At 38.6% G+C, this 72,089-nt stretch overlaps 1 protein-coding gene across 1 annotated transcript; it reads left to right on the forward strand.

Annotated features, from left to right (window-relative positions):
• The first annotated feature begins 3,711 nt into the window (after positions 1–3,711).
• On the forward strand, positions 3,712–58,660 carry FAM83B (family with sequence similarity 83 member B). The gene is made up of 5 exons (XM_040553048.1): positions 3,712–4,022; positions 8,511–9,014; positions 40,243–40,407; positions 49,210–49,334; positions 51,493–58,660. The coding sequence occupies exons 2-5, from the start codon at positions 8,571–8,573 to the stop codon at positions 53,843–53,845; spliced, it is 3,087 nt and encodes a 1,028-aa protein (XP_040408982.1). The 5' UTR covers positions 3,712–4,022; positions 8,511–8,570; the 3' UTR covers positions 53,846–58,660.
• The last annotated feature ends 13,429 nt before the right edge of the window (positions 58,661–72,089 follow it).

The raw sequence follows: 72,089 nt of genomic DNA on the forward strand, positions 1-72,089 counted from the left end.
ACTAGTAGGTACAAGAGCAGATCTCAGAGAAGTTTCCTTCTCTGTATTCAGCCCTGTTTTACAACAGAGATACACGTTGTGTGATGAACCACAACAGATGGCCTCAGGCACCAACTGCATTCCCAACCTGGAGAGTCCCAGTCTGTGTTGTTCTTTCTCAGATGGAAGCTGTTTTACCACTTTGATCACCCCTCTTACCCTGCTCTTTAATCCTATCTGTAAGCTATATATACTAGGGGCAAAATATAAAGACCGATACATTTTTATTTATGTACTTGTGTCTCAGAAATAAAATATTTTGAATAATTTTATTCAGCTCTTACCACAGATTTCTTACAGGAAACCCTCAGATTATATTCACAGTTGAACTTCCTGAAGTAATTAAGTTTTTACAAGGCTTTGATACAGGACCTGACCTAGGACAAAAATCTGCCATACAGTATATAACATATATATCTGGCCAAAATCTATGGGTTAGGAACCCTCTCTCAGTCATCCTTCATGAAAGATCTTGAGTTTAATTCTTTGTACTGTGAAGTACTGACCATTTCTTGGTAGAACCTGTAGGAGTGATTGGAAAACTAATCAGTGTTTGGACATTCCCAAGAACTTGCGTTATGTCCCTATAACAAGTTATTGTACCCCTGACTAAGGAATATGATGTCAAAAGAGTAGGTTATGATTATTTAATTTGGAAAAGTATATATTGAGAGTAGGATATCAACCTTTTCATACTCATTTGTATTCTTCTGTGTCATTTTTCTCTCCGCTGCTTTCTGAAAGGTGGGAGTTTCTTATCAGTACTAATCAACCCTTATAAATGCAGTACAGCTCATTTTATACCCATATATATATCCATATCTGTACTTATACATTTTCTCTAAGGTTACTGTGCAAAGTCTCTTTTCTTATGCTTCAGATGAGATGGCCCTTGATTTTTAAATAGAATGAATCTTCAGGATTGTACTCTTTCTTCATCTATTTAAAATCTAATGAAGTTCAAATTCTAAACATCATGTATTGCATAAACATCTACTGCTCCAAATCAAAGCCCTCTTTAGTAAATCTAAATTAAATTATATTAAATATGCAGTAGGGATAACATATCATTCATATAAATATTTATCATTAAAAAGTACTCATATCCTAACCTTATGGACTGGTGTCATTGTATGTGCAATTAAAATCTGCATTCAGCTAGACCCAGACAAGGCAAGATGTTCTGTCTTAGACTTGACAACTGAAAACTGATGGAAGTCACAGAGATGACCATCCACCAGCACCATCATCAGAGTTCCTAGGTCACTTCAGACAATCAGTGTTCTTTTTGATTATATTCTCAACATGGTGATATCAGTAGTTTCTTGTCTCCCATGAAGCTACTTCTAGAACATAAACATTTTTTTGTAGTTTTCATGAATTGATGGGGTTCCAGTAACATGGTTACAATCAATAGGATGGAATTTTGTCTTGCCCAAAGTTCTATTTCCAAAAACTGTGAAATGAAAGTCCATTTAGGCAGATGAAAGCCTGTCCACTTTCTGCAGTCCATTCTGCTCAAACTGTGCAGCTCCACAGCCCTCAGAGTAAGGATGCTAAAAGGCACATCCCTGCCTAGTCCTTTTAGAATCCAGTTTTATACCTGTTGTTCAAGAATTTGTCTTACTGCTTATTCAGCTTGCTGATAGCCGTCTCCCTTCATCACCTCCTGTGGATGCAAGACACAGAAGTTTGCTACCTGCTGAATAAAATTGTTCCTTATTTTAACAGTTGACTATAGGTAGCTTGTTTCTGAAACACATTATCCTAGCTGGATTTTATGAAATGTCAGGCCTTGTACAGCTATTGGAGGGCTTCCACTGATAATCTCAGGCAGCCCCTAACTGCATGGAAGAATCTGCATCAGCATTTGACATCCCCTTTTTCTATCATCTCTGTAAAGGCTTGCTCATGATTTATAAAGATATGTTTAAGATTCCTTCATCTCTTTTCTCATCATTCTGTTTACCCATCAATTTTAAAGTTAGCGTGGGGTAATGGCTATGTAGAGAACGTGTGATTCTCCGTAGTAGAAACAGCAGTAGTAATAATGCCCTGTTATTACTGACATTATTGTTGTTGTTTTATACTGCATTGTTCATTTGTGTTGCATGTGTGCATGTGTGTAGCTGAAGATCTCGATACCAGACCAGTTTCCCACTGAGCTGGACACTACAGAGGTACATTAATAAAATAAAATAAAATAAAATAAAATAAAATAAAATAAAATAAAATAAAATAAAATTTTTCTTGTGCAGATGCTAAGGTTAAAAAAAAAGTTATTTTTCATGTAGATTTTCTTATTCAGAAAGCTACTACTCATTACTGTTTTTTGTTAAGCCTGTACTCAAGCACTGACTTCTAAAACTGAGACCCAGTGACACTTGTAAATTTCATGTAAAGTTTAACCAATTAATTTGAGATCAAAAGTCCTTTTGGGATTATCTGTTCACCTTCTTACCCTTCCTAAAATAATTTTAGAAAATAGATCTACTCTTTTAAAAATTTACATGGCCACCTCTTAATGGACAAGTTTCCACTGAAACACGTTCTTCTTCCTGACCACACATTTTCATGGGATAAAAAGCGCTTCATCAAAAACACAGGGAAATACTTTTTGGGATGTAAGAAGGATTAAATCAATTAATTCAGGTGATCCTATGTCTGTAAACAGTAATTCAGAAGTATACTGACACCAGCTATTTCCGCTTGTGAATTGTATTGCCTGAATTCACTGTGCAACAAAAGTTACTGCCTGGCAGCCACCAGATACATACACAACCATGTATATTGTTGTGTAGACATTGTGTATTTTTACACACACACACACACACATTCATTTCTTTTCCTTACAGAAAAGTTGAAAAGTCTTAGTGGAACCGTGCTTGGCTCCGGAAACAGGACATACCCTGCACTTACAACTGGGCAGGGAAGGGTAGGTGTTTGTGTCTGAAGCCAGATTGGGCAGTGAAGGGTAGAAGTTTGTGTCTAAAGCGTGACTGGACAAACTATTACTGATCAAGTGTCGTGTGTGACACCTCATTGTCTGCTTGACAAACTCGGCATGCTTCAGCCAAGCATGGGCATGATACATTGATCCACTGGCAATTACATGGTCATGCTACAAGGATGGCCATGCTTTGGAAGGGCCTGAGTGGGATTTGGATTGCAGTTGTGCTATGAGGATGGCTGTGCTCTGGAAGGAAGGGCCTTTCTGAGTGGGACCTCGATTGCAGCTGGGCAGAGGACAGCCGTGTTGGCGTGCCTGGCCGGCTGCGCAGCACTGAGGGGGCTGCAGGAAGGCCCAGCGGGCATCACCGCCAGGGTAGGGGGCTGTGGCGTTTCTTAACCAGAGACATGAAGCAGAAGAGCGTTTTAATGTAATATAGCTATGAAAAGCGGGCTCGTTCACATCACCTAGTGTAAAGGTGTGGGTACAGCCAGGTATAGCTCCCTTGCCGTGACAATCTCCCTGCAGTTAACTTAGAAACTGCGACTCGAGGCGGAGGGGTGCAGTTTTTCCCCAAATCACCGTTGAGCTTTAGGCTTCATCTCCCAAGTACACACTCCCAACACACACACAGACACTCACACACACCCTCACACACCCACACAGACACCAGAGACTGCCGGTGTGCGCGGCTCCGCGGGGCCGTGCCGAGCCGAGCCGTGCCGTGCCGGGGGCCCCGCCGCGCCCCTGGGAAGGCGCTGCCCTTCTCTCCGCGCTGGGGCCGGGCTTCCCCAGTTCAGACAAGTTCTCGCCCCGCTTCTCTGCGGCGGCGGCGGGTTGTGGTGCGACACCGTCCTGACATGTTGTAACTGGTTTCCACACCCACCGCGCCTCAGAGCGACGGACGGGAAGTACCTGCGAGGAGCCGTGCGCCGGCCGGCCCCGCTCCCCGCAGCCGCGATCGCAACGAGCCGCGACCCCCCGCCGGCAAGGAGCCGCTCCGGAGGCGAGTCCCCCCTGGGGCAGCCCGGCAGTAAGTGGCTCTCCCTCCCACTGCCCCGACGGGGCCCGGCCCGGCCGCTCGGCCCCCCGCGGAGCCGAGCCCTTGGGGCGCCGCCTCGTGTCCCCCCCCTCGCCCCGTAACCGCGAACGGGGGCACAAAATGGAGGCGGCGGCGGCGGGGCACCTGAGGGAACGGGTGGGGATCGGGTCGGGGTGGCGGGGGGCTGGCGGCCCTCGGGGGTTTGCTCACACCCCTCCCGGCTACCCCGCGTCCCTCCGGGGGTTTGCGGTGTTACCTCCCGGGGAGGTGGTGGCGGTGGCCGAAGGTGGCACCCGCGCGGTGTCCCCAAGGCTGAGGCGTGCCCGAGCACGTGGCGGCGCCCGCGGAGGCCGTTTAGGCTGGAAAGTGAACTTCTAGCCCCAAAAACGGGGCGAGCGGGGAGCCTTCCAGAGGTTCCCTTCGGGTCTGGTGCCCCCGAGTGAAACGATTAGCTGCTGCTGGCCGGTGTTGGAAATTATTGTCTGTGACTGATACGGTTCCTTGACACTGTGGAGAGCAGGCGTGGGAAAATCGCCTGTTTATTCCCTAAAAGCCTGGCCACAGCTGCCCCGGAGTGCTGGGGAGCCTTGAGAGATCTCTTTAGGGTGACCCAAAGAACACACAAGGACGATGGTGACACGATGCCCCCGTGGCTTAAATTCCCCTTTACCGAGGTGGCAAGATGGCAACTTTGTGCAGAAACTGGCCAAGTTTGAGCGGGCTTCTTTCAGGAAAGAGATATGGGCGTCCCTAGGAGAGCACCACGGCCAGGGCCTTCCCGTGGACCGGCTGTGCGAGCCTGAGGGTAGAGCTGCTCCCCAGAGTTGCTGAATAGGAAATTTTTCAAATCCTGAGAATATTAGCAAGGCTGGGAAGTTGCTTGTCTTTAGCTCTAGCCTGGAGGACTGTGCTCCTGGAACCACCGCATAATACTGCATCATTTTCTTCAGTGGGCACTCGCCATCTGTTGCTTTTGTGGAAGCTGGGATACTCTGTATCTTCCCATAAAAATACAAATATACTTTTCTTTCAAGCTTTTCTTCTTACTGCATTCAAGATGGCTGATACGCTGGACTGGAACTAACAGTTAAGCTTATTTCTCAGGGTATGAACAACAGCTTTCCTGGTAACATTTGTGGTCATGTATACAAAACCCTTTAGAGCATAGATGACATCTACAAAGGTGGGAAGATGGGTTTAATCGGGCTCCCCGGAAGCCTCCAGAGATGGGCCTCATTCTTCACAACCTTACTGATAGCCTTGTGTCTACCTGAGGAGGTTAAATACTGATCTTTGAGGAATCGAGTTGATTATGCAGAAATCATTTTACATGGTTGAAGAAGACATCAAAAATAAATATTTTAGAATTTTGTTTAAACCTCTGTCACTCTATCAAAGATTTTAGTGGTGTCATAGATGAATTTCTTACAAAACAGCTCTTGCCTCCCAAGGAGGAAAGTCCCTGTTTCAAGACCTCTAGAGCTTTTGTCAAATATACCTGAAGCCATAATTTTAACTTGAGAGTTTTCTTTTGTTTCTTCTCATGAATGTATCACATGCAGATATCCTTAATTCAAAAAACTAAAACTGGAATTATTTCATTTGTCTCATCTTCTGTGATTTATTTCCATGCTGACAGATTTAACATTTATTTTCTTAAATAAATATATACAGCTTTAAACGTCTTTTATAAACAGCACTTGTAAATCAAAGATCAACATCAAAGATGTTCCCTGTAACATAACTATTCTTGTTTGGAAGACACTGCACTAATGTTGACTAAAGTCTCACCTTTCTGAGATGATGGTATATTTACACCTTGCTTTCAGCATATGTTGTATGTTTAAGCCTACGTTATTGCATTTGATCCATGCCCCAATTAATTAGTTCACTGGCTTTAATAAAAAGTCAAACAATATACTGTACCATTACAAAAAAAGAAAATTACAATATTACAAAAAAATACAAATATATATATATATATCAAAAGAACAAAACAAAAAAAAAAGGCATATGAGTCAGTGTATACACCTGTATGGACACACAGGCACATACATGCAATCATTTTTATTTGTTCATAACATTCAATATTTTATATTGCACAAGTTCACATACTAAATACAGTCCTGTTCCCTTACATTATTTTTCAAATGAAAGAGAGAGAAGAAAAAGGGATTTAGAAAAGGTTTTGAAATAAACACTTAGCTGTCTTTCTCAACTATATATATGCAATAAGTGGCAAAACTGTTCAAGGACTATATCCATTCTAAATTAATAATCATTTCAGAAATATCTCTCATTTGCCTTAGTAAAATCAGGATTCAGCCTTTAAAGTCATACTAAGACTGTTTTCTTACATTCTTTGGAGTGATCCTAGTCCTGGAAGGTCCTACAGCAAGGGGTATGTTAGGTTCTCAGGAAAGTTACATATATTTGTGTTCAGGCTCTTCAGAACAACTCAGCTCAGTAACTCCTTGTACTTTTGGTAGTTTTTCACCATTCATCTAAATTTTCTTGAAAAGCTGTTCCATGTGGTTGCCTTTCATGGGACACTGATATGAAGCTTTTAGTTGTACAATATTTTAAGAGTATGACCTTAGAAATGGTCTGTTTTGACTGTACTGCATGCTTGGTTCTCTGCCACAGTATACCATAGGTTGTCATCTGCAACAGAACAAAGTGTGCATGAAAACAGTATTGTTCCCATTTGGTAACACTGTATTTCTATCTGTTAATGATGGAGGAATGAAGCCCTGAATATCTGTCACAGGAATACATATAGTTCTTGATCAGTGGAGAGCCATCAGATCCCTTTCACTTGCTGCTTTCCAGTTCACCACAAAGAGCTACTCTAGAATCAGCCAGAAACACTCCTTTCCCTCAGGCTCGAAAGCAATCCTATCTGGGAAGATCTATCCTGCTACTTGGCTGGGAGACAGGATTCAAATGGGATTATTTCATATGACATGCTGATGCCAGCCTCAGATCTGGATTTTTCTTTCTTTGTCTTTTTTTTTTTTTAACCTCTGACTTCCCAAGTTGCTCAGAAATCTCAGTTTCATTGAACATTTAATTGCATTTTAGAGTATCAGTAATGTATGGAGATTTTGATTTTCCTTCCTGTAGGTTAATGTAGCTAACTTATATTTCCTTTCAAGAAGATTTAAACTATTCCCACCTGATTGTGGAAAATGAAGTTTGCAAAAATATCTGAAAGGTCTTGATGTGAGAATTATATTTATATGCCAGTAAATGAAACACCATGCGACTGTTCCTATTATACTGCTATACCAATAATTAGGCTTGCAAGGAAACCCAGTGTTAACTTTCAAACAATACTTTGTATATGCTTATCATAATTATTCTGGCTTCACTGGCTGTTCTTCCTACTTCTGCTGTCTTTCTCCTAAGCTTCGCAATGATGTAAGCCTTATGCCCTAGCCCTGAGAGATGAAACACTGCTACCATGCATCATCTTTCTGTTTCACATGGCTGTGGTCATTCCATTCTCATGTACATCCCCCTTTTTCTGGCTTTCCTGCCCAGTGCAGAAAATCATTGCTGTTCAGGTTTTAGGCGAACAGTGGCTGCGGTTCCGTAGGGTTGTACAGGCGTGAGGGAAGAGACATTGGCCATTTATCCCCTGTCGACCTTAAATCCCAAACTGACGTAGCAGGAACCAAGCCTTTCAATCCTTGTTAAATGAAATAAAAAGATGGTAAGAATGAATTTATAAATCATCAGCAGTAAACAGCTTACTTATTATTAATGTTTTGAAAAAAAAAAAAAAAAAGGTAAGATTAAAGCAGCCGCTCCTTTTGGCAGAAGGGATGAGCAGGGTGGAAACTAGACATCAGATTGCTGATTCAGAGGTTGATCCCAGATGTGGGAGGAGACATCATTCTGGAGTTCCTCATAACTCCCTGAAATGAGGAAGGTTGGTCCTGCTTGGGAGCAACAAGTGGATTAGATCAGCATGGGAGGACATATAGATAAGGAGAAGGGCCTGAATGACTGTGGTTTCAAAGAAGGCAGAGAAAAGGTATGTGTTGCATCAAAAATTAGGAAATGTAATTGGGTTCTGAGGTGCCTCTCTCAACACTACTCTGTCAGTTATTACAAAGAGTTTTGAAACAGTACCTCTAGTCATGAATTGAAATATACTGCGGGTATGTATTGGTGTTACTGGTACCTTGTATTATGAGTTCTGCTGTAGCTTTTAGTACAAGAGCTTCACCAAGTCACTTAGTATCATATGTGTTTAGTATTGCCTTAAGTAGAGGAGGCTTTTTAACTAGCTCATTAATAGTCATTTGGGAGTGGTCATCCCCAAGGATTTTCTAAACATTTTTAAGTTCTTGGAAGGTGTTAGAAAAACTTACGGCAATATTCTAGCAAAGTATTTTGTATAGTATCTGTGTATGTGTATCAGATTACTACAGATATTCTGATTGTTGTCTTACTTTCCTCTCCTTATAGGTATATTTCGTCAGCTCACGAATGGAAGTGTAAGAGGCTTTATACAAAATATATGTGAAAATGGAAACTTCATCTTTGCTGTCATCTCTACATGATGAATGCAGATCAGACAACTACATCGAACCTCATTACAAGGAATGGTACCGAGTAGCAATTGATGCTCTAATTGAAGGAGGTTTAGAAGCCTACAAAGAATTTCTTTCCAAAGAGAGATGTTCAGAGTTCCTTGCAGATGAGGAGATTGAATATATTTTGAACAATGTTCATAAACTTCCCCAAAACACAGTTTATTCGTCTAACCATGCCATTGATGACACCTCTTCCTCGGGAACATACTGGCCTATTGAATCAGATGTGGAAGCTCCAAATCTTGATTTAGGTTGGCCCTACCTGATGCCTGGAATTTCTGGTGGCACAAACATTGATCTGCTTTTTCACCCTCCACGAGCACAGCCTTACACCATAAAGGAAACTATTCGCAAGATGATACGAGATGCAAGAAAGGTAAACATGAAAAATACTGAGGAAAAAAAAGGTAGCAATAATAATCTAGTTGGTGTCTTATCAGAAGTTGTTTGTTTTTTTTTCTCCCCTGGCAGGAAAAAAATATCTGGCTGCTAACAATTTAAACTGAAAACTTCTCCCAGACTGAGATCAGTCCCTTGCTATATCATATGCACCAATGTTATTAACCTCATTTACAAGGGATCAGGGATTAACTAGAGGGATTAAAGAAATGTAATTACCATTTTACTATAATGCTGACCAGTCCATGAGAAATTTGTAGATAATCAGCATGCCTTTTCTTTGACCTCAGTTGAATATACCTCAGATGACACAATTCTACCCAACTTCAGGATATATCCTAAGGTTTCTCTCCTGCGTCAGTGGGAATGAATATGTACAGTTGGAACATGCATCAGTTTGGTATGCTGGCCTGTTGTTACAAGAAAATAACAACTTTATGTATATGGGACTCATGTACCTTAAGGTTCTCAGCTTTTGTGATTTTGCATGTCAAGTGTCATCATGGAAATTAGTCAGGAAAGTATTAGAGAGAGCTGGGAAGAAAAAAAAATAGATTTAGGAAACAATGAAATGAGTGTTAACTAGGTACCTTACCTTCATTTTTGGCTAATGCCTGATTTATAAGATATTTGAACACTTCTCCAAATGTACTTGTCTCTGCTTAGGGGCACTTCCATCCTGAGTTTCCTAAGACTTAGGCCTAGATGTACAAAGTGCCTCTTACTTCCTAGTGTCAAGTGTGTGTTTTTGGTTTTTTGTTTTGTTTTGTTTTTAAAGCATGTAAGTGTGCAGTTCTGTTTGACCCTGCACCAAATTACCTCACTAAATAGATCTTACAAGGTTTCAGAAGTATTCCTAGCAAGTATGACACACTCTCCTTTCTTCAGCTTATTTCTGCATATGGGCTCTGTGAGGGTTTAACTCTGTAGGACATCCAGCTCAAGTGCCTCTGTAAACACTATAGTGACTTGAATGTCTGTGTAAATGGGTGTAATAGAAGTGGACTGACATGGCCATGGAAGGGAAGGACGTCTTTTTATGATGTCTCTTTTCTATTTAGATAAAGCATATAATTTGTTGCCACAATAGAGTTATCACCAGACCTTCTGTCGTGCAGTTTACAGCACAGAATTAGTCTGCTCTCATCACAAGGAAGAGAAGAATTGCTTTTTCCCCTCTGTGTCCCTTTCTAAATAACAGTTGGTGTTTTCTGGTTTTGGTTGTAGTAAGACTTGACTTTTAACCTTGACTTGGCTGGCATACTCTTATCTTTTTCAACGGCAGCTCCTGAGCTATGAATGTATCTATTGTAAGGGAAACAAGGAAAATGGAGTTAACTCCAGTGCCAAGGCTAGTTCAGTTTTGTTAGGTCTCAAAATGCCATAAAGAAATGTTGTTTCTTGTCAGTTTTTACTGGTTTTCTGCCTGTTTTGTTTATGTGCAAACCAGGCCCTCTCCAAGGGCTCTGTTGGCTCATGGTACTGTCTTGTTAAACATCATTTTAGGGAGTATGCCTCCTCTGAATTCAGTTAGGTAAAAAAATTAGGTGTGATTCTTACCCCTTTCTGAAAAAGAAGTTTAATGTATATTACATTAGCTCTCTGATATGCTGTGTCATTTCCACGTTACAAAGAGGATATAATGTGTGTGTCACTGTCAAATCTGACAGCTGAAAGGCTTGTTTAGTTGATCAGTAAAACCTCAAGATCAACAACCATAACACTTCTGATACAGTGATATGGGTTAGTCGCTTCGGAAGCAGCAATTAAATCTAAAAGACGTTGTCTCTTCTGTCTGCAGATACAAGTGACATGCATAGAAGAGTTTAAAGGATTTCTAAGTAAGGTAAAATAAGGCATTTAAAACATGCCTACAGCAGGAAAACACTTTGTAAACAGGCTAACCTACTTCTCCTAAGCCACTTTTCAAAATAAAGTTACATTAAACATGGTTCTTTGTTATGTAGCAGTGGAGATGTGTAGTCATATGAGAATATTCAAAGGAAATAGAAAAAGGTCACACATGAAAAAAAGAAACCTGTAAAGAATAAACAAGTTCTTCAGCAAATCGCATTAAACCAATAAGCAAAATCTATGGGAATTTCAGCATACTTCTGTGGGAAAATAAAGAGGCTGTTGGAGATGGGAGTATTTGTACCACCTAACTTTAAGCACCAAACCTGCATGCCTGGGTTCAGGCACTGATTTCCCTGGGCTACCCAAGCTTGGTGCAGTGGGAAACCAACTCCTACAAGGGCAAGTCAGAGAATGTTTCTGCACCAGTTTGCCCAATGAAGAAAACTATTTGATATGTTTATATGTATATACAAGCCCCAAAATTAATAGATGAGACTGAGCTAGTTGAAACCTAGATTCTTTTGAATATTTGAAGATGTACAAGGATAAGATGACATTATTAGTGGACTTACTCTTGACCTCTTTCATGCTTGATGCATCACAGTGTCACTCCTTAAAATGATTATTACATATGTTAATTCTGACCTTAAGAAGACGTTGTAAACAACATTAGGCAACTTGCTGGCTGACAGCGATTTTTTCCTGACTAAAGAGGAAAATCATATGTAAGGCTTTGCTACACTAGGCTGAAAACGGTGATTATGAAAAAGTGTCAGAAGGAAATCTCGTCTCGTGTTTCTTAAACGTATAAGATGTAGAAAAACTATGCATATCACCTTCATGGTAAGTACAGTCGATATAATAATGGAGTTTTTCTTACAGAAAAGGGTCAATATTATTGAATCCTAGAAAATGAGCCGGCCACTTCAAGAAGATGAGTCCATGTTTGTGATGTGTGTTTGTGAACAACTAATAGGGGAGCTGTGTCGTACACAGGATGACATTACATTACAGTCTATGCTACAGCACTTCTGTGGGATAGGCACGCTGTCAGAGTGAGGTTAGCAGAGTGCCTTAGGTCAAACCTAACATGCCAACAAAATGGGTTTACTGTTGGTGTAACTAGACCTCATCTCCAAATGATACAGCTTGCCAGCCGCCCTCCTCTGTCGACATAACTGGTGTTCATACGAGGAGGCTGTTCGGCATGACTGTGTCAGCTAGAGAAACAGGAGTCTTTTTCAGATGTTAATACAGCCGTGTGGGAAAAAAAAAACAACACTGCAAGGTCTGTCTGACCTTGATGATGGACAGACTTTTGCAAACAAACCGGTAGCCTTATTTCTTGTGTGTTTTGGAGGCTTCTGCCTTTAATCATTGGCAGGTTTCCGGCTTCTCTGAAGCTTGAGGTGCTCCTGCAGCCTGACTCATCCCAGCTGGGCTGTCTGAACCACAACTGATAATGTTTAGCAGTTTTTCCTGACAAGATTATTCATCTGGGAAATGGTATCAAGACGATTAGTCATCTGTGTCAGGTTAATGTGAATCTTCCTTCTCTTACTATAAAGTAATGCCGAAATTTCAGTAATGAAGTGTTTTTTCCCTGCATGACTTCTCATAAGAGATGCCTCAAAACTGTCAGTTGTGAGGCTTGTACATGGGTGCAACAAACATCCTGTACTGTCTCTCAAGCGTGATGGACAGGGTGAGGCAACGGGGAGAGGACAGGACAGAGCAATAAAGGGTCCTTCTGGCTCTGTTTTTCTCTCACTGCATTAACTGGATTCCCCTCTCCACCACCGAGACATTCCTACATAGTTTTAGAGAGAATGCATAGCTCTGAGTCTTTTAGATTGATATCCAAATAAGGATCAGCTCTTCCTGGAGATAATTCAAACCTGTTTTGTAAAGAACCATGTTGTTTAGACAACCCAAGGGTTACTGCTTTGCAGCACAAGCCAGAAAACACTGAAAGACCTCCCTGACATACTTTGGGGATTTCTGATGGAGTGTTTTAAGTTGCTGGCTATTCAATAAACATGCAACCCAGCACTCATTTCACTTTATTCAAATAGACTAGCAGTCTTAAACCCGGGTTTATAAAATCAGTGATAGTTGTAAGACTTTTTAAAAAGTTATTTGCTAAGAAGGTTAAATGGAAATTTAGATAGTGTATTACCATTTTAGAAAATCAAAAAAGGCAGATATTTTAGCTGAATTGCTCATGGTTGTGCTTTTTAATGGGAGAAATGTTTGCAAAACTTGGACCCTTGGGAAGGAATTAAGTTACACTGTAAAGGAGTGTAATCTGCTATTAAGTCTTGCTGGACCCACTGCATGTAGGCCTTTAGTAAGTCACAGAGGACTTTTTTTGAGTTCTCGTGAGAGAGAGCTATTGTACAAAATCTAAGTATGATTTCCGTGTTGTGTTATAGAGCCCCAGCCCAAGTCAAATAGACAAAAACAGTTGACTCATTTTATAACCATATAAAAAGAAAAATATTTTCTTCTGGTTTCCTTTTGTTTTGTTTTGTTTTTCATTTGGTTTGGTTGGGTTTCTTTCAGGCAAGAGTGAGAGGTTGTGTATAACAGAAAAAATGATTATTCACAACTGATCTCCGTGTTTGATTAGATGTATAAATACAGTAATCATGATCTAGTACTAGCTGCATTCTAGTATGAAAGAAAATCAAGCTCTTTGCATGCCTACATGAAGAGTGATGCCTTTATACAGAAAGAACCTTGTAGAATATGGGTGTGGAAGACTGTTGTGCAATCATTTCTTACTTTCTCAACAATACTCTTTGCCAGCTATTTTAAATACAATTTGAACAGAGTCTGGAACAATGATAATGAATCGTGCTTGTGGCAATGCTTGTCTTAGCTCATTAATTGCAACAGTCCAAGCAGATGAGAAAGGGGCTACAATTTATTGTTCAGAAAAGCTAGAGAAATCTGCTGAATCCAGGGAGAGGACAGGTAAATGAAATAGCCATCCTACTCAAAAATGGTCTGTACTATTTTTAGAGCATCTGATAAATGATGGATATGTTTTTTAAGTTCTCAGTTGTAGATGTATAGGCAACATTTTCCCTGCTAAAATATTCTGCCACACAGCAGGTGCTTTTTGATTATGGTTCCATGCTGAAAGGTAAATTCAGCATTTGCTTCTGCTCACCTTCTGTTGAAAGGTTTCCCCGTATCTGAAAACCAGCATGGCAGTCACGTGTATGGTTTCCAGGTGAAACACGGTGGTTAGCCTTTGACAGATTTATTAGAGAGAGTGAGGTTGTGTCCCAGCTTTTCTAATCACATAGCGCACATGCCATACACTGGACTAGAACGTGTCAAATTCTTTGTGCTCCTACTGTGTGATTTGGTGTCAATTTTTTATCTGCTCATGAGTAACCATGTCAGGTATTTTACCTGCTTGGATTTGCCTTTGGAGTCTTCACCCTTTTTATTTGCTTGTCCCCTTCGCCCCTCACCCTCCCACTCTCTGCATAAGCATAGTCATTCAAATGGCAATACATACAAAGAGAAGAGGCATCCATGGGACACATCTTGTCCTTTTATATGACTATTCAGATTTCATAGGAGAAAAGTGCAAGGACTTAATTATCAAACTGTCCTTAAAATTAAAGGGCAGGGAAATGCTAATTTAATTGCCAACAGGAAATTGTCTTAATACGTCCTGAATTTTTAACATATAGCAGAACTTTTATAAGTTTTCTGGAGAAGAGGTTGGAACAGTTTTGAGACGTGAAAGTTTAGGAGGGCAGGGATGTAAAAGAGCACAAATAATTAACAGAAGACCTGGGACTTCTGTTAAATGCATTTCTTACACATAGTTGCTCTACACATTATTCCCCCCTTTTTTTTTTCCCTTGGTGGCCCTCCCCGTTCAGGAGAAGGATCTAAAGTTAAAGAGCAGACCAAGGCTAGGGCTAGCACAGGGAGGGGGAATCTGACAAAATAGTTTTCGTCAGTTGTGTTGTTTTTACTCTCAGGTTTCTGTCAGATCAAAAGTTTGCAAGACTATTTAGCAATATTTGACACTTGCATTTTATATTTAAAGATACCATGAACTGATGTTTGAGTATTGCTATTTTTATGTCACCACTGTGCTAGTATGCTATGAAAATATTGGAGATCTATCATGAATTTCAAAATGGAATAAAGAAAATTAAAGAACAGATCTTTTAGGCAGTTCTATTTATTAAGGTCTTTCATTCACATATATATAAGAAGTAAGCACATACATATGTTTCGTAGGAATATTTTTCATTAAAATCTGTTCTCTCATTGACATAAATCTTTGTCAGGCAAAACAAAAGAGTGCTATTAAAAAGTCATTCACACTTTTTGTGCATTCAGTAAAGTGTTCTTTATCATATTCAGCAATACTTCTGTACTACAATATGCTGAAGCAATTATGAGTAAAGATCTGCTGTAAATACAAAACCGTTGATTTTGCCCAGGCAAAATGCTTCATCTAGTGCCCAGTCCAGTGTATTTGCATTTTCCCCCTCTTTTTCTTGCTTTTCGAAAGAAGACTGATAATGTTGGAAGTGCTATTTTTGTTCTTCTGAATTCCTATCCTCAAGAGATCTGAGTTTTCATAATTTTTTCAGCCAGGGAACAATCTTGCCTGAAAAACTCTAGGCTTAATCACTTCACATTCAGTATTGCCGTCGGCCTTTTTTGATCTCTTGCAGACTTAGCATAGCGTTTGATCTCTAATAGCTTTCCAACATAGCCAACAATGCTCTGAGGGATGGGGGACACATTTGGGGCAATTTTAATCTTTAAATTCATTTGTCGTGAATCAGAATTGGGAAACCAAAATATTCTACTACCTATGAATGGATTTTAAAGGAGCATATACAGACTCTGCCCCGCTGCAGGAGTATTTGTGTAATACAATACAACAGAAACTACATGGAGTGTGGAGAACTGCTGGTGTGGAGCAAAACAGTCCTGAAGCACAAAATCCTACTACCTACTATCAGAAGTTCCCATTCTCCTGTTCAGTCGGGGTGGGAGAGAATACCACCGAGTTATTTGTATTTAGTTCCCTCATATGGCAGATCTGACTACAAGTATATACTTCACTTGTAATTATTTCCGAACAGCTCTCTTGTAGCTGTGTTATTTTCCCCAAGGAGCAGTGCAAGAATTCCAGTTCAGGCACTGATAGTCAAAGTACACGTTAGAATTCACCTCTTCAAAGCAAGTGCAGACCTTGCCAGTGATACCAGTGCAATCACTATTTTCCTTTTAGCCTGCTGTTAAATTACGTCTGTGACTGTTTCCCAATAAAGAGGTGCTATTCTGTACAATAAAAGTTACAGTCCTTGTGTTCAAAAAGTTTTTCAGCATGCTTGAGATCTCACAGGGCTTTTATACTTAAAAATCCGACCCTGATTTACCTTAGAGAGGAAAGAAGCGAGGGCCACCAGAATAATCAGGGAGTGTAACTGGATTTGTTACTTCAGAGGAGGTTCTACTGACATCCATAAAATGACTCACCTCAGTAGAGCTGTTCAAAATAAATAATTGCAAGGCCCACCCAATGATGGCTTGCTTGATCAGCAAAGTTAATAATTTTTCAGAATACAGTCCACTGAAGTACTGTATCAGTAAGCCACTTGAATTTACAGTAGTATTATTTACATTATAAATATGTAAGTGGAAGCAACCAAACTAGCTGTCTGTGCTTCTCTTGCCTTTGTGTGACATCTTTTCCCATATCCTGGGTGTTTGTTTTCTTAAGCTGTAAACATCATTACGTTTTGCTACAAGTCTGTCTATCATACAGTTCAACTGGTATGTCAGTTGTCCCAATTGGTGCCAGCCTGTGGAGAAATGCCACTGCTACAGTATAAGCAGTAGGTTCAGAATTTATGTGCTCTCCTTTATCCTTAGCCATCAAAGAACATGACCAAAGTGTTTAGAGTTTAGTAGATGAGAACGCTAGGCCACAAAGGCATTGAATTAATATATATCGCAGTTCAAAAAGAGCCAATTATAAACCAAAAGCCTGAGAGTAATATACATTAGCAAACAAAGCAAATAAGGGCCAGATAACAAATTTTTATTTTCTCGTCTCTGTGGTTTTGGTTGATAAAACATCGTAATCTTGCATTTACTGTTATATTTATGAAAACCGATGTCTGAGGAACATCAGTACTTCTCCAGACATGCTTGCGTCAGTATATGACAATAGCTTTGTAGTGCTTACTTTACAAAAATATTTTTAAAAGTGTAAAGGTCTTTCTTATCTTCAGATAAAGAGGGTGTTTCTTCAAGACATACCCAGGCTGTTCTCATACCTTAGGTAAGAGCAGATTACCTTAACCAGTTCTGTCTCTTGGTCTGGAGCGCTTGCACTCGCTGCCCAGAAGATGTAAGACCTGAGAGACCCAGAACAAATTCCTCAAAAACAGAGTCTATGGTGACCCGGGCCCTCATCAGTGAGGCATGCGGGCACAAAGCTGCCTTCGGAAAACTTCTGTGCTGCACCTTTTATCCAGGGTTTTTTTGCTAACTGCAGCACCAGATCTCCTCAGGCCTTTACGCTTCTGCAAGTGATCTGCTGTAAGAGATGAAGCCGTACGATAGGATAATATGAGAAGTTATGCGCTGTATCTCAGAGATGAAAAGAGAACTTTGATATCTGCTTCATCCCCTAGCAGTCAGGCTTGAACAGTGGCACTGGATTGTGCATTCAGGTGGCCAAATGGGTGTGCCTTCAGTTCAAACAGCAGATATAACATCTTAGCCTTATTTTCATGCTGTTTCCTGGAGCTGCAGGCACTCTTTGCCAAGCAGGCTGCACTTCAGCTCAATAAACTTATTTTATGGGTTGAGCACTAGATAAAGCACCAGACATCATATTTTAATTCAGGTGAATCTGAGTGGCATTGACCTACAGAAGGTATTGGAGTTAGTGTTTTCCCACTAGGCTTTTGATGCTCAATATGCCAGACATAAAAATGGTGAAATAAGGTGAAAACAGGTGAAATAAACAGCACAGAAGAAAACCAGGTAGCTGCTGATTCTCTATGGGACCTTCCCAAGAAGTAAGAACATAGTCACCAAAGGACAGCCCTTTTTAAGCCAAGCAGAATTCACTGCTAGTGAAGCGTATCTCCTGAGCAGTGACCGTGTCAGCCAGCAGACCAAATGCCAGGGATATATTGCCCGTCACAGCAACCAGGTTTGCAGCCAGCATGACAAACACAATAATAATAACAACAATATCTGAAGCTGTCTACTCTGCTGATAATTCCTTGGCACTACCTAATGGCAGATTAGCACACGCACAGAATAATTGCCTGGAAAGTCACTGTCAAGGCTGTGGATTTGGTGGTTGTTGTTGTTGTTGTGTTTTTGTTTTGTTTTGTTTTTATAATAGACAGTATAAGTGATTGCACAAGGACTATTTGGTAGGGTTCTGTAACTTGTCTTTGCTGGGAAGGGGGAAAAATATCAGTCGTTCATTGGATCCAGCTCTTCCATATGTGCTGATAGAAATCTACAGAAAGTTGCTTTAAAACATAAAGAAACTGTATTATTTTGCTCAGAGGAAGTTCTTCTGAAATGAGGAAAATAAACTTAGAGATGAAATTGGGAATTATGACTGATTCTTGTATTTATTTATTTTCTGTCAATTTGTTGCACCTCTTAGCACTATGTGATCACCAGGCTGGCACTTTATGTGGATGACTGGAAGTAAATTTTTGCTGTAATATCAGTATCTATTTTGTTTGTGAGTTCTAGGCTTACTGAATTTTGGTGACAGTCACTTGAACCAGAAAGCATATTAATCAGATGATTTGATTCCTTATGCATAAGTTAAATTTCATGATGAAGGTGCAGCCCTGATCTGAAGTGCTGTGAGGAAGCATTACAGTCTCCTGATCTAGGAATTTTGTCCCGAGTGGAATTTTGTCCACTGCCTTTGCAGTGGGCTCTTGGGAGCCCAAGAAGCTCTTCTTTGTAAACTTCAGCCTTGCTGAGTCAGGGCTCTGAGTGCGTTTTGCAGGAATAAAAGCAAAGGAAAATATGTGCAATTTTGGGGACTAAGAGAAAAAGATCTCTGTTAGTCTTTCAGCTGCTGGAGGCCTTCATCTCAGAAACCAGTGCAACAGCTAAACGCTGTTCAGACCTCCTGAGGGACCATCACTCTCTGGAGCAGTCACCCAGGGTGAAAATGCTGGCAGCTTGGGATTGCTTAAGTCTATCCATGTGGAAAGAAGGGGACAGTTTAGGATGAATGCAGACGGGCCAATAGTTGGTTCAGCTGGGCGCTGTTCTGCTCGGTCACGCTTTGATCAGCAGTGACTCCGTGAGAGTCAGTATCAAAGGGAAGGCAGTAAGGCATGCATTCAGGGAGATCTAGATTGGACATTTGGAAGAATTTCTTCACGGGGGGCGGGGTGGTCAAGCATTGGAACAGGCAGCCCAGCGCGGTGGTGGAGTCCCCAGCCCTGGAGGTATTTAAGAGACCTGCAGATGTGGCACTAAGGGGCAGGGTTTAGTGATGTGACTCAGTAGGTCACATTAATGGTTGGACTTGGTGATCTCAAAGGTCCTCTCCAACCTAGATGGTTCTGTGATTCTATGACTATTCTATGTGTACAGTGTCTGTAAGATGCAGGCATTTCTGCTGTCATCCTCTGAAGTGACTGTGCTTACAGCATGATAGGAAACCTATACATTTTGTTCTTATTCTCCTCCCTCGTCACCCCGCCACTGCAGCTCTTCCTATCAGACAACCCTCTCTCCTCTGCCTTTTTTCCTTTCATCATGCACCTCAGCCAGAGGCAAGCGTTCACTGCCTGCTCCAGGTACTTTTGTCATCTTGCTTGAATGCAGTTCCAGGTGTGAAATCTGGGAATTTAAACTCCCTCCTAAATCACAAAAGAAACATGGGTGCCTTTGAGGATGCAAGCCTGCAAACCTTAAGCAAGTGCTTGCGGTACATGGTTTCTTTCCCCCATCCCTTATCTCCCCAGATATGTGAAATAGCATTAAGGCATTAGAAGTACAATAATGCTTTTAAATCGCTGGTCAAATCACTTGATTTTATTGGCAGGTGTCAGATAATTTATTATCAGTCATAGATCTAAAAAATTAAGCACTAGAGTAGATATTTTCTGGATAGGACCATCTTATTTGTCCTTTGTATTATTTAGCAATAAATTAAGATTTTAAATGTTATTTTTGATTATTTATTTTTTTGGGGTGGGGGACAATGTTGAAGTTTAGAGATTGAGCATTCGTGTGTCAGAAATTACAATAGATTCATTATAAAAATGAATTGTTTACACAATTTGTTTCATTTTGTCAAACAATGCATCTAATAAAACTTGAAAAGAAATTTTATGGGTGTTTAGTAAAGGGCAAAGAGAGAAAAATAATACTTGCTCAAAGAAGACATTTTTTTCTTGAAGCAAAATTAGATTCCTAATCCTGAAAGGTTTTAAATACTTCAATTTATGTACATGAGAATTTCCATTAACTTAATACGCTTATGTGTTTGCAGGATTGATGCCTAGGGATCTGACCATATATCATTAAGAACTGGATTTTAAATATTTAAATAATCGTCTTCTATTAAATTGTGCCACAAGTACATTTGTAATACAAAATGAACATGCATCTTTAGTTGATTTTGACTCTGAACAATTAAAAACAGTAGCACATCCCCAAGCAAACAGCCTTCCTTTTTTAATTCTAAATAAGATCTGAATATCTGAAACCCAGAGAAGGCATGGAAACTGGTGGAAGGTCTTCCCTTCCCAAAGTGCTGTTGCACCACCCAGTTTTTCTTTACTGATCCAGGCATGCGTGCACATGCCCATGTGCCACAGAGTCTAACCTGAGGGAATGGATGCACACATGAATGTTGCAGAAGGAAAAAAAAAAATCAGTTCTAAGAGCAAGACTAATTTCTCATGTTGATGCAGAAAGAGCAAGAATAGGTTTTGCCCATGTAGAATGTTTATCAAAAATATTTTTTTCCTCTAACTTCATATGAGTGGCCTGAATTGAAACGATTGAGTTCTCTGCCAGCAGACCTTAAGAGTTTGTGCTTGGGAAGGAAGCTTCGTTATCTTCTGCTACATTGCACATGCTTGCTTAGCTCATTTGCAGTGCAAGGAAAATTCCTTACCGGAGTTTCTCAATTTGTACTCTGAGGCTTTTGAAGTGATTGCAAAATAGATATTTAAAACACACATACTTTTTCATGCATGCTGACATGCAAGCAAGCAAAATGAAAAAAAATTCAGTAAGAAGTGAACATCTAAAATCTAGCTATAACTATAGAACCGTCTAAAATAGATTATGGATTTTGATTTTTAAATGACACATATTCTTAAATATTTATCAGGACAACACCTTGAGGAATACTTTCATGGACAGTTATGACACTATGCTGATAGAAAATGGTGTGCGCACAGACATTTATTTTGAATTTTGTTAGTGTTGTTTCAAAAAATCCTAGAGATCACAATTTCACACTCTGATAAATTCCATGGAGAGACATTGTTTATACTATTTGAGGAGGTGACTTGCTACATTTAATTATACTAACAATTCCCTCTTGAGATATAAAGTAAAAGGAGAAAGCATTTCAGTTCAATACGTTACTCACTAGTTCATAACACAGCTGTCTGTGTTGAAAGTAGTAGACCACACATAACAAAAATACAGATGTTTTGAAAACAGAAAAGCTTTAATTTCTGAAATTTGTAATAATAGTACTTAAGTACAGAAATTGAAGTTACTAATCTGAGTAGGATTCCAGGCAGGAATTAGGTGATGATTTCTGACAGGCTTTTTTTTTTCTCTTTTTTTTTTTCTCCATAATCTGTAATTATTTTTAAAAGAACAAAAAAAAGCTAGGTGTTTTGTTTGTTTGTTTGTTTGTTTTTGATTTACAGCAAAGTGCATTGACTGAAATGTTCTAGCAGCACAACTGTATAGCATTGCATGGTATGATATTATTGTGCTGAATAAACAATAAAAAGTTGCAGTGTTTTTAGTCCAAATAGAGAAATCTCCTGGCCTTGTTTTAAAGACATTCAGAAGTAACAATAATATTCTGCTTGGTGCTCTTCAGTTTACACTGGTTTTCACATAGACATTCTAGTTTTAAAAACCAAAAAGGAACTTACTCAAAACAGCTTGAAAACACAGTTTGTGTGGGATCCATGGAGTCTGATGTGTACAAAAAGAAATGGATCTAGGTTTAAGCATAAGTTTTTCTTGCTCAACAGCTCTGAATTTTGACAGTCTCCTTGACTGGTCTTGGCTGAATGTGAGTATGTCACAAAGTTTAGGAAAAAAAAATCCCCAATATGGCACAAAAGTACAAAAATCTCTTGGCGATACGTGTTGGGAGTATTGCTATCCCAGCATTGGAGATGTTACTGATACTTGCACTAAATACTTTCCTGTTTGGAAATTTGGAAATTATATAAGAATGGCATTTGAGTTTTTTCTCTAGTGAGGAGGATTTCAGAAATATGGAAATTTTGGTAACATATAAATTAAAAGTAACCTAATCGGATGGATTTTTTTCTGAATTACTCTTCTCTTGAGTTCTATAGTGCTGACTTACAGTAAAAATACTGAATTATATTTTTGTATCATAGTATATATATTTTTCAATATATATTTTCTCTATATATATATTTATTTATTTATTCAGAGCTATGAATAAAGTCCATAGCAATTGGGATGTAAGTAGCAGGCATTTATCTGTTTTGGTTTTGTACTTAAATTGCTTTGCTCTGGCTGTGGAAGGGGTTTTAGTCTGAAACAGTAAAACATAAAGCAAACTGCTTGGTTAATCTTGTGAGTACAGAAATCTGTTTATCTGTAAACAGAGGAAAAAAAAAAAGTGTCTTTAAATAATTTTCAGAAGACCTGTGTAAACAGGTTATATAATATTTATATAAATGAATATGCACACACACACTCTGGAATTTGAAAAGCTGCCTATCAGCCGCTTCCGAAACAAGCAGAGCACCACTCAGGCTGAAACGTGGAATGCTTGGGAATATGACGTAGGTGAAAATTCTTGCGTGGTAATTATTAACATGTTTAACTAAATTAATGCATTATGAAAACTGACAATGGCACGTCACTTAGGACATTTTAATTTCAAAGTCGTGGCTGGGTTCTGCAGGTCAGCAGGCTGTCCAGGAAGGATTTCAATGTTAACAAAACATACCTTATTTTTCCTTCCTTTCTCAAATTTGCTAAAAACCACAGAACCAACAAAATCTCAAATTAAATATTCCAGTTGTTTTCAAGTTGCCAAACATTCCTCAGTGTTTTGGAGGATCATCCGTTTGCATTATTTGCTGGTTTGCTCGCTCTCAGGCATGTTTTTGGGTGCTTTGTGACTGGGATTTTGAGGGCAATGAATCTTTTGCCCTGCATTCAGTAAACTTGGTGTGTTGCAGTCATTTCTCACCAAATCCCAGTGGCAAGGCTTTAATTTTGAGCTTGTTCTTGTAGCCACAGTCTTCCCTGCTAGACTAGTCGTCATTCTGATATTTTAATTATGATATTTTTTGTGTAAGTCATTCTTAGTTACCTTTTGATTGTAGGCAGCTGTTTGTACTGTGTTCGTGTGTCCTCTCCTTGGGCCCTGTCATTGCTTTTATTTTCACGTATATTTTTCTAATTGATTTTATTGGAAGCTGTTTTGGAAAATAACTGTGCAAACATACTCCTCTACTCAATATTTGCATCCTTTAAAATCTGACAGTATGTTACGTGTTCTTGATGCCCTCCCTTTTCATCTCCACAGCCACTTCCAGGTCACAAAATCAGCTAAGGTTGATAAAACGAACAGATTCATGGATTTTGATGCCAGAAGGGACCATTATGATAATGAAATCTGACTTCAGGCTTAACGGAGGCCTAACACTATTGCATCTTCAAAGAGCTGATGCTAAGAATAAATTTGTCCTCAGAACAGTTGGGCACTGGCCTTGCAGTCAGCACTGGGAAACTAATCCATAACTGCTCAGGAGTTCGGGTACTCTGTACTATCCCTTTTCTCTAAATTACAGAGTTTGCTTGAAGAAACCCATTTTGCAAGTCCGGGCCAGCCCTGCCTGAGCTTTGTGCTTGCATATCTCATCGCTCTGACACGACAGTGAGCCAAAAGAGAAGGTGCAGAGAATTGCAAATGCAGGACTGCAGGGCGAGGCGAGGCTCGGGCTGCTGCGTAGCTGCAGGGATCGCATTCAGAGGGACTTCGGGATGCTCAGCGTCTCTGTAAACACAGGCCATTAGCTTCTGAGGACTTGTTCGCATGGCACGGTAAAGTACAGTGAGGAGATTGACAAGAAGCAGGGCGTTTTCGCCTTCCCAGAGCATCATGTTAGTGTGACTAGACTGTTTCCAGCAATGAAACTAATTAGTCACGAGCTGACTCAGATGGCCCGGCGCAGGACAGCAGTGTGACACGCACACACGCACACCCTGTTAATTTTCAGTTTCCCAGATAAAAATAGACGTAATAATGTTATTCCCACATTTATGAAATGGTTTGTGCTTTACATATGAAAAGCTTTCAATAGGTACTTAAGTGTTATTGCAAGTAATTTAAGAGGAATTCAAAAAGCTGCTTGTTTTTCTGGTAAATTTGCTAAGTCTTTTATGGCAAAGAAGTAGCAGACTTCAATAAGTTTTAATTTTTATAGGTATGCCAGGGATGATTTAGAAGGCCATAAATAACATTAGTCTATTAAAAATATATTCCTATGCTAATATGCTCAAGAACTAGCTAAAATGCTAGAATGCCTTCTCTGTTCCATGCATTTTTATAGATTAAAAGATCTTTTAAATACTTAAACAAAATATATATATATATATATTATTCTTTGTATATTTTGTATGGCTGAATATGAAGGTCTTATGATTAAAAACATTGGTCTATGAGTTATAAAACTTGCACACAAATTCCTCTTAGGACACAGACTTCCTGTTTATTTTTCAGCAAATTATTCAAACTTAGTTTTTCAGAAGACTTTTATGTTCTCTAATACCACAAAAATTAAAGATCTAGGTTCCCATCTATCAATGTGAATATTCGCTCAGACTGATTTGTGGAAACATACATAGTATAGGGCACTGATGTACTAAGAATAGTGAGCACAGTATCAAGAGCTTAATCTGGAATCCACGTTCTCAAGTTCTTCTAGTAGTTTAAAACTTCATAATTTGCGTCAGCCAGTCCAGCGTCTGTTCTTGTCCATGAGGTTGTTTGGTTGCTTGCTTTGGAGCAATCAAGCAGAAATATTTCTGTTGTATCCAAATACAAGGGGGAGAGCAGTTCACTTCCCCATTTCCAGGCCGTGTTCTGCAGTTCCTTTTTTTTGTTACAGTATTCCTTCTGTGCAGCTGCAACACATGGGAAAATAATTTTGTTGTTCACTTGAAGTACTGTTTCTGATTTAGGCTGCATTTCAGGGAACACTCAGTCATCCATGTAAATGTTGTGTCTTACCCGTTGCATACCTGATGCTTGCTTCACTGCAAAAGATTGTTTCTGCCTCGATTATGATGATATAGATTGTATTTTTTATCATGGATAAGAGACTGGAACATCTTCCAGTTACCAACTACTAGTTACAGTTGACCAAAAATAATAAATTCCCTGAAAAATTCCTGCCTGACAGCTGTGCCTCAGATGTCTAGCAAACGTGGCTGTTCCAGCACCTGACAGTGGATTCAGAACAAGGAAAGACTCTGAAGGACAGCAATAGCTGTATGCATTTTTAAGGCAGCAAGAAAAAAAAAAGGAGAAAAGCAGCCTATTGTTGCATCAGAAATGAGTGCTGTTTTTTCCACACTTCCATATAATGCAGTTTTTATTTTTTTATGTAAAGGAGCAAATATTAGAATATGTCTTTCTCAGTCAGTGTGTGTATGCACATGCGTTCCTCTACATGCACACATAAAGACTGCGTTATAGAAAACATGTTTTTAGCAATGCACACAAACACAGAAGGCCTAGTAGCCAGGTACAGAGCCTTATTGGCATGAATCTGTAGGTTACTCAAGGGAAGCTCTCTTTTGAGATCAGAGAGGTACTTCATAAGAACAAATGTTTATTTGAAAGGTACTAGTTTGCATCAAAAAGCAGTTATTTTCCAAAGTGTTCTTGGAATAAATTTTTCACCTCTCCTCCACAGAGGTATTGCAGGTTCTCATCTTCATAGTTATTTCAAGCAACACAAGTCAAGTAGTATATTATGCTATTACCGTGCTTGGTGCATTTTTCAAGAGCAAATTTTCCATCGGAATGTGGCTTAATTGGAGTCCACGAGTGGCTTGCTCAGTGGTGTTTCTGCCTTTGTTCCTTACAGTTAGGCAGAAAAGATTGTTATGCAAAACAAGTGAATTGATATGGCAGGCTCTCTACCCATCGTGTTTACTTACATATTACATATAGACCCCTGAGGTGTACATCTATTCAGCACAGGAACATTTGGTGGCTGCAGGTGCATCACTGACACAAATATGCAGCCAATCTCTCAAAGGAAGCTACTGTAGAAAGTTCCTGCCACAGAGACTGTTTTTCTTCCTCCTTCACTCTTAAATCCAGGTGCCTTCTGTGATGTTTTGGAAGAGACTCCTTTGCCCTAGCAAGAGCTTTGTATTTCTTGCAGGTGTTCAGCAGCTTCAGGATGAGATCTGTGATTATCATTCCCCAAATGTTTGGGGGTTGCGGGTATAACTGGCATACCGTGCACATCACGAAGGATATTTTGTAGAAAGGAGAATGATCTCACGTACATGAAGCTGTACAATGGAAGACTTGTGATAACCTGTTTCTTTGCTACCCATTAATAATATCCTATTAATTTAGGATGTTGGTCGCTAGCTCAATTGTGTATAAAGGGTTCAGCTACTTGCACGCTGACAACTCATTTATTTTAATAACTGTTTGTTCATTTTATTCATTCACAAATTAGTGCTTTGCATTATTCTTGTGAGGATGAGAAAAATGAGAGGAGTAGACCAGGAAAAAAAGATCTCAGTGCCTGTCCATGGCTGAAGCGATGGACTTCAGATCGCAGAACTCTCTCCTGCAGTCCTGCTGGGTCTTCTCTTCCCTAGATGCAGCCTGGACTATTGATTTAAGAAACTACTGTAAATACACTGAATAAACTTCTAAACATTGAAAATAAACTTTTATATTTAAATGAAAAGACTAGTAGATATTAAAGATGGAGCATTATGGTTATCTGATCTGACTGTGTCACAAAGACCAGGGATTTTTGCATAATTACAGTATCAAATTGCAAATGATGAATTAATACTTTTCCTGTAGCCTTGCTGAAGACCTGTATGCAGATCAGTGAAAGCTGATGCTAATTGCATGTGCACACAGTGTGACCAAGATCATTCTTGAGCTGATCATCAAGATCATTCTTTGCTTTTCTGGCAAAGATGGTTGATCAAAAATTGAGCTCACATTGGGACCAAAAGATCAATTTAGCAAATACCTTGCAGAAATAAATAAGAAAGAACCATTTCTTTCTATTGTTTGTTTTTAAACTTGTTTCTGTTCATTTCCTTTCTTATCTATTGACTGGCTACTCCCTCAAATTACACACCCTCCTTGGAAGATTCACCTTTGGACAAGAATAATCAGGTTTATCGTAAAAGTTTTCAGAGGGTTTTAAAATTGAAATAATTTTTATAAATACAGTATTTTAAATAATAATATTACTATTATAAGTTTTTAAACTAGTAGTAATTTTAATTGTAATTGTAATTCCTCCATTTTTCTTTTTCTTTTTTTTTTTCTTTTTTAATTGCTACGCTTGATTCAGGAATTGTATTTCATTTGCTACATTATTCCATTCTCATTTGCTATCCTCTCCCCGGGGTCTACAAGGATTCTAGAACTGCTTATCCACTTCATTTCAGTTTGCTCCACTGGAGGTTTGAGCTTTTTTTTTTTTTTTTTTTTTTTTTAATTGTTTCCCTGCTATTTCAGGCATCTTGCTTCATTTGGTAATGTGCATAATTATTTTTTCCCTGAAAAGCTACACGTAATTACTTATGAACTAGCTTAATCTTTTCTTATCTTTAGGACATTCTGCTGATGCTTTCAGAATATTCTGCAATTATTTTTCCTTTTTCATCTGATCTGTAATAAATAGTCCGGCATGCCAGGGTAATGGATTTCATTTGAGGATCTCAAGATGATTTGCAGACAATAATTAATTAATTAGTTTCACAACCTGTCTTTAAAACAGGTGAAATTGAAATGCGGGCTGGCAGCATGCGATCATTAACCATGTGTTGCACCACTAACTGTAGCTGCTGCACAAGCAGGTGACATCAGCGGTTCCTCCCTAATATCAGCGAAGGTTCCTGAAGCAAAACAAAGGAGAGCTGAACTCTTCTCAGTGACACCCTGTTAAAAAAATAAATAGTTAAAATCATCTGGTTCAGTCATCCGACTGGTTGTTTACCCAGTGTTCTGATGTAAGGGTGTGCTGCTAGATGGCCATATGCAGACTTAAATTAGTCTGTAATATGTGTTGCAAAATGCTGATCTGACCAACCATTGCTGTTGGTTTTGTCAGCAACGCAGAAGTTACTGCAGGTATTTGTCCAGGCACAGTAGTTTCGCTTATAAATGCATTTTATTATGTCACGTAGCTGAACTAGAAAAATATTAAAGATGACCCTGCAGGATATATGTATAAGATGAATTGAGAATTTGTCAGAGTTAAGCCCTGGGGAAACTTCTCATTATTCATCCTCTTCTGTTTGTTCAGGAGGATCATTGGCTTGCCTTCTTACTAACCCGTAACTGACTGCCACCAGTAATTTTAAATGGCCTCGATTCTCTACATTGCTGGTTTTCACTGCTGTATTATTTCTTGAATTGAACTCCTTAAACGGAATTTGGTCCATCTATGGGGCTTGAAAGTAGTGGCAGTGAAGATAATAGCAGGAAGCAATATTTCTGTTGTGAATGTCGTAAAGATACATAATATATATGGTCATAAAATTTGCAGTAAAACATATTTTAAAGTTTATGTAAGGTGTGTAGTAACCCGTTTTAAGTCCACATTCAGTATTCAAAATATTTTTTCCCCAATCCTAGATTTAACTTAATTTGACATTCTTCATGGAAGAGAGAGGGAGAGAGAAAGGAAGGGAACAAAGGCAAAGGGAAAAGAACAGGAAAGAGGGAGGGAAGGAAGAACAAACGAGATAGAAAAAAGGGGAGGGAGGGTAACACAAATATAATAATCTGTAAATCATAGTTATCTTGCTTGCAGCTTTGTGGCATTAGTGTGAAAATCTTTGAAATCATTAAGTCCTACAAACTGATAGAAATACTCCCACCCTGTCATAATATTCTTAGAGGACAAATGCCTTAAACATCTGTCCCTTAACCAGTTGGCCCTCAAATTTGTACACCTCAGGTGTCTATTACTGACTTTTTAATCAAATATATAAAGCTAAATGCAAAAAGTGGAATCTTGAAGAAAGATTAAATAAGTGATATTTGAAACGATGTTTTTCCCACTTACCCTTCCCCAAATAAATGATTAGCCTTTATTTATGTATGTACTGAATCTTGTGTTGGTTTTCCTTTCAGAAGTCAGACCTCCTTGGTCATCAAGCTGTTTTATGAACATTGAGCATGAGCACTGTTTCAGTTTTCTGGGATTTCCCTGATACTCAGTTTTATTAAAAGTGACCAGCAACAGACCAGGGAATTGCCTCGCGGAAGTGTAAACTATCCAGGTCTGCTAATTGCAGTTATTCTCAGAAATATTACTCTATTGCTAATGGATTGTAATATTCCTTATTAACCATATGAGAAAAGAACATCATCCCATTTCTTTCCAAATACTGAAAGGAGCCTCTGTTGAGGACTACTTTTTCCACTTTGGTAATTACCTTCACTATGCAGTGAACTAAGGGAGGTTTTTAACCAGAATTGGTTCTCATCTCAGTTGTGGTTCTGTGGACATCTAATAAGGTCTTGTGAAAGGACATCCAATTTTTTATTCCACTTTTTTTTTCCTCATTTATCTCCCAGACAGTTTCACCAGCAGTGTTCCTTAGGATTATGAAATATACCTTTTGGAAGAAGAGGTTTTGGGTGTCTATAGATGACTAACTACCAACTACTAATTATATAATTAGGAATTGCTTCTCAGTATTGAGTATAATCAGGTCATGCTCATTGGTCTGTAGGCTTCCACTAATTTGAAATCCAGCAATTAAACACTTTTTTTTTTCCACTGGGCACTGAAATCCAAAATAGTTTTGTTTTCTTTTGGATGCAATGTCTTTTATGTAAAAAAAAAAATCATTTTTTAAAATTTCTTATGAAATTCTGTTAGTTGCTGCAAGGTCCCCATGGTATAATGCTCAAAGTCTTCCTGTGTAGCTTACAAGTCCCTCCCAACTGTATGTTTTTATTTTTCTGGATACTAAAAATGGTTGGTAGACCAATGTTTGGTGAGGCGTTGGCACAGGTTGCCCAGAGAAGCTGTGGATTCCCCATCCCCAGAGGTGTTCAAGACCGGGTTAGATGAGGCCCTGATCAACCTGATCTAGTGGGTGGCATCGCTGCCTATGGCAGGGGCTTGGAACTAGGTGATCTTTAAGGTCCCTTCCAACCCGAGCTGTTCTGTGATTTTATGGCCATCACCAGGACTGCATATATGCATTCAAAAGTCTATCTTTCTGATCTATAAGCAAGTCTGAATCATGTCAGCTGTATGTGCTGACTTGGATCCACCAAAATCTCTCTGCTTTTAGAAGCATTTGACAAAGGTATTGTTTTTGAAACACTTCATCTACCTCTGTTATTTTCCAGGGTCTACTACAGAAGTGCTGTTTCCACCTCTGCCTTAAGCCCTCACCTGTCTTCTTTGATTATTTTCTTATGTGCTGGATGTGTCTGTAGTACATATTCGTTCTTTTAAGTAACAAGGGACTGCAGGCAGTATTATACTACTGAATAATATACTTATAGTTTATTGGAATTTTTTAATCTAAATAATATATATACTAGCAGGAGCACATAAGATACATTAAATATGCTGCTTATTTATAAAATATGAATATTAGATATTCAACTCTTCTATTTCATTTCAGAAACATATGTTTACTATTAAGGTCTTGAAGATGACAAACACTACACAGCACTTGCATAAGCAAACTTAAAAGTAAAATTATTCTTCCCAGTCTAGAAAAGTTGGTCTGAATCACCTCTTTTTCCTATAAATCTGCCTTTAACTAAAGGGGATCTTTCTTTCCAAGGGTCTAATTAACAACTGCCAGCAAAGTTGTCTACTTTAAAGAAATATTGCTTGTTTTTATAGGTTATAGTCTACAGCCTGTAAGTATTTATTAATATTGTGGTTTTCTATACATTGTCAAGTTTTTTAAATATGTAAACTCTCAGGAAGTGGGGTTCAGTGTTGGCAGTTTGTTTATATGGGATAGTTGAGGCCTCTGAATGGAGCTGTGGGAAGGCAGACTGACCCAGAGCTTCATTCCATTTCCCCTCTGAGAAACTCCACCAAAACCTTTTTTTATATATGCATAAAAATTCTCTTAGAGAATTTTATCCACTTTAGTTCAAATCTCAGGCATTTACTTTGATTACTTGATGAGCAGCAAAGACTTGATGAGCAAAAAAAGGCGTCCAGTCTGGTTTTCTTTGGCATAAAAAATATTTGTAAGCAGGAGCAAATAGAATGGGCAATTTTAGTACACTTTTTCAAACGTTTTTGCCACTTTGCATTTTTTTCCCCAGAGTTTGAGGAGGCTTTTCCCCATATACTTAGCTGTGCATGGCAAAACATGGCAGCCATTCATAGTTTCAAGTATTGAGAGGCTTCTCAAATGTGTGGTAGTAGACTCATACTTCCCTGGACAGGGTACAAGCTTGCCCAGAACATCTGCTGCTCTTACTCTGATTATTCAGTGGAAATCTCAAAATTGAGAATCATCGCCAAGGCATGAGGTTTTCACTGCTGCAGAGCACATCAAAAAGTACAATTTATTAAGAGTTTAGCAGAAAGCATGTTCTAATTACTGTTGGCACTTTTTAAAAAAATAATTAAGGCTCACTTATCACATGGTCACGCATTGTTTGTTTTTAGGCAGTCACTAAGTAATGCACACATGTATGAGTAGTACTTACAAGCAAATTTAAAATAAAAAGTATATTATAATATTTAAGCATACTGAACATTCTCCAAATATTAAGGGATCTGGTGAGAACCCACATATTAAAGCTGCTAATATTCTTTTAAATAAGAAATTATTTCTAAAGCAGCAAGTCTTTGAAATTCATCGTAGAGAAAGCCAGAGGCTAGAGAAGTACTTTTTGTTTTTTGTCATGAATTTTCATTCTGGTCTAGCTGGGTCGCAGGCTGTCAGAAAATCCTGGCATTTCCTTTCTGTTTGCTTTCCTCAGGAAAAGCTTGGCAGCCTCCCAAAACAACAACTGAATAAGAACATTCTGAACAGCTCAATACAATTATTAAAATCCTGCTACCCAACCAGCTGCAGCACACATGGCACTGAGAATGGGATCTGATAGAGCAAGGACATGAATGGCAAGAGAAGAAAGGGCAGAGCAAGCTCCCAGACACATTCCCTCCATAATGCCAAGGATTTTCTGCTCTGCGTTATCTGCCTCTCTGTAGGACCTCTGCCCACTGCTGTTCACAGTGACGGAAAACAGCTTGCTCATTAAATACCAGAAGTGGTTTACTTATTTATGGGATCATTGCAAGAAGGACGGAAAGTGTTAAAACTGAGCATTGTGAGTGCTTGTTGCTTCAACCAGGCTTGGCAGTTCTCTTTGCAGATATAAGTAAATCTTTTTTTTTTTTTTTTTTTTTTTTTTTTTTTCAAATTTTGGTAAATCTTTTCCTGTCTGTGCTGTGGCAATCACTGGGCAGCTGCTGTTTCTCCACAGAGTCTTCTAGCTCTTTCCTTTCTTCCAAGGGTTAGGCTTATAAATGCTTCTTGGAAAGCCCCCAGGAAGAATCCTCCGACTATCCCCTTCCTCTCCCTGACTTGCAGAAACTCGAGACTGCCTGCATAGAGGTCAGCTTCAGAGAAATCATCACCTCTGCTGCCGGCTGCAGTGAGGTAGCGCCTCCTTAATTCGGTCAGATCAAACTGTCTTTTTACTAATCCGTCAGCCAGAATAACAACTACCAAACCCATAGATACAGATCACATTTATAGAATTGATGCAGCTCACTCCCATATGTTTTGCAAGATACCTATAAATTTAGTCGTGCGTGAATTCAAAGTGACAGCACTGAAGGTGTCATTTTAAGACACTACATGGTATGTGACAAGCTAGCTCAGCCTGCGATAGCTCTCTGAAAGGTAGTGCAGAAGGCTATTATACATTCACTTTTCAGCGAAAACAGTATTATCTTCACTTCAGATAATTTTTCTTCTCTGTTATCTTTATTTTCATTTGTAGAAGAGCTAATCCTGACCTTCTCATCCTCCTAGAGACATGCTAAGCAGCACAGAAGTTACCAAAGTGAGCAAAAGGTAGAACTGTCAGGTGATTAGAAGATGGCACATTGCGAAGATTGGATCTTCCCAGCGTATTTCAAAGTTAAATCATGTCGTTTTTCAGAGCTGCTGTTACCATTTCCATATCATTCTTTGCTGCCAGCATCAGAGCATATTTTTCCTCATTACTGATTGCTAGAAAGTTCCCCACCACACAGCTTTCTGACATGTTTCTTGGGCAGAACAGATTAGGCTTTGCCGTGAGGGCTAGTCAGTTAAGCACAATTAAACTATTATACACTGCTTTATTCCACTGTTCATAATTTCGGGAGAATAATTTCCATTGGTTTCCCATGTTATATTGCAGGACATTTGTAGACTTTTTTGGTTTTCCTTCCTACACAGTGTTTCTTTTCCTGCTGTTTTTATTCACACAAGTTTTCAGTCATGTTGAGCATACCTAACATCCTTTTACAGAGAGTTGTTGTGGTTATTGAAGACTGCTGACGTGCATGTTGAAGTTAATTTTTATTCCATTTAAGCATAGTTTTCACTTCAAAATACTTTTGCTGTGTAGGCAGCACATGACACAATAAGCTGGGGCTGGATGATCAGAACAGAAGATGCACTCAGCTCTGAGCTGTGTACTTTGCAGGTCTTCAGAACTGATGGCACAAATGTGATTTTGGAGTAGCAGGAGGAAAAGAGGATAGTGAGGGCTAGGAGGGCTTGCTCTGTGGTTTGCATAGCTGCTTGTTGGAGTGAAGTGCCAGACTTCAGCCTACAGTTCATTAAATTACATTTAAAGAAGGTAATAATGGAAGTACATTTCGCAGTACACAGTATGGTTATGGTCTATTGCTCCCTGAATGCAGAGCCAAATTAAATAAATCAAATATGGTCTCAAACAGCCAATTTTCATGATAAGCCACTACAAGTAATGACATTAATTTCATGGAAGTTGCATAAGTATAAATCACCTATTTGTTCCATTATATTGCCACAGTAATTGTAGGACAGTGGGTCATACTCAGATGTTTGTTTATTAGTTGTATGTACGCTCCTGTTTACAGAGGAGGGCTTCTCCCATTATACTCTGCTTCAACACTTAATCTCAAGACTTCTGATCTGCTACATCTGCGATGTGAGATCTCAGCAGTTCTGCCAGCCCAAAGGTGACCTGGGATATTCAGGTGCAAGTCACAGTGGCTTGAAAGTACGCTTTGCAGTGGAAGAATGTGTTGTGCAAACCATTTCAGAGCTGTGTTAAATTTTGAAAATTAATATGAAATTATTGTCTTAGGAGCACTCTGGTTTGAACAACAGTGACAGAAAGTGTGCACATCAGGAGATCGACTGCATACTGCTAACAAGAATTGCAGCAAGCATAAACTGGACCTGTCTTATGGACTCCCAACAAAGCATGATAATTTGTAACAGACATATTTTACAGCTTACTACTGGGAAGGCTGTCTGTAGTGGTCACAAGATTTGTCTCTTTTTCTTTTATGGCACCCAAAACCCGTGCAATCAGTTTGCACACTGTCTCGTGTTCCTAGCAGCAAGGTGTACACTAGTGTATCTTCCTTCTGCACTGTGTTGCAAGGGTTGCTGGCTGCCTTCTCTCTGAGAAAGGCCAGATTCAGGCAGCACCATGCCTGTGCCACAGGGAGATTCTCCCTAATACAGAGAACTGTAAAAAGAAATTTAAATGGAGTACCAGGGAGAAGGCTGACAAAAATAGAGTTAACGTTTCTATCTGAAACATTAGTTCTTTGGTCCTGGGGTGAGGAAAGGTGGTGGTGTTCAAAAGCACTGCACAGATTTTTGTCGCAGGATGTAAACCCAAAGTAAGCCTCCTGGAAGTTACAAGAAATCAATATTCTTGCAGTGTAGGTAGGTCCTTAGCATTATTCCCTAATAGGTTATTGATATCATGGTAGGTGTCTCCAGTAAAGCCTGACCTAAGAAAGCAGCTGCATTAGAGGATTCCTCTTGTTTACCGTTTGTGGGAAAGGAGGTGTTAAATGACACACTCTGCGAGATACTAAGCAAAGAATGGTAATTAGTGCTTGTAAAAGGAGTAAAGGTACTGGGATAATGGAACTGTCAGTAGCATAGACCTAAAGATCACTAGCAGTAAAAGACCTTTAATTACATCTATGCTTTAATGTCAATACACACGCATAAAAAGGGTTGATTTTGATGTCCTAAAATTAAAAAATTGAAAGGTTTTTCTTACCAAATTTCTTATCAAAAATGGGAGAAAAACTTCTCGTTGTTCTTTATTCATAGTCTCTGTTTTGTTTCTTTAAGCCTTATAACAGAGTTCATAATTATTATCAAATATGGCAAGATTTGCTTGCATTTTGACAAGGACAGAAATTGAGATCTTAGTCATCGAACTGCAGACTTGGTAATTTGGGAGGAACCTCAGGAGGTCTTCAGTCCAACCTCCTGCTTCAAGCAGAGCCAGTGTTAGGACCTGACCAGGTTGATCAGGGCTTTATCCTGGTAGGTCTTGAAAACCTCCAAGGACAGAGACTACAGAAGCACTATGAGCAACCTGCTCCAGTGCTGGACTTTCTGCATGGGGATAAGGATTTTTCCCTGTATCAGGTCAGAACTGTTCTTGTTTCATTTTGACCGTTGTCTTTTGTCCTGTCACAACTGTGAAGAACCTGGCTGCATCTTCTTGAGACACTCCCTTGTAGGTGCTGGGGACTGCTGTAAGGTGCCCTGAAACCACCTTTGCTCCAGACTGAACAAGCCCAGCTCCTTCAGGCTCTCCTCACAGGGCAAGTCCTCCAGCCCTGATTATCTTGATGGTCCTCCTCTGGCCATTTTTCTGCCTGTAATTAAATATTTCTAAAATGTTAATGTATGAAGCTCTGCTTTTCTACTGCAAGACATGTTCTTGGTTTCAAGACAGTACTGAGGAAAATATAATATGGCATTGCTGGTGCCTTTATTTAAGTTGATAAAACTATCAGCTTTATTAGAAGTAATGTTGTGTTTATTGATTTCAGCAGATTTTCTTCATCTGTAAGGATGCCACAACATCCAAAATATAACCTTAAAAAACATTCACCACTTTGAAAAAGAGTTGGAAGATAATAAGAAGAGATCAGTGGTAACAACCTAAGATGATTTAAATTTAATTTGGGGGGAAGAAAAGTAGTATAAAAATTGTTTTCTGCACTGGCTTCACCTTTAATTGGTCATTGAAATGTTTGTTTTTTTCTATCTAATTTCAAGTCAGGTGGCAGTACTCCACTTTTGCTGTGCATAATATCAGCGTGTCTGCTCTGCCAACTATTCTCTCATCCCTGAAAATGTGAAATGTTTAATTATTCCCGAGGGCCATTTGTGATCAGGGTGATGATCAGTTTCCTACATTTGGCAAGTTCTCCCAGAAATCTGGCGCTTTCAGCTGAAAACTGCTGCACCTATCCAGTATCCCCTGCATGGTTGGATGGCTTTTGCATGTCCTTATAAAAGTATTGATGCTTGTTTTTGCAGAGAGCCCTGCCTTTTGGAAAACAAATATGTTTTGGAAAGAAAATTGCAGCTTATAAGGAAGCCTGGAAGTGTACTGTAAGGCACTGAAGTGTTCTGTCTTGGGGGATTTTCTTAACACAGGATAGTGCTCTTATGCCCAAAAGAAACAGAATTTGTGGCATAGCCAGTTTTCTGAGCTCTTTGCTGCTCTTTGAATTCTATCCCTTGTCCTTTTCCTTGCTGGATTTCATTGTTACCTGGCTTCCTCTTGTAAGTATCAGTGTGGAAATTCGTTCTGCAATTTCAGAAACAAATGTATAACACTGTAGTGACATCTTTTCTTACAAAGTTATGCAGCAAATAAGTAATCCTGCAGCTGATATTAGAGCTTTAAGTAAAGGTATTTTCACATTACAGAATACCTATTTTGGAGGAACTGCCTAGTCTTGGTATTCTTAATCAAAACTTGGGACTCTGAATTGGGTTTCTCTTTATCCAAGCTCAGTACTCCCTTGTGCTTCAAAGTTGGCAAATATACCCAAGGAATTAAAAATTAAGGGAAGTTTAGTACACTTAAAAGCCTGAATATTCTGATATTTATGGGATCCACTCTCTCTGCATCAAAATATGTAGTTTATGACCAAATATCTAGTTTGACTTATAGAAATCTACACACAGAAATAACCTTATCTCTGTAAATTACTGCTTTTACTTATCAGTGTATGTTGATACATGACGCAAATTTAGCACTCTTCTTTCCTTCAGCAATTTAGCCTACTAAACATTAGTGTTGACAGGATTAATTGTGTTGCTAAAAGTGAATGGGCAGACTAACAAGGGTATACTTCACGAGTAACCTTTGATTTCCAGGGAATGGAAAAACAAATGTCCAGCTGGTTGTCAAATCACAAACATGGCTTTGCAAATGTCCTTAAATCTGTTGAGGATTATTGAGTTAGCACAAACTTCAGGTTTCAAAGTGTAATGCCTATTCAAACTTTGGAACTGAAACCTGCTTTTTCTCACAATAATAGTTTGGTACTTCATAGAATTAAGTTTAAAATTTCAAAGTTAAAAGGGTTAAGACCTGTTCTACTAGTGAAGACAAAGCGGGGTGCTCTGTTCATTTCTAAGGTTTGGTGTATCTGCATATCTTCAACAGCAGTGATTGTTTTCACTAGTAGTGCACAGCCAGCACTCTCATACCTGCTTATTTTTTCAATTCATCTCTCCCTTCCTAAGACAAATATGGCCATTCTAGTCAGCTTTGGTTTCAATTTGTATTACTCATTCTAGCTGGTTTTTTTGTTTGTTTATATGTTTTCTGTATGCTTCCAGTATAATAGTCTTTGTAACCACAGATGCTGCAAATTAGCATCGTAGATATCTGCCATAGGAAAGTGTTAGAAGGATTTTTGAAGTTTGTACTGTAGATTTTAAATATTTCATGTATTTATGTCAGTTTACACTACTTACTCAGGATTTATCCCATAATTTAAATACATTCTTTAATATAACGATCTAAAAGATCTGAAGAAAAGGAAAGATTAAGAAGAAATTGAGGAGATCAGAGGGAGGGGGACACAGATAATGAAACAAACCTATTTGGGAACAGACTTTCTTCTTTGATCTTTTTACCTAGCACACTTGATCTACATTGGCATACTTCTGTTTGGATGTAAGAGAAACAAGACAGATGAATAAATAGGGTTGCCATGTTCAGTTAACTTTGTGTATCTGAGTCAAGACCAAGCAGAAGTGATGAGTCAAAATAAACTTCTGTGGTTTTCATTCTTTCCTTTCAAATGTAGATGAAAAAATAATTTGTACTGTTAAAAAACAGTTGTTTGTGTGTTGTGTTTTTTTTTAATTATTTATTTTCCCAAAAAGTCACTTAAAAAAGTGAGGTAATACATAGGGCATTTGAAAGAATTCAGTTATTTCATGCTATTCAGTTCCTCTCTGACTGGTGGATTTGTAACGAGTCTTTTTACTGCCAGGTGACATGTTATTGTAAGCCAACTCCTTTCATTTTTATTGCTTCAGGAGCTGTCTTTACTTTCTTAATGACATTGTTATTTTATTTTTTATTCTTGGTCAGCTCCCATTTGTATTTCTAGTGTTCTAAGCATATATTTGCCATAAGTGAATCTTCTGGTTCTGAGCAAGCACATTCGAAAAGACAATTCAGATGACTGACTGGAGACACAGCATTTACCTCTGTGTGTGCAACATCCTTTACCAAATTTTGTGCGTAAGATAAATGTTTCAGTTCCAGAATAAGATGAGTGATTGTAACTTTACAATTACACCATTATGGTTTAAGTATATGTTCAAGTACGGAAAATTTAAGGATGAGTGAAATTGGTAAAGCAAGCTCACTATCAAGCCTACTCTTATACCTGCGATAGGCTTTATTTGATTTGAATTTGCACCTGAAAAGTTTCACTGGGACTTTTTGTGAAGACTCTAATGGGTAAGAATAGTATTTTTAAAAGTTGCACAGGCACCTGTTCTCCCACTGTTATTTCCTCTATTTCAATATTACTTCATTCCAAATTGCTAATGATAAGTAAATTGTCTATCATCTCCAAAATGCGATTAGCAGGACATTGCTTTTCCCAGTCAGAAATACCTGCATTTTTCCCCTAGGTTGAATGGCTGGTGTTCAGCACTCTAATCTTCCTGAACCAACCTCTCACCAGCTGAGGAAGTTTTGTCCCAGTGAGTGTGCTGAGTCAGTATGGGTGCTGAAGTCTTCATCAACTCCCCCACCTTTTCAATGTCTGCTTATTGACTCCTTCAAACTCCCAAATTATTAGTTTTAGGGAAAACTGTGAAGACAAAGAACAGCATTTAGATTAGGTTGAACAACCGCCTTGTACAAAAACAGTGTTATCTGAATTTTCTATTATGCAGTTACACTGCAGTTGGCTCCATTTTTTTCACTGTATTGCTTCCCATTCCCTTCTGTTCCACTGGCTTTCCTTTTCCCTATAACACCCATTCCTGAACTCACACACAATACAACAATTTGCCAGAGTTTGCAGTTTGTAATGACTGTCGTATAGGCAGTCACCTGACCTCTCAAAAAGAAGATCCAGTGCTCTTGAGAAGCCTTCTGGGTTAAGTGGTACCCCACAGAAAATATTAGAACTTTCTGATGCATGAATAGCATTGGTATGTTAGCTGCAAAGTGCAAACTTCAGTGAAGAGTTTCAAATGTGTGTTTATACAACACAGTAATTTTTGTCTTTTCTTTTTTTCAGGTCATTGCCATAGTTATGGATATGTTTACAGATGTGGATATTTTTAGAGAAATTGTAGAAGCATCTACAAGAGGGATTGCAGTGTATCTCCTGCTTGATGAGTCAAACTTCAGTCACTTTCTGAAAATGACGGAGAAACAAGGCTGTCAGGTTCAGAGGCTCAGGGTAAGACTTCTTGTGTTCCTGTGCTTGAACATTTGCTAGTCATTCTTCTGCAACCCAAAGAAAAGACACTATTATTCAAAACCTCATTATCAAATACTGCTATATCAAATTAACTATGAAGTATAATCTGGTAAGCTCTCAGCAGAAACTTCTCTACAAATGTTATTCTCTTTAGAAAAGCTTTTATCTTTTTCGTGTGCCAAAACAAGAATATTTGATAGAGTTGCATAATTTTTCCATATTATTTATAAAATATTTTTCCATTATTATCTCCTTAGGCATACTACAGGTTTCAAAAACTTTGCTTCCTATTGCTTTATGTTAAATTAACCTGCAAATAAAATCATAAAGCTTATGCAATTTGTTTGGAATAATAAATGGTATACTTCATTTCATGATCTTTTTGTTAAATGTGATTACTATTAAAATGCATTAAAAGGACTGGGATTCTGTTTTAGTTTCTGTTTAGAAAGCACTTCTTATTATGTCCGTCTACAGCATACAGTATGAGTAGGCTTACTTTTATACATTACATATGTAATTTTGCCTTATGAGAAAGATAATTAAGAGAGGACTGATGTTTACATTTTTCACCCAATGTCCTGCACCACCCTCCTATATTAGGGAATAGAATGCTAACCATATGCTGCACTGACCTGACATAAATGCTTCATAAATACTTCTAGGTTTACTGTCATTGTAGATAGCTCTGAAAATGTTCCAAGCACAGTACCAGAGTTTCTCTGTAAAGCCTTAAACTCTTCCTTGGCTGAACTTCCATATAGCTCTATTTGCAATTCCTTGTTTCTTAACTAGTTGGGCCATGTTTACTCCTGGTAAAAATATCTCAGAAGCTCTTCTTACAAGCATGCATTTTAAGAACCCAGTCTGAAAAACAGATGGAAGTAGTGTTTTTGTGAGGATAAAGAAGGCTTTTTTCTTAAAGTTTTGGAACAAACCTGTATTTTATACAAAGTTTTGCTCTGGAGTGTTGACTTAGGCCCTTAAAAGTATCACCACACCACTTCCCATACTCGTTTCTGGTATGGGGGATTTGAGCATGTGGGATTGCCCTCTGGTGGCCTAATACACAAAGCTATGGGAATTTTTGAAAAGAAAATGTCACAAATATTGTGGGTCTGTAGACCTTGGTAGTAATTGCCCTCATAAAGTCAGCATTTGGCAATAGTTCCATACACTGGAACGTCAGACAGCATTGTTTCCTAATTACTTGGGTTAACTTTGCCATAAATGTTGCTAAAAACAGCGTACATTTCTTTTTAATGGCATGAGTTTTATCCTGCCAATGTAAAACAAATTAGGAGCATTTTTTTCAAGCTCTGTCTTGAAAAATGTGGTAATATGCATTTTCAAACTGATTCTGTATAATATGTATCTATAGCTGTTTCTAACTCTTGGGGTTGATTTGGAGGTTTTCTTTTTACTATGGTTTTATAGACCTACAGACATTTACACTGTAGTTGAAAGAACTCACATTACATACATTAGACTGAATTTGGTATGGATTTGGTATAGATTAGTGTGGGTTGGAGAGGTTTGGATTTGGCCTCTTTAGTGACATTATGTTTTATATGTTTCTGTCCTGTAACAATGGGAGAAACATTTTTAGGCTGAAAGGTTTACTTGGAATGCTTCAAGGTTTATCAGAAAATGAAAAATGTATGCCAAAGAGCTAAACGGTAATCCTGTTGTGTGCTGGGTTTCCAGTTCAGCTTGTAGTAAAACTCTTCAGGCTCCTCATCCAGGTGCTACTCCCAGTGACTGTTGCTCTAAAAATAAAAGCTTACTACTCTCACAGTAATTATCCTGTGTCTTTCTTCAGGATGAAGGGAAGCCACTGGTGACTGTGAAAGAGCAGTCAATACTTTGGCAAGGTTTCTGTCTCTTTTTTTCATTGCCTCAGTGCTTCATTGCCTTTTTGTGCTTTTGGCCCTCCTCTTCTATTCAGTGAAAGCAAGAAGAGGACAGATGTAAGGATATATTTCTTTTTCCTCAAGATGTAGCAACAGCAGCACTGGCCTTGTTATTCTCTGGCATGATTTGGTTCAGTCTTGAGTATGGCAGACATTCTTCATCCTGTGCACTCATGGGGAGGAGTTACTCTCAAGCTTTTATGACTTAGTCAATATACTCACTGGCTCTTTATCTCTTCCTTTGAATCAGTAAAAAATGAAATGCTGGCATGAGAGAGACTGTATTTTTGAATTCAGATTCACAATTCAGTAGTCTTCTATATGGAAAAAAGAGGATTTATTTGTAAATAAATCTACATTAAATGTCTCATATGTAGTGCAAATCCATACCAGGGCATGTTTCCATCTTTTTTTGAAAGAGTATATACTGAAGGTATTGATAGACTATGTATTATGTGACTACGATGTGAATTCCATACAGAAGAATATGACACCTTGAATTTACTAGGAGCTTTTCCAGTCTCTTGTACAACATTTCTTCTCGTGGGTTGGTTTTTACTTAAAGTTCACCTTAACATCATCAGTGGAACTCAACTCAAATAAATAATTCCTTTCCTGTACTCTCCCATTTCTCTTTCCCCATTTTCAATTTAATTTATCTGTTTACTGACTGTCCTACATTTCCCCTATTAGCTAATGTATTTCTCTTTCTTTCTTTTCTCTATCTAAACTTATTTTTATTAACTTTGTAACCAGTCAGACTTGTTGTTTGGTCAGTAACTCCTTTTGATTGAAAGATGAAGAGTCAGTACAGATTATGACTTTTTTCAGGTACATTTTCAAAAAAATAATCGCTAATTTTTTTCTAGAGATGTTTTTTTCTGCTGCTGACAGGTGCTGCAGCAAACTATGAGATAGATTTGCACTGCAAAACGCAGCACTGAGACAGCAATCCCCAGTATCACCAGAATGCTTAAGTTGTATCTTCATTTTTGATTACAAACAATGAACCAATGTAGGAAATGCTGTTTAATACCAAAGAAGACAACCAAGTTCCTTGACTGATGTCACATCTTAGTGTTCTATTTGATGAGTTGCGGCATGTGGCAGAGGCTCTGTACTCTGCAGAAACTTATTTTTACTTCTCTGGAAATTAAGAAGAGTCATCTTGCTACAGGATATATTGAAAGCAATTTGGCAGGAACTGTTTACCCCCTGATAGTCCTCTCAGTATTTATAATGAATGGGAGAAATGAGAAAATAGTACCAGTAAAGAATTGATTTTACTTTCCTTTTGTGAAGTCTACTCCCAAATATATATGCTTAAATGCACAGGAGAAGCTGTTCATGAGAACTGATTGCATGCCATTTTATCTCTTTTATCTTTTACCAGTTTTATCAAAATCATCAAAAGTTTTCTAGTACTTCCAAGTCTAAGTCAAATTTGGTTATTAAATAGGTGTGCAGTGTCATATCAGTGAGCAAATTTCTGTCCTAAGGACCAGACTCCAGTGAAGTCATTGAGAATTTGACTTCAGTGGTCACTGAACCTGCTTAGAAGTCATGACAGAACCTAGCTGGAAAGCTACTTTGCATTTGCACAGAAACTACTATCTCGCAGTAAGGACAGAGGCCTAGGTTAACAGATAATATTAGAAACAATGAACAGTGTAAGAAATGCGACTTATTTTTCTTTAAAGCTGCTAGGCTTAGTATTAGATGGACATTCATTCTCTTCTTTATGCATATTCTTGACAGCAAGTACAGGGTGAGTAATTGAACACTGATAAAAACAGACTCTACAAATAAAAAGTGCTGAAATGAAATGTTTGAGACCAGTGTATTCACTGTACTTACCTATCACATTGGAGGTTTTTTACTGATGAAAATAAATGTTTAATGTTGAATTATACTTCCACATTTTAAATCGTGGTTATGTGGTTCTCTCGGGGAAGATAGTCAGTTGCACAGTCATACATAAAAAGAGAAGTTAGAGCTTGTTTCCTGTTCATCATTTAGCTGTCATTTAATTGGATAGCCCTGATGGCCATTCTCAAACTGCAGCTCAGACATCCAGACACTGGATGTTTTAAACATCAGGAATGCAAACAGTCCCCGAGTCCTACAATCAGTTCTTGGAGGAGGGAGAAGATCCCGTTTTTGGCTTCACAAACCTCCTAAAATATCAAATCCTCAATTAAATTATTCCTCCATACGTATCCACTAGCAGTCACTTTCAAAAACTGTTTACAGAACCAGACAAACTTTCCATTTGACTTGCTACAGCTGATCTCACAAACTTTTGTGTGTCCTTTCAGGATAGCTTCCTCTCAAGGAATTCTTTCCTCTCAATTCCTTCATCATGTGTGGATTTGTTTGTTCCAGCTGCCCAGGATTTTCTCTTAAGATTCATAGTGAATTATTCCTTTATCCACAGTGATGCTGATTACTGATCACTTCTGTATTGATCAATGACATGTTATTGTTAGTGCTGTTATCATGGCAGTCCTGTAGCCTGAGGATAAAACCAAGTAGGAAGGAGAAGCCTAGAATTTCATAAAAAAAATGGGGCTTGCGATTCAGTTATGTGCATACATACACATAACTAATCTTAAGTGGAACACCTTGTTCTTTTATGTTCTCAAAAATAGTATGCATTTTGGGAGATTATTCAAAGGATGCATCCCTGACACCTAATTAGAGAGTTTGAAGTGAAGAATGCCAGATGAGCTGTGGAGGAAGAGGAAGTGTTACATGAGAACAGTGAGCGTGATCTCTGGCACATGCCTTCACAATGCCATGTTCCCATCTTTAAGTGGATGACATACTGAGACAGGGAAAGATTTGGCAGGATTAAGGAAGCAGGACAGAAATGCTGCAGGAGGAATAATACTGCAGAAGAGAAGGAAAACTCAAAATAACAGAGGAAAGAGTGACTAAGATGTGAAAAAAAAACCAACAGCAATTTAATGTGAATTGTAATATTTTTTGAGGGTTTAGAGCCTACTTGAAGTTATATTTTAACTTATGAGTACCTAAGGCAAAGTTTTTTTTTATCCAGCATGGTAATTTGAAAACCATTAGCTTTGCTTGTGCCTACAGCATTCCAGATTCCTAAATGATACTCTGTCCAATACCCATCAGGCCTTATCTCAGTAAGACTTGATGGGTTCAGCTGGCATGTCATTAGGTCAACATTATCTGTTATAGTTATTTGAAAATGTATAAGCTGAATCTCAAGCGATCATCAAATTATGACATAAATATAAATATAGTTTAACATAAATATAAAGCTGACATACAAATGCAATTAAATAATATAATTGATCTAAATGCTTAATCATTGAAGTAAATGCAAAATTCATAGCTAATTCACAATTTTAATTTATAGTGAATAAGGGCTTACTATTGTGATAATCTTTAGAGAAGTTCTTTTTTTCTTCTTCTTTTTAAGTAATTACTATTTATGCACTATTTAACTTTCCAAAAAACAAGCTTTTTATTTAACTACTTCTTTCTGCTAAAGTAGCTGGTGGGGAAAGTATAGTTTTCTTCACTGGAATTGGCTTGTTCAAAGTTCAACAGTACTGGAAAAGCAGGAAAAATGACTGTTCTTTTAGATTCCAAGTTAAAAATCAAAGTGGTGAAAATGTGTAGGACTGTGGTGGTTTTACCCTGTTGGGCAGCTTAGTTCCAGCACAAGTGCTCTCTCACTCCTCATCCTCAAAGGCAAAGGGGAAGAAAATACAATGGAAAGGGCTCAAGGGCTGAGATAAGGACATGGAGATCACTCAACAATTATCATCACGGGCAAAACAGACTCAGTATAATGAGATTGATATAATTTATTGCCTATCACTAAGAGACTAGAACAGTGAGAAATAAAGGAAACTACAAACACCTCACCTCCCCCCCCATCTACCCTCTTCTACATCCTCTCCCTGAGCAGCGCAGGGAAATGGGGAATGGGGGCTGCAGTCAGTCCCTAACGCTTCTTCTCCACCGCTCCTTCACAGTCACTCTCTGCCCCTGCTCCATGTGGGCTGCCCACAGGCAGCAGCTCTGTAAGAACTGCTCCCACATGGCTCCGTACCACTGGGTCCATCCGTCAGGAGCAAAGTGCTCCAGCACGGGTCCCCCACATGTGGGCGGCAGCTCCCCCCAGACCCCCTGCTCCTGCGTGGGCTCCTCTCCACGGGCTGCAGCTCCGGCCCCGGGGCCTGCTCCTGCGGGGGCTCTCCATGGGCCGCAGCCTCCTCCAGGCCACATCCACCTGCTCCACCGGGGGCTCCTCCACGGGCTGCAGCGTGGAGATCTGCTCCATGTGGGACCCATGGGCTGCAGGGGGACAGCCTGCTCCACCAGGGGCCTCTCCACAGGCCGCAGGGGAACTTCTGCTCCGTGTCTGGAGCACCTCCTGCCCTCCTTCTGCACTGACCTCGTTGGCTGCAGGGCTGCTTCTCACTCCTCTCTCCCAGCTGCTGTTGTGCAGCAGTGTTTTTTTGTTGTTGTTGTTTTGTTGTTGTCGTTTTTCTTGTTTTGTTTTGGTTTGTGCTTTGTTTGTTTTTGTTTGTTTGCTTTTCACTTTCTTAAATCTGCTGACCCAGAGGCACAAACAACATTGCTTATTGTCTTGGCTCTGGCCAGCGGCAGGTCCCTGTGGAGCCGGCTGAAACTGGCCCTTATCTAACACTGGGCAGTTGCTGGACTCTTCTCACAGAAGCCACTCCTGCAGCCCCCTGCTACCAAAACCTTGTGACGTTAACCCAATACATGAACACAGTGCAGGACAGTGAAAGGTGATTGAAGTTAGAGATGCGGTTAAAGAGAAAAAAATGTTAGCCTCCTCTGCAGTAATGCAGACTGGGTTGTTATTGTTATTAATCCTTTTTTAACTGTTTCTGAAAATAATCTAAGCATTCATCTATATTTTCACTGAACCCAAGTACTTTTAAATTTTACAGGACTACTAGATAACACCTATTTATTGAATCAACTTGATGCGGCAAATTAAGAGATAAACTTTATGTTTCTAGCACTTTTTTTAGGACATTTAGGTCACAAATTTTATTTTTTTAATGCTGTCTTTATACATTTTAACTTAGTTGTATTTTTTGTTCAAACAGCTTGAAAAAATGCTGTGTTAAACCTCATCTTACAAAATTTAAAGAACTTGAATAGCTTGAGTCAAACTATAACTTGCCAACTCAGCAGTTCTTATGTGCAACTTTTGCTTCTTTGAATTATTTGTCTTTAGATAAAAAAAAAAAAATAAGACAAACAATGAAATATATAGGGTTTTAGAAAGGATGTGTTATTTGGAAATATTTATCATTTCATATGGATTTTGTCTTAATTTTTGGAATTTTCGGTTTGGAGAGAGTTCAGTGGAATGTAGTAGAGACTACAGTTATAACTCCTTTAACCTGATTTTATGCTGTACAGTCTGATCCATTCTACTTCATAAACAGATCTAATCCATCTCCTGTACCTGGACTTTACAGAGAACATTTTTGCTGTGATTTTCTTCTTGTAGCAGCAGAACTTGGGGCAGAAATGAACCGTGGCAGTTAGTGAATAGTCACAAGAAACAGGCTATTCGTCTGTATTCAGAAGCTTATATTCCACTATTTCTGTATATACAGTTTAGGCAACAATCATATAGATTCTGTTTTCTTACTGCCAATGCTAAATTACACATTTCACTCCCAACTGGAATACTTGTAAATTACCACAAATTAACATCACTAGAACACATATTGCAAGGCTAGAAACCACTGTAAATGTTGTGGTCATTCGCAGACGTATTCCAAGATCTTTTTATGTCTTATGAAGCATTTTGTATCCAACAGTTACAGGAGGTAGATGCTGTAGGTTGGTTTGCGTTGAACATAAATTTTCTTTTTGTTATAAACACCTTTCTGTACCAATTTATGATAAATGCTTTTTTTTTTTTTCCGTATCCATATAAAAACTTTTTGAAAATTATTAGTTTGTTAACACTTCTTTTGATTTTTTATTTTTATTTTTTTGCTAAGAGCTTAAAAAAACAAGGGACAATCAATAAAGCAAAATGACTTAAGTCATTCAGAACTGCATGTGCGGAAAAGATACTGGCTCAGCTGAGGCAACTTCATTAACAGTTTGGGAGTAAAACTGACCACATCTTTGGGTTCCATCATGGCAGATTTCCTCAGTAGAATTTACTTGAGTTTGCATGAGTAAAACAGAGAGCTTATGGATAGAGTTTGGAATTCAAGCCTAACTGCTTTGTAGGGTTTGTGCTAGCTATACATGTTGCGATAGCATCTCCAGATTTAGAAATGTAATCGATCCCATGCTGAAAAGCCAATTGAGAAATCTTAGTGGTGATGGAACTGCAAGGCATTCTGGGGCCAGGTGATATCTTTTGATAGACCATCTCAGAGTGAAATATCTATGTTTATGGATACAGTACTCTTGTTCAATTAAAAGAAGTGATAGTGGTGCTTTAGATGTTATTTCTGACTCGCTGAGATACTTGGAAATCATATACAGTATATCAGATGCTGAAAAGATTTTTTTCACTACAAAATCTTTTTTCCTTGTCAAAGTCCTCTTGTGCCAGAGCCTCATTTCTGAGAGTGATGGTTATGGAAAAGGGGAAATTCATTTTTCCAAGGCCTAGGAAATTTCATCATTCTTGAAGACAAAGCAATAACTTGCCATACTGGGTCCCAAGGGGACAGGTTTGATCGGCATTTACTGTCCTGCAGAGTTTACTGGTATGCAATAATGTAACTCCTACTGTACCTCTGACATTTAAAGCCCTGGATGCTAAATGTAGAATATAGTGTACCAATTAAAGTATTTCAATTATCTTTTTCAGAACATGAGGGTGCGGACAGTAAAAGGACAAGATTACTATTCTAAAACAGGAGCAAAATTCCATGGAAAAATGGAACAAAAATTTCTTCTGGTTGACTGTAAGAAAGTCATATATGGTTCTTACAGGTAAGGTCAGTCACTGAGGTGCCCATAGAACACGTGTCATCTCAGTATCTTGCCTACTGCAAAATATGTATATTTTTCTATTTCTGAAAATTCTTCCAGGAAACTTCATGGGCAAATTTGATTATCTTTTCTGTAATTTATAAAGTTGTCATAGATGCTTAATGGTAGCTAACATAACATGGAGCCAAATTTTGAGATCCCCTGTTAATTTTTCATAAATAAGAAATAAAGGATATAGCTTTTGATTTAGGCAAAGTTTTGGTGAAAAGAGAGAAAAATCCCAATTTGTTTTATATTGAGTTATTCTTGTTTAACAATAACTCCAAAAAAGGCTACCAAAGTATTTCATAAGCTCTCTTGGATAGTTTCTCCTCGTAATAATCTTCTAAAGCTAAAATTGCAGACCAGGTTTATAGCATTCTGTACTATAGCATGGACAATTCAGAATTGTCAAAGATAAGTTGACATAGTCTATATTTGGTTAAGCTTTATTTTATTTTATTTATTTTCCATTTTATTTCCAGTATATTTGCACAAGGCATAGGTCAGAAGAACTTGCATCTTTGCAGAGCTGGAAAAAAATTAGGTTAAAGCAGGGGCAGTTTTATCTCACACATTATTAAATATTTTTGTTCTTGTCATGGTATGCTTCTCTCTTTTGGTCTACTGAATTAATTTATGCCAGCCTAATGCCTGGGTGCCAGATCCACAGCTGCTGATTTTTTGTAGATTTCAACTACTTTAAGCTTTTGAAAATCTGTCTCTTTATTTCCTCTGAGAATTGAGCAGCCCCAAATTCAGATTGATGGGTATAAATGGTAGTGAGGTAAGTGACAAGTTCATAAATGAGTCAGTGTAAGAGAGCCCAGAGAGAGTCTGCCTGCTTTGACATCTACACACAGTGTTAGAGTCTGTAAGAATGTGATAGTTTTTCTCATTTCATTTTGAAAAATAACACTGCTTTAAGATCTAGCACAGGGGCTGGAATCATGAACTTCTGTAGAAATTAAACTTGCTTTGAAAAAGAATCTAGTGATTTATAACAGGAAAGATGATTTTTTCTGAATGCTTGCTCTCTGAACTCAATTTAAAGTTAATTATTTACAAATATTGCAAAATATAATGTTCTTAATAAGAACTTTGTGAAAAAGAAAGAAAATAGAAACAGAAAAAAAATGTGTCGTTTTAATTTAATCTCAGCACAGTATTATTTCCTGAAAAATAAAAAAAAAAGCAAAACAAATAAAACAAAATCAGCAAGCTATTTATGTGAATACAACAAACCTTCATCACATACAGAAGACAAATGCAAATAGAACAAGTTCATTGATTTCATTTCATTTTTTTCACTTACTTTTCTTCACATGAAATTAGGGTCATAGGACAGATGTTTTTGTTTGTTGTAATCTACAAATTACATGGTTTCAACACCATGATATCAGGCTTTTTGAAACATCCTGAATGTACTTGTTAATGTATTTTATCTCATTTTGTAGCTATAAAGTAGTTATAGCTATTTATCTTTGAGCATGTGTTCAGCCTTTATAAGTACAGTAGAAAAGAGGAAAACTTCCTTCATCAGGATACAGTACACTGCAGTTAATAGAAAAATTAATATCCAAGCTGGTGTGCATAGCAGAAAATGAAAACTGTTTAACAGTTTTGAGGTGCATCTTTTTGAGAACATGTTTAGAGTGAAGTATATTCAGACCTGTGGAAACAGTTCTGTGTATTATTTCAAACATACTTTTTTCACAATTTAACCACACATTGTCTCTGATTTAAGAGTGGGTCTAGTCAACCCTGGCTTAGTCTTTGTAGAGGTAATTTTCACCATTAGGTATTTGATGTTGCACACTTGTGAATACCTTTTTGCAATATCCCCTGTTTGTAAGGGCAATTAAGTAGTTATAGACCCAGTCCTGCTCCCACTGAGAGCAGTGGAAGTCTGCCACTGAGTTCAAATTGTATTAGATAAGACCTTTCAAATCCAAATTACATGAATCATGCCACCATTTATTTATTGATTAAGAAAGTATTTGTGCCAAATCCAAGTGTGTGTGAAAACTTTCTATAATTTTTTTCCCTATCAGGAAGGTCCAGTGAAATACATTAGTTCAAAAGGACTGTTTCTAATGGTCATTTGTTCTTCTTTCAGCTTTATGTGGTCTTTTGAAAAAACCAACCTCAGTATGGTTCAAGTTATCACAGGACAGCTGGTCGAATCCTTTGATGAAGAATTCAGGACACTATATGCTCGTTCTTCTGTTCCTAGTTCATTTGCCCCAGAATTAGTGCGGGTTAACAGTCGCAGGACACTCTGGGATAACGACACATACCAACACTCGGTGTCTTCCCTAGCTTCAGTTTCTAGCCAAAGAAACCTTTTTGGTAGGCAAGACAAGATTCACAATTTAGATCCTGTTTATCTGAAAACTCGAGGAAGATATGCAGTAAATGAAATAGATAAATTTGGATTGAGAAATCAAGCCTATAATAAACAACCATTTCATCCAGGTTTTAATATGCAAAATCCAATCCAGCAGTATCAACCTAGTGAAAAAAATGAGCACTGGAAGAGGCATAGTTATGCTGGGGAGAAGCCAGAAAGGACACCTTACCTATTGCTTAACAGAGCTATTAATAGAGCCAATAATCCATTGAATACTTGGAAAATGCCATCTGATAGCCTTAGTATTGTGTCTTCATTACGAGGAGGGTATGCAAATAACTGCAATCCACCCCAACAAAGTTTCGCTGATCAGTTTTCACGACCAAAGGTAAATCTTGCAGAAAGAAATTCAATTGTGAGGAGGTCTTTTAATGGGACAGATCATCAAATCCGCCATCTGCAGCAAAGGATGCCGACCCTTGAACACACAACAAAATCATTCCTACGTAACTGGCGAATTAAGTCATACTTAAATGACCAATCCGACTATCCAGTGGAGTCTAATGGGTCAGCCTTGGGTGACAGATATGATAGCTATGACACAGCTGAAAATATTAAAGCTCATGCCCTGTACTCTCATTCTCGCTTACGATCGTCGTTGGTGTTTCAGCCAACTTTACCCGAACAGCAGGAGGTAAGCAGCTGTGCAAGTTCTTCAAATTCAACTATAATTGGGTCAGAGGGAAGTGCAACACCTAAAGGGACATCAAATCATGCACCAAGTGTGGAAAATGGAACAGATAATACTTTAGAAGAGCTTAGCACAAATGTCCAACTTAAGTCAGAGGCACCAAAAAACCACAGAATTCATACTGCAGACAACAGAAAACCTATGGTAAATTCACATGCAGCAGGGGACCCATCTATCTACTTATACACAACCCTCTGTGCCGACAAACATGCAGAAAATCTGAAAAACGTTCAAAATGAAAATATACTTAAAAGGAGAAGCTTTCCCATGTTTAATTCAAAGTCCATATTAGACCCTGGTGCCGACAAGCATGCATCCAGTTACGTTTACAGCACATTGACCAGGCATAGGCTTAAGCAGCCAGTTAGTCCAAAACTTCCAGAAGACACTCTGAAGAGCTCTAAAAGTTTGCATAGTGTGACCAACCATTTGCCACAGGAGGAAAAGAACCTCAAAGGAGAGCTAAAGATTCCAACTGCTACCAAGGCAATCTCTATGGCTGTTCTTGCTGAAGCGAGCAAAGAGGAGTCTAGTAAGGATTGCACATCAAAGAAAGAAAGTAAGAACTCCCCAAGTTTTCTAAAGAAAGGATCCCAGAAACTGCGGTCACTTCTTAATCTCACACCAGACAAGAAGGAAATCTTGTCAAAAAACAAAGGTCCTGCCTTTTACAGAATGTGTAGTAGTTCTGACACTTTGGTTTCTGAAGAAGAGAATCAAAAACCAAAGATCTCTGAAAATAAGACAGATTCTTCCCCAAGAAGAAAGAGAAACACATCAAATTCCCAAGGTAGCTTGAACAGAAGTAAAGAAGATGTCACTGCAAGCCCATCAAAGTCTCCAAAGTCTCCTAAATCACCAAAGCCTCAAAAACCTCCATCTGATGAAAGCAATAAAAAGTGTCCTGTCTTGTGCCCCCTTGAAAGTAAGTTCATAGAAACTGCAGGAGATGCATCTACCCCAAGATTTAATACAGAACAGATTCAATATCAAGACGTAAAGGAAATTACCACAAATACTACCCCTGAAAGTCCTGCTGTTTGTGCTCTACAAAGAGCAAGTTCAATGACACCACAACTGGCAAGCTCAAAACATCAAGAGGAGCTAAGATCTCGTTTGAGTGAAAGGCGTGTTTATAGTCGCTTTGAGCCATTCTGTAAGATGGAAAATCCTAGTCAACTTGTAGGAAATTTACCAAATAGTTCACATCTTCCAGATATCAAAAGCAAGACCTTAGGAAATAACTATGGCAGGAGTAATCACCTGGTCAGCTACAACTCAACTGCTTATCATCCACTGCAGCCTAATGAAAATAAACTGAGGGGATTTATGCAAAAGTTTGGGAACTTCCTACACAAAAACAAGTAAAACTTCTGCTGATTATGTTGAAATACAGCAAGAGTAGCAAAGCTGTACATTCTTAACTGGATAAGACTGACAAGCAACTTTTGTAGAGCTTACTTGGGTTTCTTCAGGGTCTAGGACATTTGAATGAATGTACATACTTTTACATAATTATTCTAGAATTATTATGCTTAAGTCTTTACAGAAATTCTGTGTCCAGAAGATGTCTCAAGGAAGTTGTTTATAGTGTTTATATTGTAAGATTACTTTTATACATTTTCGTTGTGAAGAAGGTATGTGCTAGTATATTGTAAGTTTAAGTGTGGAAAAAAAGATGGAGAGTGTGTTTAAACTTAAAATAATACTGTTTCTGAAGATTTGCCCTTTAAAAATAGGTAGCACTAGGAATAGTGGCTTGCATCTTTTCAGCGTTTATGTACTTTTTCAAATGTTAAACACAAATGTTAATGCATTGCATGTTACTTAACTTCAAACTCATTTTGAAACCCTCTTTTAGATTCCATCTTGGTAATAATTTACCCCTTAGCATTTGTTGAAATGTTTAGGCAGCAGATGGATATTACTTTATTGAATTTTCCATGTAATATGATATTATTCTGAAGTATTTGGCATACAAATCTTAAAGTGACCTTAATCCCAGCTTTCTCAGACTTTTTTACATGGGTAAAGTAATGTGAATGTAGGATGAAAGTAAAAAATATATATATTTATAAAACAAGGTGCCTTGAAAAGAACTTAACTGGTTTAAATTTCAATGGATTAATTACATTTGTATAACATGCCAGTATTCTGTAATGTAGTCTAAAAATGTTTTTTGTTAGATTTTTCTGTTTGGTGTTTCCAAAAAAAAAAAAATGTGGACTTACATTTCCCAGGTAAGTTTTTGAGTTTCACATGTAACAGTATGTTTTAGGTGTTGGCAGATTATGTGCAACTCTAGCTTTAATAACCTTTTTTTTGTTTTTTTGTAATAAGGTTGTAAGTGCTTTAGACTAGGCATATGACGAAGGTTGTAATCTCAATACTGCAATGCTTAAATTTTCCATGCCCTGTTGCCTTACGTCAGGATGAATGTTACAAGGCCAGGAGCAATTAGGTATCTAAAAATGAGGTTGATGAAAATCACCACATAAATCACTACCTCTCCTAAGCCAAAAAAGTGTCAGTGAAGAGCTATAGCAGCAATTGTTTAACCTTAGTGAAGGTGTTTAGGCATCTAACTACAATTTAAGGGGACATATGTGTGTTCATCCAGACCTCTCATTCATGAGAATTTTCCTGATACTAAGTGCCTACACCAAATTAGTGTTTACAGAAACCACAGAGAGGGTGATGTGTTTGGGCAGCACCATGGCATCCACTTCTCATCTGCAACTGTAGCCAGAGCATCCAGCTCGCTCCCGGCCGTCCTTGATATGGACTCTGTCTCTTAGCAGAGTCCCTTAATGCCCATAACCTATTACCTGCGAGATGCTCTGGGACAGTCTTACTCCATTTCAACTCAGTAAGGCTGTTCCACCACACATCAAATAATTACATATTAAGAAGGCTGGAAACAAGCAGGTAGACATTTCTCTGAAGAGGGCACTCAGCATATTAGAAAAGCATATTCACATCCTTGCCTTGGTAGCAGTGCTGCCCCTCTCAGGATATGTTTTAGGCTTGCTTTGAGAACAACTACTAAAAATTAAGCTTCACAAGTAAGATCTTGAAAAATACTTTTTTTTTCTTAAAAAAAAAAAAAATATGATGGTGGTTTACACCTGCAGCAGGCACCAGGCCGCTCAGAATTTTGGGGATTTAGGTAGTATTGTAAATTTTCAGCAATAGAAATTCAGAAATTTGGGTAGCTTCATTTCTGAAAGCTTATATACCTTATACAGGGTCTGCATGTTTCTGAAGCATCTTTTAGGAGACCACTTCACTCTTAGATCTGAAAGGTCCTGCAGCGTTCTATGGTGGAGTCCCACTGTGAAGGCCTTGGCTCTGTTCTTTAAAAAGAAACACCAAAAAAGCATTTCATGCACCATCTCACTCGAGTTCTTGCTCATCACTGAAAATCCTTGCTGGCTCCCATGAACTCACCGCAGCTATTGGCAGTGATTTCAGTGAAGCAGTGCAAGCTTTTCATTCAAACTGTTTCTCAGGCAGCCTTATTAGGTTGATGCATTATAGCAATTATTTCACCATGGGGATAGTATTTATTTTTAAGGTTGACTAGATCTGGTGTCTCAATCCTATGCTGAAAGTTTCACTCTCCTCTTTACCCCTGATTGTGGAAAAGATTTTACGAACTTCTTAATGAACATTGGTCACTTTGTTCACTCCATGCTAAAATGCCATAGCAGATATTTTTCTTAAATGGCCATTCACACAGAAATACTCTGTCCTGCCAGAGGCAGCAATTTCAGGCTGATCCCAAGGCAAATAGTGTCTCCTTAGTATTCCAGGCATATTATCAGTACAGGCACAACATAATTCCACAGCTACCCAACCAACAGCAATGCAGCGGTGCACTTTTTATAAGTCTTAACACCTTTTAGCAGGGCAGACAGTTATTCAGGATGGTGCCTAAATTAACTGTACTGCAAATGAACTTAACTGAGATGCAGGTGGTGCTAAAAATGGTGGGGGTAGGTTTGGGGAGGATATTTAGTTTTTCCTTATACTCTTATGAGCTCTGACATACAGTTGTAGGCAATACTAGATTTGGGAAGAAAATGAGGGAGGGAGGGCAACGGCCTTCTGGCAAGTTTTGAAGTGATAGTTCTTTGCATTTTGTAGTAAAATTGGGCAAATGTATCTGATACACTTTGGAAATTTTTTACTCTATTTTCCAGAGTGGGTTGCTAATTATAGAGTCCTGAGAAGGCAGATATTTTAATTTACCAAGTCACTTATATAGATATATAGCTATATTTTGTATTTATGCACAGAAGATTAAGAGCCTTCAGTGAAGATCCTGCTCATACACTTAATAATGCAATAAATTAATTGTAGTAGAATATCCTTTTTCATTTTCAGATATCTCCTCAGAGAACTTGCATGAGAATGAGTGCATTCAGTTCTGATCCAAGATTAATTGATCTGAATGAAAAAGACCACCACTGACCTCGGTGGCAGTTGGATCAGACACTTAATGCACTGACACCGCTATTTTAGAAGTGTTACAAGGCTGAAGGCTGCTTGGGGAGGATGTGGCTCGGACACCATGCATGGGAACAGCAGCCCGATGCCTTGCCAGAAGCTACTGCTTTAGAGATGGGGGAGCACACCAGGGAGCTCCAAGGGCAGCTGGTGCAAGGACTGGCTGTTATTTTGTTCCCTCCAGAATTGTGCATTACAGGTGGGAAAACAGTGCTCGCCCATTCGTGTCTGATTTGCCTCCTGTTTGTGTGGGAACCCAGCCATTTCAAAAAAAGAAAGGAAAAGTGTGGAAAAAAATGTACATGCTCTTTGCATCTGCAAAGAAAAGGGATATGTGTATGCTTGGAATAGAGTTTATGTTTTTGATCTTCCTTTTCCCAAAGCTTGTTGTGATGTTTCTGCTTTTCCCAAGGAGATGCACTTTGTTCAGTGTGTCCTAAATGTGCTCTGCACGTTGCAAGTTTGTAACACCCCACACACACCCAACCCACTCCCAGTTTTGTAAGGCTGTGAAGTAATAGTTATTACTGTGCGTGACAGTCATTTGGCCAAATGGCTTGGGAGTTGTGAAATGATGTGTCATTTCCACATTAAATAAAACTCCATTAGCACCCTAATAGATTCAGGTGATCAGAGTTATGCAGTGCTGAATGTGGCCCTCAGGAGCATGCAGCATTGGGCAATGCAGCCAGGAGATACAGACCCCGCATACGGTGCACATACTATTAATGTCATAAATAAACCACCCCGATATGTGGTCATAATATCCAGTGAATTAATTGCTTCATTTCTTCAGCCTTGTAATAAACAGTTTTTACTGCCTCTTGGATTGCAAAATGATAGTCATTTTATTAATGATCTTGCGCAGCACTCTTTATTCATGCTAACAAATATGAACTGCTTGTAAAGAAAGGTTAAAAAATAAGACAAATTAAATTTCCAGCTGTCTAATACATGAGGGTAGTATTTATTATTTGTTACAAACCTTGAGGGAACAAAAGCTTATCAGGCAATAGATGTTTGTGCATTGATAGGTGCAGGAGCAATACCATTCACAGAAAAAAAATATATATGTTTTTTTTTTTTTCAACTTTCTGAAATGTATAAGGAAATGTTGTGGTTTATAAAAAAGTCATAAGGAAAATAATACCAAAATCTGTGGCAAGATAATGTAAAAATAAAATGTAAAATGGCTCCACTAAGCTGTATGATAAATATATATATATATATTTTTTTTTCTCATTTGTAGTACTTCTTCCTTGCTCTTACATGGCATAAGCTGTACAACTTACAAGTAGCTGTACAACCATGTAACACACAGAGATCAGTAAGAACTTATTCCCCAGATCAATATTGTACTGTGCAGCACAATATTTCTAGTGACTTTTGTTTGTTTGTTTGTTTATTTTGATTTAAGTTAGAGTTAGACCAACACAAATCTGCAGTAGTTTGTTGGTAATTAAGAGATGTTCCTCCGATTGTGTCTTCACTTGCGTGAGTACATATTCCATTAGCACCCCAGTGACAGGAGAAAAGTCTGCACTGCTCAAATGCCATTTTGTCATTTCATTCTTTATTTCATGTAGGTGCTTACAGATGTCTTAGTACCTTTCTGTAGAGCCTGAAATTTTTCATTTTCAACTCTTTACGAGTCGTTTCAGTTAGGTCTCCTTTTTTTCACATTTGGACATGATGCCAAAAAAATGTTGCATATTGACAACGGCTTTGAGAAACAGGATTGAAGAAGAAGCCATTTGCTTTTGGACAGTTCAGAAGTGAGCTGCTTTACTCTTAGGCAAAGCTAGTATTTTGGATTTCTATTGTAGTGACACTGACTTGTTAAGTTTTGCTTAATCCCCTTCTTATTGAGAGCGGTCCCCTCCAGGTCAGTATTTAAAAGCAATTTCCATATATTGCAATCCTTTAAAAAGCAAGCAAGTCCTGTTTCTGAAAATCCAGGAGGATTTAGGGTGCTAGATTACCAAATCAATTATTTGTATATGTTGAAAATATATTTGCATTTTTCTGGAAGTGAGTCTAGTTTAATAAAAAACTGGATATCCCTTCAGAAGATGCCGCTGGATTCTGTGAGGACTATGCATCTTTTTCCCATCATATGTGTTAGGCTAACTAAAAATTCCATGGACAAGTACACAAGATTTTTTTGGCAGAAAATAAGCATTTCTGATAAGAGGCACATGATTCTTGTTTACTTTGATAGTGTTGCTTCCAACAACAAATAAATGTAAATATAGCTGGGAAAAAAAAAAAAAAAAAAAAAAAAACATTTCTTGTCTCTCTGAAGCAGACAATTTCTGACAGTCCAAGAATTATTATCCTAAAGACTAACAACCAGTAGCAATATTTTGTTTTGTTCGAGAAATGAGTGCAACTTATTTGTTAGCATTCAAACACAGGCCTCTTACATGTCTGTTGTACGTTGTCTGTTCTTGCCTCATTTAGCAATCAGCATGCTCAAAATGCAGACTGGTTGTCTATAGTTTCCTAAGTCCCAGAAAATCCAATGAACCATTAAACACCCAGTTAGCTTTAAACTAGAAGGATGGTTTAAACCCTCCTGGGATAAAAAATACCACCAGCCATACGTTTTTGTGTTTTGTTAGATTTTGGTGTAAAAATCTCAGTGTAGTCCTAGCTGATATATTTTGGGAAACAGTTGACTATATAGTTTCATTGTTTTCGTTGGGCCATGTCTAATTATCACCCATGGTGATGTCATGGCTGCATTTTGACACCGTGTCAGTCATGTTTCTTCCAAGTCTCACCTATGCTGGTGTGAGAGTATCATTGCTCTTGGTTTCAGGTTCTAATTTTCCTTAGTGCAGAGTCTGTGGATTCCTGATGATCCATAAGGTTTCAAAAGGTGACTTGGAAGTGAGTTCAGATTACTGAAAAAACATGACCAGACAAAAAAAAAAAAAGAAAAAAAAAAAGAAAAAAAAAAAGCCTGTATTTCCACATAAAACAAAGGAAGCAAGTAGAATCAAAAGATTCATGTAAGAGAACATTCATAATATAATTTTTATCAGTTCAGACAGAGCTGGTATTTCAATACTGCGGAACTGAAATAGGGATTCAAGTAGTAATAATAATTAGGTGGTCATTGAATAAAAAAAGCTGAGGAACACTGATCTAGAAGATGCAAAACAGTCATGAGGGGTGCTGCAAACACACAATACGCAGAACAGGTATTACTGAGTAATTTCTGAGGAAGAAAAAAAGGAATTTTGTCAAGCTGATTTTACTGATATGTTGGTTCCAATACTGACAGCAACTGATTTGGTTTTCATCTAAAATAGTTACTTGATATGTAAATCCTTTTTCTCAGATGGAATTCCTGGATTACATAGCAACTATGTTATGGATATACTGTGTATGTACAGATACAAACCAAAAAGTGTCTTGAAATAATTTATTACTTTTATTTTTTACCAAATAAAATGTTTCTTTTAAAGCTCAGCTCATTTGTGTGTTCTTGTTTTCACTGTCTCGTATTGTTATTAACATTTTTCATTTAAAAATTTAGAACATCTTTTTAAAAAAACGTGGCATCAGATATGTTGAGTGAAATGTAAACTGAGGTCTCAAGGCTGCATGTGGCAGCATCAGCGTTTGCAGAGCTGCTGCAGCTCGTATAGGACCCACAGTCCACCCAAACGGAGAAAGGACCACAGCTGATATCACTTTTAATGTCAAATTTCTGAAATAAAATACAAGTAGCAATAAGCTAGAGCAAAAGTTAAACAGAGTAAGGTCAAATATATTTTTATCCCATGTTTACTTGCCTTGTATCACTTCCTTGCTCTGATGTTCGGTTTTGTTTTACTTCCTGGTAATTCTGTCCTGCTCATGATGTCAGGTTGAGTAGTCTTTTCTGTTTCCTACTTCCATCTCCATCTTAATTTTCTGTTTCCTATTTACATGAATCATCCTTCAGAAGTCTGTTTTCCCTACCTTGCCTTGCTAATACTATTGAAAAAAAATCACTTCCATCACATTGCTTGCCAGAATTAGCTTCCAGCAACTTCTCCATGCATGAGTGCATGCCACTACTGAATGGCTAATGAGAAATTGATTTTCAGTCATGAATATCTCTTTGGTTCCTTTGGAAAACAAGTAGGAAACAGTAACCTTTCTGAACAGCTTACAGTCTGTACTTAATGGAGGAAGGAAATGAAGAGGAGGAGAGGAAGTGAAAAGAAAAAAACAAAGGTTACAAAACAGTGAGGTGGTTACTCAGTGAACACATATAAAAACTTAAATGGTTAGAGTTGTGGTGATGCATACACAGGCAAACATGCATGTACCTTTATGCATAATACTGAGGCTCCAACTTAGACAGGAACTTCTACTTACATAGAAATAAAAGTAAAATTCATCTCATTTAATTGAGCTCAAGCCTTTTCTCAGCTTCCACCTACAAGAACTCTTTGTAATTCCTATCTCTTCTTTTCTTCCTGTTTCCCTCACTTACATCCAACCTAACCTCACCCTGCCAGTCTGCAGCATTCCAGCACCACTAGTTAAATATTGAAAAAATGAAACCTTTAATTTTCTCGATATATCAAGTGGATCAAATAGGAAGCTATGCCTATAACCAAATGAAGACAAGACTGAAGACCACAGGAGCTGGGAGTTTCTGAGAGGAAAGTATGTGTATGCCATTCAGTATGCAAGGTAAAATGTGTCAGTATTTCAGAAAATGTTGAAAACTAGATTAACTAGGTTGAGGTTTATTGCAGAATTACTTGAATATCCAAGAACTGTCCATAGCTGAGTTAGAGCTGCCATCCCTGCTCGGTGGATCAGGAGCCTAAGGACCAGAATCTCCACTGAAACCACAAGCAGGAGCAGCCATCAGTTCAGACACATGGTCACCTCGTTCTACCTCCATCCAATGCCAATGCCTTGGATTTGCCAGTAACACTCATGGCTTGGAGAGCCCACACTTGCTTCTATTAAGTGCCTCTAAAGCTGTTACTTTTTATAGTGCACATCCTTGTATATGACAGCTTTTCCCCCTATATCTCAAAAATGACTGGCTTTTGTACTGTATTTGAGACACCCAGCTATTTTTTTGTCCAGGAATGGTGGCTAGTGGCACTCGAGGCATTATATTGCGGTAAAAGTCAGTAGGTAATCAGCTCTTCAGTAGTTAAAAAGATTAAACATCACTCTCTGTGTATAATGGCCAGTTTCAAGCCCATCAGCCACAGCCCATACAATTGTTCTTTTTGACTTGCTCTTCAAAATAAAAATATCTCTGTGCTTTCCAAGGTGGGACAGACTGTCAGCTCTTACAGTTTGGTACAGCATTGCTGAGGTCCATGAACACCTGCATCCAAGCAATGATGAGGACTCGGTCTATGAATGACGAGTCAATGAGGCAGCCAGGGGCTGGTGCTCCCAGAAACTCTTCATGATGTTTTCCCATAATTAAAAGCACTACAGCTATCAATATAAGCAGGTGGTTGCTGCATTATAGCTTAGTACACTAATAAGTGGCATGCATACCTCGAGATTCATATCCTCTGTTCATATGCTCTTCTGAGCAGGGCAAGGATTTAGGGGAAAACACACAAGGAACTGGAGGAAAAAAGAACTGGAGAGATCAGAAGCCTAATTGTAACCAGATTTTGTTCTCACACCTCACATAAAGAGGCTTTAGGAGGACAGCGTCTGTCACTGGTTACTTGATAATTAAGTAAATAAACAGTGCTTTTCTAGTTATTTCACTGAAAACCACCTCTGGCTGAGATAGTCCCTGCACTGCAAATCTTTAGCAGTGGGGGCAATTTGCTGGAGAAATTCTTGTTTCAGTCAAGAAACTCAGAGCAGCAGAGCCCCTCGGAAGTTGTCCAGGGGACTGTGCCATCATCCTTCGATGTTTTAAATGACCAGGCAGAGACAGAATCACAAGTCACGGATCTAAAAGAGTGTCCTTCTCACTTTTTGGAAGAATAAGACACAAGAGAGAAGTGTGCCTCCCTCTGCAGAATTTGAGAATGGATGCCTGTGGCAGTGTACTCTTCCTAGCCCTCTTAACCTTACCTGTCACCTGTAACCCTGCCTAGGCGATAGCCATAAGTGATGGCTGTGATGAACACATCTGGTCATGAGAGCTGTAATACGCCCAGGCTCCAGGTGGATTCTGAAGAGACAGATCCAAGGGCCACCTGAGCATGCACTAGCCAGATGTGGCTGGTATGCACATATGATGGTAGTCAGTCATCTTACCCCATAAACGGGACAACCCCGAGCCTGTTGAGCTCCCCTGTACTGCAGTGGGCTGCGTGCCAGAATCTTACCCTGGAGCAGGGACGCCTCTTAAGGTTATTCCTTGAAGTCAAGAGATTCCTTACCTGTGACAGATACTCCGTGACTAATAGGTAGCTTGTTGAAACTTTGCAAGTAATTTGCTAAGCAAGCTGAAACTTTGTAATCCTAACTAAGGGATATAAAGGATTGATTGTGCATGCAATCCTTCAGACATAAACCATCAAGTCTGGGATTGGAATAGGATCTGGTTGTATCTAGGCTCCTCAGAGTTTCGATGACAGAAGAGACCCCATTCTGAACCTCATGACTCAAGGTAAGGGTCTCCCTGATGCTTTTAGTCTAACCCTGTCCTCTATGCATTAAATAATCAAGTGACATTGCCATCACAGAACTTGTTAATGTCACATTTACCATTAGAACTTTGTTAAATCTCCATCCTATTCATGATTAAGTTTTGCTAAATCATTATTTTCATCAATAAATATGTTGACCATTCTCACTTACAAGTGAAGTGCATAATTCCTTTCATGACAATGTCCGCAACACGGGATGTTTTTAACTCTGTTTTCTTTTGGTTTTGTTGTGTGAGAAACACTTGGCAGTGTTCACACTGCTGCTCCTAGTGCACAGGGCCTGTGCACTACCGATTAGTTTTACCTCTCTGTCAAAAACTGGTAGGCTTGAGTTGCACCTCATACATTGATCTTCTAAACCACTTTTCACAGATTGGTTTAATACCCTGTTTATTGCACTATTATTTCATTCACCCATCTGTGGGATCTACACTGAGAAATATTTTTTCTGGGGAGTATCACTTGTTACAGAGCTGATATTCATTGTCAAGGCTCACCTGATTTTGAAGTTTATATGTTTATGTATATATATATATATATATATATATATATATCCAGTTTGATCAGCTCCAAAGACATCAAATATATTTAAAAGTTTAAAAGAGAAGACTTTCTCAGCAGAGAATTTACAGTTTATAGTATTTAGGTTAACAGAAATATATAATTCAGTTCGCAATACTAGAATTTATTTGAATTATTTTCACATCAATTATAACAGTGCTAATCTCATGACCTTGAGAGACTGATTAATAGCAAGTTAAGTTGATGGTTGACAGTCTGAATGCAATCAACATCTATTTCATTCCTGAGCGGAGGAAGTGCAAAGGGAGAATGCTATTCCCTTCTCCCTCATAGCCAATGACAGGACACATGAGAAAGGCACAAAGCTGTATTAGGGGAGGTTCAATTTGGACATCAGGAGAAGTTTCTTTACTGTGGGGGTCAAACACTGTGAGAGGCTTCCTAGAGAGGTGGTTGATGCCCCATGCTTGTCAGTGTTCAAGAGGCATTAATAATGCCCTTAATATATGCCCTCAATAATATGCTTTGAATTTTGGTTAGCCCTGAAGTGGTCAGGCAGTTGGACTAGATGATATTGGTAGGTCCCCTCCAAGTGAACTATTTAATTCTATTCTATTCTATTTACATCATTTACTTGAGCAGGCACTATTTAACCTCATCAAAAAGAGTGAGCATTACATTTCATTATAAACTTGCATAAAGGTCTAGAATACATGAGCTTTTAAGAATTAGTAGGGGAAAAAAATATTATAAATCTCTTATGCTCCATTTTGAAGTAAAATACAGAAAATCACGGCAGAGATTTGGAAATTGAAGTCCCATTTTCAAAACCACTGAGATAAGATTTTTCTTTCTTAGTTGGAGAATTAAGCATTTCATCTGGATTTCTTATAATTTGTAGACAAGCATATCTTGAAAAATAATCATACTCGGTTCTCACTGTTGTTTAGGGGAGATAAATAAATGATCTTAAAATCTTTAAGGCCTTAAAATTACTTGGGTGATTTTGATGCCTTCAGTCACACATTGGAAGTCCCAGGGATGCACTTCAGAGGGGGCTGTTTTCTAGAGAATAACATACTGAATTTTGGTTACATGGACAACTCAGAGAGTTTATTTTCAAAAAATGCATTGGCATCTTCAGATGACAAGTCTTAGAAAGTCTGAGTAATAAATTAATTAATTAAATATCAATATATAAGTTCAAACACAAAAAATACATTTCCTTTAAAAAAAAAAAAAATTCATTCCCCAAGATCAAACACGTTTTATTACTTAATAAATCCTCTTCCTTTGAATTTTAAATAAATCCCTTCATTAACACAACTGCCTTGGGTTCCAAAATTATAGGAAACACAAAAAATATGACCTTGTAAACTTTGGCTGCCTCAAGTTTCAAGAAGTACACCATAAAAAATACTTTAGCACATTCTGTACTAGCAGTTAAATACCTTTTTCCTCTTACTTTGGAAGCAGGAACCATTATGCCCTTGAACTCCAGAAATTGTTTTAAAGCAAGAGAAAATATGGGTCAAAGTATTCATATCATAGTACTTCAATACTCCTCTACAAATCTCTTAATTACATAGGAAAAAGAATCAGAGAAGAGAAAAGAGATATTAGTGTCTCCATCTGCCCAAGGCAGCTGAAGTTTGCGTTGGCATATTTTAATTCTCTGTTAGCAGCAAACCACATTTGCAACCTTTGAAGCAGCAAACAAAGTAAGCTAGCAAGTAAGAACATCATAAAGCACAGGCTACCATTTCACACAGAGCACCATGACCACCTGCTTCTTTCGTCTTTAAACAGGAATCGCAGAAAGCTACAAAAGCTACAAACCTCTGCAATTTATGTGAACAGAGAGCTGCCACCCCACTGAGCACTGCTGGGGTGAGCCAGAACCTGTGCCACCACCGCACTCAGGGTGCCCATCATGCTGTCTCACCTGGTGTACCTAATGCTTCTCAGCACCTGGTTGGGCACTTCCCATCCAAATCCTCTGTAGGTATCCCTATAAGTCTGTCTATTCATTAATCTCAGGTGTGGAGCTCAAGCCTAGAGGTAGATGACCTGCATGGTGTTCTGGCTTATTCTCTGTCAGAATAACCCTGGGGAGAATTCTAATACTTAATTATTAAAAAGCATTTGGATAATGCTCTTAGTGGTATATTCTAACTTTGGGTCAGCCGCAAGGTAGTCTGACAGTTGGACTTGATAGGTCCTCTTCATAGGTTCCTTCCAACTGAAACTATTCTATTCTATCTTCTTGACTACCACATATACAGAAAGAGTAGAAAAGTTTTACCACCCTACCTCACCCCTATATTTTTTAAGTCCCCCTTTTTAAGCACCAAGGAAGCAGAAGGGAGCACCAGCGCAATTTGTCAGCTCTCCATTAGAAAACACAAAGTGACATAAAAACATAAGAAGCAGGAATCTGACCTTGTCAGTAAGGTGAGTTAATATCTCTGTTCCTGTAAATACTTCTGAGAAGTCTCAAGCGAAGTCTGGTCCACAGTGTTCCTCCTCTGATGAAAATTTCACGCCTGCAATCAAGATAAATTACCTGGACTTCAGTTTTCCCTCATTTCACCAAAGAAACTCCTTCTCTCCCCTCACTGTTACCCATGTGTCTGTGAGTAAGGAGTAGTGAAGGTCACTGCCGAGAACACAAGGATACACTACAGAAATGTTCAAGGTACAACCAACTTCATAGTTATAATGACATTGCTGAAGTATGTGAAGAACCATGGGTCAAAGCCTGCCCAGATACCTCTCCTCTTTTGCTTTGTCAAAAATGTAGACACAACCACAGAAGAGACAACTAAAACGGTGTTCGGGCCATCCATGTTTTCTGAGATTTGGTACCAATGTGTTGGTTTCATAGTAGTCTTCATATGATAATTGATTATACACAGTGATTGATATATATACATGTATATAACCTCTATAACATACAGATAATAAATACATATTTAATATTTATGTACTCAGCCTAGCAAACTGGCAAAATGCCTCAGAATAAAGGGAACATTAATACATAGGACTGTTTTTGCAGATGGTTCCTCACTGGCCTCCAAAATTAAGTCAAAGAGCTTTCTTTGAGGTTTGCTTTAGCTAGTAATCAATTATATGAAATTATACTTAGGAAACGTAATTAATTTGCTTTCAGTATGATGATGATGTAAGCATAAAGGGATGATCATCAGAAGAAAGGATATAGAAAAGAAGAACCTGATGACAGACTTTTTCAAACATCTTTTTGTGTTGGGTTCTTTTTTTTTTTTCATGTACATGATGCATATTCCCTGTATAGATGAGAAAGTAAAGATGATTCATAAAATGAAAGCAGCATGAATGAATGGATGGATACTGCTGTCTGTACAAACCAGTTAATAATGTATTCATTTCTTCCAGCTAATACTAGAGCGTACAGCTGTTACATCTAAATAACACTGAGGCAATTTCCATGCTGATTTACACCCAAGAGAGAGCAGTTCCAAGTCCTGATTTTCAGGATGGGCAATATGTTTAAATAAAGGACTGGACGAGTGCTTGGGAGATTAAGGCTCAGCAGTTCTTCCACGAGTTTCTTACGTAACCAGTTAGGACTTGATTTCTAAACAGACCATGCAACCACATTTCTGTATCTTTCATTTGGCCTCTCAGCTAAAATAAAGAAGCAGAGCTAGATGCAAAACCCTGACTGAATGCCTTAAACCAACAGGCACCACTTTCTTATGCTGGTTTGCTACCTGATTGCTCAGATTCAGTAGTGATGTTCGACAGGGGAAAAATTCCTGAGGAGCTCCTGGTTCCCCCTCAGCTTGGTATGAACCTTCTGCATCAACAAGGGATGCACACAGACCATGTGTACATTGACCAGGTACTTCAAGTACAATAAATGGAGGAAAGCCTAGCTGAGAAACTTTAAAAGCACAGATGTAAGAGAGACGACGATTTTCTCTCTTCCAGAAAGATCTAAGTATGCCTTAAAGAATATTTTAGTGGTCAAAAGAGTAAAATAATGACAACTGACTGCTGTCCAATGCTTTTCCAGCTAGGCTGGAACCAGGAAGTGATTTGAGGTTTGAAATCAAAGAATCATAGAATATCCAGAGTTGGAAGGGACCCACAACGATCATTGAGCCCAACTCCTGGCTCCACATAGGAACACCCAAAAATCAGACCACATGTCTGAGAGCGTTGTCCTAATGCTTCTTGAACTCCTGCAGGCTCAGTGCCATGACCTGGAGTCAGGGAAATGATCTAATCTAATAGATCAATGTGATCCAGAAAAGTTTGTATCAAGGTGAATATAATGAGTGTTGTGCAGGTGGCTCTTTTGCTGATATAAATTCTGGTCCATGTTTGCTCTTTCCAGCACATAGTAACCCCAAGGAAAAAACAAACAAACAAACAACAAAAACAAACAGATACACAAACAAAAAAGTCTTCCATTTACCTATCTTCATCTTGGCAGGAACAAGTTACAATATTTTCCATGTGCCCATGGTAACTAGCTACCTCTAGATGGTAAAAATTCCTAAACGACCCCTGGTATCCACCTTTAACTTTCTCAGCTGTATGTATCAGGGAAGTGGTGGAGCCACCACCCCTGGGGGTGTTTAAGGAAAGGTTGGTTGAGGTGCTTAGGGACATGGTTTAGTGGGTGACATTGGTGGTAGGGTGATGGTTGGACCAGATGATCTTGGAGGTCTTTTCCAACCTTAATATTTCTATTATAGCCTTTGAAACACAGTGGTGAATATGTTCCTTCTGCTTCATCATATTGCTAAATTATTTCCATAACTTACAACTAGGCTTCTTTGTATAGGCTGGATCTAACTTTTTAGGTTCATGAAAGAGATGGGAACAACTGTGCTGTGTAAATCTCTTTTAACATTAGTCACCATGATTTACAATACTAGCAGAAGTACAGCTCTGCATATCTTTGTCCTTTTGAAATTTTAACTAAGAAGGCTTGCATATGACTCATTCCTCAAGCATTGTACTAGTTTCAATGGTGCTTTTAAATTAGTGTTTGAATTTGCTTTAGGAAATCTACCATGGCAATAAAACACTAATTCTGTTTGTTTTTCAAGAAACATTGTTTAACATTTGTAGAATTAAATGCACTTTGGTATCTGACTTTTTCCCCATGATTTTTTTCCAAGATGGGAAAATGGATGGACAAGAGAGAGGGATGCATGTGGCTTCTCCTTGTGGGACTGAGAGTGAAGCAAACACAACACTGCAGAAAGGAGGCAAGCTGCTGGTGAGCGGGATTATGGAGGTTGTCCGGGTTTCAGCTTGGATAGAGTTAATTTATAAAGATATGCACACCTTCTGCAGAGTCAGGAAAAAAGTTTCACCTTACTCTTTGTCAGTCAAGTATTGTTTTGCTGGCCACAGCCAGAGGCAGATGGCTCTACGAAATGGCTCCAAGGTGAGCCCAAATTTAAGGAACCCTTGTTAACGTGAGGAGGCTGACAGCTGAGCAGTGAGGAGGGCTGAGGTGTGCCTGGATGGAGACCCCACACTGGGGAAATGGCATGGGGTCTGGGGCTGGTAACCTCTCCCCAGGACCTTGGGTCAGCCCCTTGGGACACGTGGAAACGTCCATCCATTGAAAGCCTCAGCTCGTCTTCTCACTGACTTTGCACAAAAGATGTAAAATCAACCACCAAGACTCTGCCAGCAGCTCCCAAACCTTAAATGCTTTAAGGAGCTTTTTGTTAAGCCCTGCTGAGGGAGTGGCTGCACTAATTGAAGAAATTACTGAAATACCTGCTGTAAGCCAGAGGCTAAATTTGACTACATAACGATGTGCTACACACCCTTACTGGGCGCTGTGCTAGCACAGATAAACCCCACCATCAGTTGGCAGCTTATTTCAAAATCAAAAACTTCGTTTTCTTGTTACCTTCTCAGTTTGCTTTTGTTTGTAGATCTGGATATTGGACTCAGCATTCTCTGAAGCCATGAAAGTCTATGTAAGTATTTTAAGAAAACCAGTAATAAATCCTTTGGAAGAGGGAGATTTTCATGAAGCACTGGGCACCTCTCCGATAGTAAAACTCTTTGAAAAGTGCTTTGAACTGAGCAACTACATGGGACCAGAAATACTCAAAATCAAACTGGTTTTTGAGTTCTTATAGGTTTTCCTATTTGACAATGTTCATCATTTATTATGCCAGCAACCTACTCCCATTCAACTAGTATCTCTAGCAATACGTCACTGCATAAGAGGATCATTTAAACTTGCATCTTGGTAATTAAAAAAAAAAAAAAAAAAAGATAAAATCTAGTCACTCCTTAAAGAAAAAGAAAGATCATAAGTAGACTGAATATAAATTGCACACACTGTAGCTGGTGAGGGATTTTTAGCTGAAAGCTTTTTGGAGGGAGATACTAATGCTCTGAAATGAAGGCACTTCCATTTTGATTCTCATTTTCATTTTGCCCCTCTAAGGTGAGCTATTTCAGTGAATTTGAGAAGATTTAGAAAAGTTTTCCAGAACAGGTTGACCACTTCATTCAGTCATTGTGCAAGCGGAAATTCCAGCCCATCCAGTTCAGAATGAATACCAGCTTTCAAATAAGAGTGTGCATACAAAATTGAAAGGATGAACAACAGTCAAACATGATTCCATAGAAACTCTTTTTAAATATTATCCTGAAACGTATCTTGCTAGAAATATTTCACTTTTATCTTTGATTTTGAACTGAAATTTGTTCTCTATTGTTGGTCTGTGGGGCAGATTAAACGCACATAACACACATAGTCACTAACCTTTCAGATTAGTGAAGATTTGGGGTGAGCATTACTACGAAACCTTCCTCATGTTGCTTTGCAAAGGAGATCAGTGTCACTGCTAGTTAGTATATAGGAAGGTGTGAATTGAGAAGGATGAACAAGGGAATAAACTGAAACAAGAGATGTTCAGACTAAACCTAAGGAGAAACTTTTCCTTCATGAGTGCAGCCCAGAAATGGAGGAGGATGCCCAGAGATGTTGTTCCATCTGTGTCCTCAGAGGTCTCCAAGACCCAATTAGATAAAGCCTGGAGCAACCTGGCCTGACTCCACAGCTGGCCCAGCTTTGAGCAGGAGGTCGGATGGGGGCCATCCTCAGGTCTCTTCCATCCTGCACTATCCTGTGGTTCTAATTAATCTGGAAAGCTAGAGGAGTTGCTTTTCCACTTGCTCGCCGGCACTTGGCCCTGTTTCTCACGATCCCATCTCTCTGCTTTTCCACTGTAATTTTGGGTACTTGCAAAGAAATGGCTGCTGTGTGGCCCTCCAGCATTCATGTAGTACTTCTGGAGCTTGAGGAGCTGCACTTCTGGGCAGCAGCCTGGTGTGGTGCATCCCATTCCTGCAGCCGATTGCCACCCTCAGCTTTGGGCATGTCCCCAGCGTGTGACACAGGAGGCAGAAAGTCCTGAGAGGGGGAACCCTCAGTTCTCCCCTTCCTGCAAAAAGTCTGAAGCTGTACCTCCTGCTGAGCACAGAGACATCTCTATTCTTCTCACATGGCAATCTGCCTTCTCTGAGAAAGCATCCTCAAGGGAGGTAGACTATTTATTTATGTTAACCTTTGGGTTTAATATGCAAGCTGCATTCTGCATTTTATAACTTTATCTTCTGCAGAATATGCCTATGCAAGGCATCTTTGTGGGCACTAGGTTTGCATTGCATTCTTATTTGGACAGATTTAATGTTTCCTGATTTATTTTAACATTATTCAGCCCATGATCTGTTAACTGCTGTTGCTTCATAGAACATCACTTTCCAAAAAATTGTTGCGGACTCCCTTCACCCCCCCAAAAAAAGAGGAACCTCTCATGCAGTCAAGCACAAAATAATGCAAATGATGGAAATCAAATAACAAATGACTATTTAAAATTTGCACTGTTGTT

This window comes from Cygnus olor, chromosome 3 (genome assembly GCF_009769625.2).
Source record: "Cygnus olor isolate bCygOlo1 chromosome 3, bCygOlo1.pri.v2, whole genome shotgun sequence".
Classification (NCBI taxonomy): Eukaryota; Metazoa; Chordata; class Aves; order Anseriformes; family Anatidae; genus Cygnus; species Cygnus olor.

Coding starts and splice junctions, on each gene's coding strand:
- FAM83B (XM_040553048.1), top strand. CDS start 8,571: ATGGAAACTTCATCTTTGCTGTCATCTCTACATGATGAATGCAGATCA. Junction 9,015..40,242: donor TGATACGAGATGCAAGAAAG/GTAAACATGAAA, acceptor TCTTTTTTTCAG/GTCATTGCCATAGTTATGGA. Junction 40,408..49,209: donor GTCAGGTTCAGAGGCTCAGG/GTAAGACTTCTT, acceptor TATCTTTTTCAG/AACATGAGGGTGCGGACAGT.